A 72,089-nucleotide genomic window follows, 5' to 3' on the forward strand; every position below is an offset into this window, starting at 1 on the left:
ACCTGAGACATGCATCACATGATCAAACTGCATCATTGTATTTATTCCTCATTGGTCCCACATCTACCTGCTTTTCCATGTAAGACGTGACATTTTCACTGCAGAGCATCTTTCTGGTTAAACCACCTGCAGCTCGCAGCTTCACAGTTCAGATTGCTGCCCAGATGAAACCTGTAAAACCGAGTCCAGTCCTGCAGAGAAACAACCCGGAATCTGGACCTCTGCTGCATGTGTGGCCTTTTCGTCATGCAGCAGAAACACCGCATGTTGGTTACCTGGAGACCGACTGACGGAATCAGCCCTAAAAGAACAGTCACACGAGCACATACGTGGTTTTGGAATGATTTTACATGTGAAGAAAACACAAATAGAATGTAGACTACATGCAGTGCCATATTATTTACATGTGGTTGTTGTTTTCTTTTTTTGACATGAAAACATTCCAAAAACACATTTTCACATGAATCACACATGCAGGTCACGTATGACCTGCATGGGAACATACTGACACGTTTGGGTCGTGTGTGCATGTTCACATGACCCTGCGATGGACTGGTGACCTGTCCAGGTGTACCTGCCTCTTGCCCATTGGCTACTGGGATAAGACCTAGCTTCCTCCCGACCCTTCGTCTGTACCAAGTGGTTTACAGAATGAATGGATGAATGAATGGATGGATGGATGAATGAATTGATGAATGAATGAATGGATGAATGAATGAATGAAATGCCTGTTCATGAAAAGCACGTGGTTTTCCAGTGGGAGAACACCTGGACAGGTGAGTCCGAGTTGTTTCGTCCTGAATCTGCCGCAGCGAGGTAACAGTGGAAACGTCCAGCTGCTCCGTGTCTCAGGTAGAATATCTGGAACCTTTCCCGTGTGCGTTCAACCACATACGTATTTAATCCGTGTGCTACGGCTGCAGGTGTAACATCACACGCTAACAAAGTCCACTCTGCAGTTTGTTGCATCGTTTTATGTCTACAGATCATCACAAGTTTAGAATCAGTCCTGAACACGGCTGCAGGACGGTCTTTACAGCCAGTTTCAAATAACAGATCAATACATTCAGAACATGATCAGAACAGTTTACAGAACATTTAATGACCCCTCGGACAGCGCAGTGTTCGACCCAAACCAGGCCCGCTTCCTCAGCCAGATCAGCAGATCCAAATCTGGGTTCCCCTCAGGTATGCCGGTGCCAGAACTGGGCCAGAAGAGGCCCAGATGAGCTCCAAACATGTCTGCTGTGTGTGTTACCAAAAAAACCCAGCATCCGATGTGAGACTGAACGCATCAATCTGCTGGTTCCGACTGAATCGGGTCAACATGTCACACAAAGCTCACAAAATTCATTTACAGAAATATTTCATATTACTCAGATTCACGGGTCAAAGTAGAACCATTCAGGCCAAGCGGGTCGCCGCAAACACAGCCAGACAGAAAGGAATGAGTCCCAATGTGTGCAGGAAGCCTCGGAACCAGAACCAGAAGGGTCGTCTTCAGGCTCGGTGCACATAAAAGAGGCAGAACATGATCAAATCATCAGAAGTTCTGCTAATATTTCACATAAAACAACAGTGATGTCATAAAAAACGTTAAATCGTCGGTCATGTGACAGCTGCTCATCCCGGACCAGAACCGCCATGAAACCAAAGAGTTTCACGACCCGAGTTCTGCCCCGACGTCTTCCCAGGATGATCAATATGCTAACCCGGTTAATCTCAGTGGCTCTGCTGCTGCTGGTGGGTCGGTTCCGTTTAACAGAACAAAAAAAAAAGTTTGTTCACCAGCTGGATGCATGTTACCATGGCAACATGCAAATTAGGATGGACCAAAACCCTGAGATGACTTCGGCTGTGATCTGGTGATAGACAGACAGAACGTTCAGCCCGTTTGTCACAGAACCTGTTCCTCTAGATAGAACCTGTTCCCATGAAGCCCTTTCCCTCAGACAGAACCCGTTTCTCTGGATAGAACCCATTTCCATAAAGCCTGTTCCCTCAGACGGAACCTGTTCCCTTAAAGCCTGTTCCCTCAGACGAAACCCGTTTCTCTGGATAGAACCCATTTCCATAAAGCCTGTTCCCTCAGACGGAACCTGTTCCCTTAAAGCCTGTTCCCTCAGACGAAACCCGTTTCTCTGGATAGAACCCATTTCCATAAAGCTTGTTCCCTCTGACGGAACCTGTTCCCTTAAAGCCTGTTCCCTCAGACGAAACCCGTTTCTCTGGATAGAACCCATTTCCATAAAGCTTGTTCCCTCTGACGGAACCTGTTCCCTTAAAGCCTGTTCCCTCAGACGAAACCCGTTTCTCTGGATAGAACCCATTTCCATAAAGCTTGTTCCCTCTGACGGAACCTGTTCTCTTAAAGCCTGTTCCCTCAGACGGAACCCGTTTCAATAAATCTCGTTCCCACTGATGGAACCCATTTCTCTGGATAGAACCCATTTCCATAAAGCTTGTTCCCTCTGACGGAACCTGTTCCCTTAAAGCCTGTTCCCTCAGATGGAACCCGTTTCTCTGGATAGAACCCATTTCCATAAAGCCTGTTCCCTCAGACGGAACCCGTTTCTCTGGATAGAACCCATTTCCATAAAGCCTGTTCCCTCAGACGGAACCCGTTTCAATAAATCTCGTTCCCACTGATGGAACCCATTTCTCTGGATAGAACCCATTTCCATAAAGCTTGTTCACTCTGACAGAACCTGTTCCCTTAAAGCCTGTTCCCTCAGACGAAACCCGTTTCTCTGGATAGAACCCATTTCCATAAAGCTTGTTCCCTCAGACGGAATCCGTTTCAATAAATCTCGTTCCCACTGATGGAACACATTTCTCTGGATAGAACCCATTTCCATAAAGCTTGTTCCCTCTGACGGAACCTGTTCCCTTAAAGCCTGTTCCCTCTGATGGAACCCGTTTCTCTGGATAGAACCCATTTCCATAAAGCCTGTTCCCTCAGACGGAACCCGTTTCAATAAATCTCATTCCCACTGACGGAACCCATTTCTCTGGATAGAACCAGTTTCCCTAAAGCTTGTTCCCTCTGACAGAGCCAGTTTTCCTAAAGCCCATTCCTTTAGACTCAACCTGTTCCCATTAACCCTGTTCCCTCACACAGAACCCATTCTTCTTGATTAAATCTCATTCCCATAAAGCCCGTTTCCTCCAACGGAACCTGTAGCCATTAAGCCCATTCCCTCTGATGGAACCCATTTTCATAAAGCCTGTTCCCTCAGACAGAACCTGTTCCTCTTATTAGAACCTTTTTCCCATATAGTCCGTTTCCCCTGACGGAACCTGTTCCCGTAAACCCTGTTCCCTCAGACAGCACCTGTTCCCTAAGATAACCTGTTGCCTTAGATAGAACCTATTTCCACAAAAACACTCTCCAAGATAGAACCCACCCCTACAACCTGTTCTCTTAGCCAGATTCTCTTTCTGCAGACAGAACCCGCCTTCACCAAACATTGTCCCTGAGATAGAATCCATCAACTCTGAACCTGTTCCATCAGAACCCATTTCGTCAGGCAAAACCAGTTTCCTAGTATATAACCCATTACCCTAGACAGAACCTGTTCTCCCATAACCTGTTCCGTTGAACAAAACCTGTTCTCCCATAACCTGTTCCTTCAGACCGAACCTGTTCCGTTGAACAAAACCTGTTCTCCCATAACCTGTTCCTTCAGACCGAACCTGTTCCGTTGAACAAAACCTGTTCTCCCATAACCTGTTCCTTCAGACCGAACCTGTTCCGTTGAACAAAACCTGTTCTCCCATAACCTGTTCCTTCAGACCGAACCTGTTCCGTTGAACAAAACCTGTTCTCCCATAACCTGTTCCTTCAGACCGAACCTGTTCCGTTGAACAGAACCTGTTCTCCCATAACCTGTTCCTTCAGACCGAACCTGTTCCGTTGAACAGAACCTGTTCTCTCATAACCTGTTCCTTCAGACCGAACCTGTTCCGTTGAACAGAACCTGTTCCTTCAGACAGAACCTGTTCCGTTGAACAGAACCTGTTCTCTCATAACCTGTTCCTTCAGACCGAACCTGTTCCGTTGAACAAAACCTGTTCTCCCATAACCTGTTCCTTCAGACAGAACCTGCTTCCTCAGAACGCGTTCCCTCTGATAAATGTTCCCTAAAACAAAACGTAATCCCTCAAAACCCATCCGGTATGTAGTTCCTGAGAACACAGAACTATGTTTCTGTTCTCGCCTTGGTTTGGGGGTTGTTGCTGCTTGTTCTTGACTTTTCATCTGAGCAGAACTTGTTTTTCGTGCCGCGTCCAAGAACAATCCTGTGATTGGTTGAAGCTGGTAATGGGTGTGTTTAACGTGGAAAAGCGTGAAACAGAAACGTTCCACCAGGCGGAACGGAGAGATGAAGGAACAGTTGAACGGGGAGGTGCGAAAATCGACACGACACGTGGCAGAAATGGACACGTTCCGTTGCGTGCACAACCCCGGCCAACACGGTCCGTGTTTCCTTCTGTTTCCTTCAGACAGGAGCGTTTGGATTTCACCTGAACAAGCGAACCGGATCGGACCCGACCCAACCGGACCGGACCCGAATGAAACCGGCTGAACCTGACCGGACAAACCTACTGAATAAAAAAAAGATAAAACTAAGTTCTCGAAGATCAGAAGAAACAAAAAAAAAACGAGACAAACATTATCAGAACCAAGGTGGGTCCAGTTGATCACAGCGTGAGAGCAGAACTATAATAATCTCTGGTCACATGACCTGCTGAAACCCTGGTCCACGCCGTTATCGGATCAGTACCGCACCAACGTGTTACCCAGATGAGGTCAGTGATTTTTCCTGTTTGTTCTGGATGGAAATCAGGTCCAAAAAGTTCTGAGTCTGTTTCAGTTCTGGTTGAACCCATCCACACGCTTCCATCTGGATCAGAACCGGTGATGTTTTCTGTTACCATGGTGATTTCCTGTATGTTTGGACCCGTGCCCTCACAAGAACCCGTTTCCCGCTGTCAGAACTCCTGCTCGGGTTTGGGTCCGGGTGAGAGTCAGAAGAACAGAAACACGAGCAGGAAGAACCGGATTTAACGGGTCAGAACCAGCTGTTTCATGTGGAAAACTATCAGAACATTCCAGATGTTGATGAAGAAAAGTAAAAAAAAAAAAAAAAGAACAGGTCTCAGCTGAAACTCGTGAGACCTGCAGCACCGTGGAGCTCTTCAGAACCGGGCCACAGCAGTCCGCCCACCGGCGGTGTGTCCCGTCTGGACGCTCGGGTTCTGCTCAGCAGTAAACCGACCAGTAGATGAGGTTGAAGAAGATGTAGGATCCGGGGAAGATCATGCGGGAGTATTTATCGATGGCGTGCGTGTTCTGGATGATGTTCAGGGCCCGCAGGCTCTTCCTCTTCTTGGCGCCGGTGGACTCGCTGCTCATGGACAGGTGCACCACCATGTGCTCCGACTTGTCCGCGACCTTCTGCTTCTCCTCGGGCTCCTCCTCCGGCACCATGGGCTCCTCGGTGTACCCGGCCAGGCTGTTGGTGTCGGCCTCGCTGTAGGTGCCGTCCAGCATGGTCATGGTTCTGGTCTGCGAGATGCTGCAGGTGCACGGCAACGACTGTCGGGAACAAACAAACAAACATCAACGTTTCCGGCAGATGTTTACCAATGACGTAACACACACACACACGTGGGGTCGGTGCGTGACGCGTGCAACACACCTGAGACCGCGCACGCTCCCTCATCTTGCGCTCACGCCGGTCCTGGACGGTGGACAGGTAGTTGACGGCGGCGTACTCCAGCACGGAGAGGAAGACGAAGACGAAGCTGACCCACAGGTAGATGTCCACCGCCTTGATGTAGGAGACGCGAGGCATGGAGGCGTTCACGCCGGTGATGATGGTGGACATGGTCAGCACGGTGGTGATACCTGCACACACACATCAGTCATCAGAACCCGCCGGTCGGACCTTTACCTGCATCTAGATACAAGAGTTCTGCTGCTGGTTGACCCGCTTTCCTCTCCACCCCAACCGGTCCAGAGAGACGGACGTCTTTCCTGGTTCTGGTCTTGATGAAGGTTTTCCCTCCTGGTTCCGGTCCTGATGGAGGTCTTCCTTCCTGGTTCTGGTCCTGATGGAGGTTTTCCCTCCTGGTTCTGGTCCTGATGGAGGTTTTCCCTCCTGGTTCTGATCCTGATTGTTGTAGTGTAGGACAAACAAGGACCCAAGTGCAGATTGGATGTGGATACTAGGACAGGTTTATTGTTCTCCTGGGCAGAATGGTAGGTGGCCAGGCAGGCAGGTTGGCGGGCAGGCAGGCAAGAATCATGCACTGGTGACAGAACAGACAGTTGTGAAACAAGCAGTTTAAATTCTTAAGCAGAAATGCTGCAATGGCCGAGAGCTGTTACCACAGATGAAACAACAATCAGGCGATGACTGGTGAACTGAGCTGGCCTTTTATCTTGCTGCTGCTGATTACCCGATGAGAACCTGGTGTGGACTTGATTGCCAGGGAAACAGGCACACCCACTGCAGCACAGGTCAGAGCAGGAACCACAACAGTACCCCCCCCTCCACGGGAGCCACCGGGCGACCGAAACTTCTCCGGATGAGCACGACGAAAATCCCGGACCAGGGAGGCATCCAGAATAAATGAGCGCGGAACCCAGGCACGCTCCTCAGGACCATACCCCTCCCAGTCCACCAGAAACTGGAAGCCACGACCCCGACGCCGCACATCCAGGAGACGCCGGACAGAATAGGCAGGGCGACCCGCCACAAGCCGGGCGGGAGGAGGGGGTCTGGAAGGAGGGACGAGAGGACTGGAGGGACGAGAGGACTAGAGGAAACAGGCTTGAGTTGGGAGACATGGAAAGAAGGGTGGACTCTCATGGAACTGGGGAGTTTCAGTTTGACCACGGTGGGATTAATGATCCGCTCAACCTCAAAAGGACCCAAAAAGCGGGGGGGCCAACTTCTTGGCATCAGTACGCAATGGAATGTTCTTTGCTGATAACCAAACCTTTTGGCCAGGTGCGTAATGGGGTCCAGGAGTCCGATGACGATCCGCCATGCGGCGGGTACGTACGGAGGCATGAAGGAGCGCAGTTCGAGCCTTCCTCCAAATCCGTCGGCAGCGGCGGATGTGTAGCTGGACCGACGGCACAGAAACCTCCACCTCCTGTGCTGGAAACAGGGGCGGCTGATATCCCAGGGAGCATTCGAAAGGTGATAAGCCTGAAGCAGAAGAGGTAAGGGAGTTGTGAGCATACTCTACCCAGTCCAGATGGTCACACCAGGAGGAGGGGTTGGACTCAGCCACACATCTCAGGGCAGTTTCCAGATCCTGATTAGACCTCTCAGCCTGGCCATTGGTCTGGGGATGGAAACCAGACGACAGGCTCACAGTGGCCCCGAGTGAGTGACAAAACGACTTCCATACCTGGGATGTAAATTGGGGTCCTCTGTCTGATACTATGTCTGTGGGCAGACCATGGAGCCGAAAGACATGATGAACAAGTAAGTTGGCTGTCTCCTTGGCAGTAGGAAGTTTGGGAAGGGCAATAAAGTGAACAGCTTTGGAAAAGCGATCAACAACTGTGAGGATGGTGGTGTTACCTCTTGAGGCTGGAAGACCAGTGACGAAGTCCAGAGCAATGTGCGACCAGGGTCTGCTTGGAACAGGTAATGGACGAAGAAATCCTGCAGGTGGCTGATGCGATGACTTACTGCGTGCACACGTCGTACAGGCTGCAACAAACTCCCGGACATCTTTATCCATTGTGGGCCACCAGAATCTGCGTCTCAGAAAAGAAAGTGTTCGCACAGAACCAGGGTGGCATGCTAGGCGGGAGGAATGTCCCCACTGGAGGACTTGGGAACGTACAGAATTGGGGACATAAAGGCGGTTACGGGGACCTGTGCCAGGGTCAGGCTGTTGCTGTTGGGCCTCTCTAACCCTGTCCTCCACCTCCCAGGAAACAGCGGCTACAACACAGGTTGCAGGTAAGATGGTATCAGGTGAAACTGCAGTCTTGGGTGGAAATTGGCGAGAGAGAGAGTCCGGTTTCTGGTTTTTGGACCCAGGTCTGTATGACAGCGTGAAGTGGAATCGATTGAAGACAAGAGACCAACGGGCCTGTCGGGGATTCATTTGTCTAGCAGACTGTAGGTATTCCAGGTTCTTATGGTCAGTCCAGATGAGGAATGGCACTTTGGATCCCTCCAACCAATGGCGCCACTGCTCCAGGGCGAGTTTGATGGCTAAGAGTTCCCTATCACCGACATGGTAGTTCTGCTCAGCTGGTGTTAGACGTCGAGAGAAAAAGGCACAAGGATGTAACTTCTGAGAATCTGGGGATCGTTGGGACAAGACAGCTCCAACGCCGACATCTGAAGCATCAACCTCCACCACAAATTGATGGTTGAGATCAGGGTGGAGGAGGACAGGAGCAGTGGTGAATATATCCTTTAACTTGACAAAAGCCTGAGCCGCCGGCTCAGACCAGACAAATGGGACTGTAGGCGATGTAAGTCTTGTCAGGGGAGCTGCGATGCGGCTATAATTGCGAATGAATCTGCGATAAAAATTAGCAAAACCCAAGAAACGTTGCAGCTGCTTGACAGAAGTTGGGACTGGCCATTCGGTAACAGCTTTGACCTTCTCAGGATCTGCTCGGACCTGCCCACTCTCAAAAATGTATCCGAGAAAAGAAACAGTGTTCTTATGAAAATCACACTTCTCGGCCTTAACGAATAGGCGATTCTCCAGAAGTCTCTGCAGGACTTGTCGGACATGTTGTATATGTTCGGTGAGGTTGTGGGAAAAGATGAGGATATCGTCTAAATAGACGAAAACAAAACGGTTCAGGAAGTCTCTCAGCACATCATTAACTAAGGCTTGGAAAACAGCAGGGGCATTACAAAGTCCAAAAGGCATGACTCGATACTCAAAATGGCCGAGTGGGGTCTTGAAGGCTGTCTTCCACTCATCTCCCTCTTTTATTCTGACCAGATGATATGCGTTGCGGAGATCTAGCTTTGTGAAGATTGTTGAGCCATGGAGAGAGTTGAAGGCAGACTCAAGTGGCAGAGGATACTTATTCTTTATGGTTATAGCATTTAATCTCCGGTAGTCAATACAAGGCCGAAGAGAACCATCCTTCTTAGAGACAAAGAAAAAACCTGCGCCAACAGGGGAAGAAGAAGGTCTAATTAAACCAGCAGCCAGCGAATCCGAAATATATTTCTCCATGGCCTCAGTCTCTGGCTTAGAAAGATTGTACAGACGACTGGCTGGCAACGGAGCCCCAGGTAACAAGTCTATGGCGCAGTCATATGGTCGGTGAGGAGGAAGAGAAAGGGCCCTCTCTTTACTGAACACCTCAGCGAGGTCATGGTAGGCTAGAGGAATGTCTGACAAATCCTTAGAAGTGGGACAATGACTGGTAGTGGTTATACCAGATGGGACGGCAGAGTGAAGACAAGTTGCATGACAATAAGAACTCCAGTTAATAATCCTCCCAGTAGACCAATCCAGATGGGGGTTGTGTAACGATAACCAGGGGTGTCCTAAAACCAGGGGTGAATTTGGTGAGTTTACAACAAAGAAACTGATAAACTCCTGGTGATTTCCCGAAACAATTTGTTTAACCGGAACAGACTCTTGGGTGATGGAGTAAAGAATGCTACCATCCAGAGCCCGGGCAGAAACAGGAGGGAAGAGAGACTCCAGGTCTAGATTAATCCTTGCAGCCCATTCCTTGTCAATAAAGTTTGCTTCAGCTCCAGAATCCACTAAAGCCTGTACTGGATGAGAGAAACCCTTGACATATAGCACCGCTGGAATGAGTGTCTTTGTGTGGGGAATTACCTTTGGAGTGGTGGTCGTCAGTACTCCCACAGCTACTGACGACCCAGATCTTTTGGCCGTTCTGTGCAGACAGCTCTCTGGTGTCCTGGTCTTCCACAATAAAAACAAACGCCGGTGTCCCTCCTCCTCTGTCGTTCCTCCGTGGACAGATGAGCTCGGCCCAGCTGCATGGGCTCCTCGGACTGTGTTGTGCTAGGAAGGGAAGGGCGGACCGCTCCGATGGTGGAGCCGGGAAAATACAGCTCAGAACGAGTCTGCCGCTCTCTGTCTCTCTCCCGTAAGCGGTTGTCCAGCCTTATTGAGAGGGAAACCAGGTCGTCCAGGGAATCTGATGCATCACGGGTGGCAAGCTCATCCTTAAGCCGGCTGCTTAAACCATTTGTGAAGATTCCACAAAGAGCCTGATCATTCCAGCCCGAATCCGCAGCCGCAGTCCTGAAATCCACAGCAAACTCAGCAACACTCATTTTTCCTTGTCGGAGATTAATCAGCCGCTTAACGGCATCGCCCCCTCTCACTGGATGGTCAAACACCTTCTTCATCTCATCCATAAAAGCTGGATAAGACATGTGCCTGAAACCCTGCCGTTCAAACGCTGCTTCTGCCCATGACAAAGCCTTGCCCTCCAGAAGTCCGATGACATAGGAGATCTTGGATTTGTCACTGGCATAAGTGATGGGCTTCTGGTCAAACACAAGTGAGCATTGGAGTAAGAACCCTCTACATTTACCCAGATCCCCGGCATAAGGTTTGGGGTCCGGGATGTGTGTCTCTCTTACCGGGGTGGCAGAAGCGGTAGGATGCCTGGATGAGTCAGGAACCTGTTGCTGATCGGGAGCAGGCTGTACCAGACCAGCCACATGACTGGTGAGTTGAGACAACTGCGTAAGGATGGTGTGGTAATTCTGGTCCAAAGTTAGAAGCATCTGCTCATGTCGAGCTAAGTGAGCATTCTGACCGGATAGGGCTTGCTGAAGTTGTCCGGCGGCGCCTTCTGGGTTAGAATCTGCTGGATCCATACCTGATGGCCTGATTGTTCTGTTGTAGTGTGGGACAAACAAGGACCCAAGTGCAGATTGGATGTGGATACTAGGACAGGTTTATTGTTCTCCTGGGCAGAATGGTAGGTGGCCAGGCAGGCAGGTTGGCGGGCAGGCAGGCTGGTTGGCGGGCAGGCAGGCAGGTTGGCGGGCAGGCAGGCAGGTTGGCGGGCAGGCAGGCAGGTTGGCGGGCAGGCAGGCAAGAATCATGCACTGGTGACAGAACAGACAGTTGTGAAACAAGCAGTTTAAATTCTTAAGCAGAAATGCTGCAATGGCCAAGAGCTGTTACCACAGATGAAACAACAATCAGGCGATGACTGGTGAACTGAGCTGGCCTTTTATTTTGCTGCTGCTGATTACCCGATGAGAACCTGGTGTGGACTTGATTGCCAGGGAAACAGGCACACCCACTGCAGCACAGGTCAGAGCAGGAACCACAACACTGATGGAGGTTTTCCTCCTGGTTCTGGTCCTGATGGAGGTTTTCCTCCTGGTTCTGGTCCTGATGGAGGTTTTCCCTCCTGGTTCCGGTCCTGATGGAGGTTTTCCCTCCTGGTCTGGTCCTGATGGAGGTTTTCCTCCTGGTTCTGGTCCTGATGGAGGTCTTCCTTCCTGGTTCTGGTCCTGATGGAGGTTTTCCCTCCTGGTTCTGATCCTGATGGAGGTTTTCCTCCTGGTTCTGGTCCTGATGGAGGTTTTCCTTCCTGGTTCTGGTCCTGATGGAGGTTTTCCTCCTGGTTCTGGTCCTGATGGAGGTTTTCCTCCTGCTTCTGGTCCTGATGGAGGTTTTCCCTCCTGGTTCCGGTCCTGATGGAGGTTTTCCTCCTGGTTCTGGTCCTGATGGAGGTTTTCCCTCCTGGTTCTGGTCCTGATGGAGGTTTTCCTTCCTGGTTCTGGTCCTGATGGAGGTTTTCCCTCCTGGTTCTGATCCTGATGGAGGTTTTCCTTCCTGGTTCTGGTCCTGATGGAGGTTTTCCTCCTGGTTCTGGTCCTGATGGAGGTTTTCCCTCCTGGTTCCGGTCCTGATGGAGGTTTTCCCTCCTGGTTCCGGTCCTGATGGAGGTTTTCCTTCCTGGTTCTGGTCCTGATGGAGGTTTTCCTTCCTGGTTCTGGTCCTGATGGAGGTTTTCCTTCCTGGTTCTGGTCCTGATGGAGGTTTTCCTTCCTGGTTCTGGTTCTGATGGAGGTTTTCCCTCCTGGTTCTGGTCCTGATGAAGGTTTTCCTTCCTGGTTCTGGTCCTGATGGAGGTTTTCCTTCCTGGTTCTGGTCCTGATGGAGGTTTTCCTTCCTGGTTCTGGTTCTGATGGAGGTTTTCCTTCCTGGTTCTGGTTCTGATGGAGGTTTTCCCTCCTGGTTCTGGTTCTGATGGAGGTTTTCCTCCTGGTTCTGGTCCTGATGAAGGTTTTCCCTCGTGGTTCTGGTTCTGATGGAGGTTTTCCTTCCTGGTTCTGGTCCTGATGGAGGTTTTTCTCCTTGGTTCTGGTGCAGATCAGGACTGAGGACTGAATGAGGTGGTTTTAGTTTGGTTTTATTTTAACAGGTTTATTTAAACAGTTATTATATTGTGGATCTTCTTGGACTGATCCGAAGTGAGTCCATCCAGAACCTGCAGAGCCGCCTGGTGATGTGGAGATGGTCTCAGCGGAGGAGACGGAACGACTGATATAAATCCAAGCAGCAGGAGATCAGAGGAGCAGCGAGAGGCTCCCAGCAGGAGGCGGGAAGTTCCCGTTGGTGGACGGGTGTCCCTGCCAGCTTCCGGCTCTTCAAAGCCTTCAGACGTTCCTCACCTAAAGAAACGCGGGCCGGGACGGCGCGGCGGTCGATCCAGAATGACACCCAGGACAGCATCACCATGAGCGTGGCGGGGAAGTAGGTCTGCAGCAGGAAGAAGAAGATGTGGCGTCGCAGGGTGAAGTTGATGTACAGACGGTTGTACCAGCCTGGGAACGCAGAGAGACCAGATCAGAACTTTATTATCCTGACAAACAACAACACAGACATGATCAGACTGGCAGAGAAGACAACAACAACAACAACAACAACAAGCCAAAACAAACAGAATGATCACATATCAGCAGCTCAGCATCACATTAAACGCTACATTAATAAACCAGTCGCCTGGCGACGGGCGTCTTCATCGGACCTCCGGAAGGCGGTCAAACTGCTGGAGGGGATGATGATGAAGATGATGATGAAGATGATGATGATGATGATGATGAAGATGATGATGAAGATGATGTTGATGTTGATGATGATGGCCGAACCGCTCCTCTCAGTTGTCTGCTGCATAAAACAGCTGAATCCTCCTACTCGGACCAGACTATGCGATCTGCTGCTGTTTCCATAGCAACGATACAAAATAATGCCGATGAAAAACTTCTGCTAAAGAGTCGTTAAGTCGTTAAGTCGAGAAGCGTTTGTTTTACAGTTTTCATAAAAGCAACATGTCTGACATTTTCACTGTGTTTCCGTTGCAGGGTGTTGAGTCTATAAAACCGCCGGTCTCGTATGATCCGGTCCAACGCTCTGAGGAAGGATGACATAAAAAACGTTTCGCGTTTCGGAGCCGCTATTCACGGCCAGTTCATCCGGTTTCGTGTAAATGCGACAAAGAGTGTCTCCATTCCACTTTCATGATATAAATCTAAACGGAAACAGCTGAAAAAATTCCTCCTCATGCAAGGCCGGATTATCCGATGGGCATTATGGACACAGGCCCAGGGGCCCACGCCCACTTTGGGGCCATTGTGGGGAAAACACCAGCAGTTTGGAAACTAAATGTACATAAAAGCCAGAAAGTTACACCACAGTGTCCAGCGTATTGCTATTGGTACCACTGGCTGAGAGATGTTAGAAATGTCATTTCACACTGTATCATTCACCATTTTCACAATTTTGTGGTGGAGAAGGGGCCCCTGGATTCCTCTGGGCCCCAGGGCCTGTGCACTTTTAATCCGGCCCTGTCTTCATGTGAGCGTAAATTCTTTTCAGTGACTTTTGAGAGTCTTTTCTCTTTAGCTGTTTTTATGAGCAGGTTTTTATTGTGATATTTCAGTTTTGCACTCAACACAGCAAGAGTTGCAGAAACGTAAAAGTTCTCCTACTTTTCTAGGACCAGAGATTCTGCTGGACTCCTTTTAAAGTTCAAACATTTTTCACTACATTAAACTGATGTTGCTAAAATTTCCACTCAGTGAAGCAGCAGTTTGTTGTAGAAGTAATAAAAGTTTTTATTCTTATAAATAAGTCCCGCTGCATTTCTATAAACCTAGAACCGGTCACATGACCAGCTCATTCCAGGTAAAGATGGTGCGGCGTGTATGGACGGAGGAGGAGATGAAATTCTTTTACAAAACTTCAGTTTGAAAGCAAACAGCAGTGACATGCTGAGGTTTACAAGACGTTAGGAAGAGAAGTGAGGGAGAAGCCGTGGGAAACGCTGGAGGCCTTCCATCAGCCGTAACTCCAGACTTTATGAGAATTACAGCTCATGTGCTGAACGCTGTGCATTAAAACACATGCTGAAACTTCACAAATATGGCTTTTATGTTGGGAAACAAAAAGCAGCAACAGAAACACAGAGAGGTAGAACTATAAATATCCAGAAGGAGCTCCCAACTTCATGTCCTGCTGGTCAAACAGGACACTGAGTGGACTTGTCCTTCCCATAGACCAGTGTTTCTCAATTCCAGTCCTCAGACCTCCTGCCATGCCTGTTTTTGACATGATCCTCCTCCAAAGCACCTGAGTCAGATTATTCAACTTCCTCGTAAAGTTCTTTGCAGCCTGTTAACGAGTCCTTTATTTCATTCAGGTGTGTTCAGGTAGGGTTGCCTATAAAACATGCAGGGCAGGGGGGCCCGAGAAACACTGCCATAGACTGTATATAAAAGATGGGTGGAGCCTCCATGATGTCACCCGTAGGTTTCTGAAGAGCTGAATTGAAGCTCGGTGGGCGGTTCCTACCATCACCATCTTGGCAGGGGCATGCATGTCGTCTCACCTGGAAAATACAAATATGGGCAAAGAGGTGGAGCTGAGAGGGGGGCTGTGAGCGTCATGGTGGATGATTGACATCGAGCGAACTCCGAGCTTTCTGTCGCTAAGAGCTAACTGAGCTAACCTGGAGATAACAGGAGCTAACCAGCTAATGGCGGTAAGCAGGCTAAAGCTAAGTCACGTTGTTAACCGGCTAAAAACCGCAGTTGTTCTACGTTCTTCTGACTTGAAGTGGGAGATCGGGTACCTGTCAATCAAAAAGACACGCCCCTAAATATGCCGAACTTCGAGATTAAATTACTTTTAAACAGGCGAGTTAGAAAAAAATTCACTCCCCCCACAGTTGTCATGAAGGTAAACCTGACCTATTAAACCTAAGATGGATTTTTGTACCAGGCTGTAAACATGTTTATTTCTGCTGTAAACGTGTTTATTTCTGCTGTAAACGTGTTTATTTCTGCTGTAAACATGTTTATTCCTGCTGTAAAGGTGTTTATTCCTGCTGTAAAGGTGTTTATTCCTGCTGTAAACGTGTTTATTTCTGCTGTAAACGTGTTTATTTCTGCTGTAAACATGTTTATTCCTGCTGTAAAGGTGTTTATTCCTGCTGTAAACATGTTTATTTCTGCTGTAAACATGTTTATTTCCGCTGTAAACGTGTTTATTCCTGCTGTAAACATGTTTATTTCTGCTGTGAAGTTGGTCTTTTTAACATGGGAGTCTATGGGGATATGCTCTGTTTTGCAGCCCCTAGTGGATGAAGAGGGAACTGCAGTTTTATACACTTCTGCATCGGCTTCACTTTTAACCGCCGGAGGCTCCGTCCATCTTTTATATACGGTCCAGAATCTACACGACTAAAATCTGCTTTTTGAAGGCTGATGAGCCGAGGTTAGAAGCTCTGACGGAGGTGAAACTGAGGAACCTGACAGCTGTGGAGAACATCTGGACTAACGTTCGGAAAGCGTCCTTCTGTCGGTCTGCAGCTGTCAGCTCTCAGAAACCCATTTCCATGTTCTTCCTCCTCCCACGGACAGAAATACGCGGTTGATCTCCCTACAGACCCCCCGCCCCCCTGGTGGGAAGGACTCGTCTCTGCTTCCTGTCTGTTTCCATGAAAAGTTCTGAAAATATGATGAGAATATTTGATGTCGGCTGCAAAATGAAGAAACAAACCAGCAGCAGCAGAATGAATGTGACGCATCAGACGTCATGCTTCTGTCTGGCGTCATGTGACTGGCGGCGACGCACCTGTGCTGCTATAGAAGGCCAGGCGAGACGTGGTGTGGAACTTCTGGATGAGGAACTGGGATAAGGAGATCCTGTCGTCGGTGCTGAGGGACTCGTCGCCGCTCTTCCAGTAAAGCATCAGGTCTTCGTCTGTGTAGGCGTCTGGAAAACAGAAGCAGTCACAGCTGTTTACAGAACATCTGGCGCGGAACCTCCAGGTTCTGCTGCTCCTGGTTCCGTTCCACCTCCTGCGGATTCTAACCAGCGAACCTTTCAGGTCGTCATGCTTCAATTGTTTAATGGGTTTAATATCAACTGGTTTTAGTGTGAATAGGATTTAATACAAACTGGTTCTTTCTGAATTGGAATTGATGTGAACCAGATTCAGTGCAAACTGGATTAAACCAGATCAACAGGAATGAACGTAAACTGGTCACACTTTTCCTTCTTACTGGTCCATTCTCTCCTAAATGGAAACCAAATAAAAGTTTTTAGCTGAAAACCTAAATGAAGAAGTTCTGATGAACCTGGTTCTGTCTAAACTACCTGTAATCCGTCCACATGGCTAACTGGTATGAAACCAGAATGGCTGACGTTGGTTCTGGACGTCTGCTGAGAGACAGGACCTTCTGGACCAGTTCCGTCAGGTCTGGCAGTCGGTGCCAGATCTACCCGGTTCTCTCTCATCCTCGCCGTGTTCTCTAACTTTATTCCACTTTGAAGGTGTGTTTTGGACGAGTTTGCAGGTTTATTCTTTCCTGTTTGTTTGTTGGGAGAATCCAGCTGAGACGTCTGACTTTCTTTTCATCCAGAAGCCGCTTCGCTTTCATGTGAGGATGACTGACACCCGGGGAATTAGTGAAAACCTCAGACTGAGTGTGTCTGCTCTGCAGGAAGAACAGCGAGCATCTCGTAGGACTCGTCGCCAACATGGCAGTAAGTTCTGGCTGGAAACGGAGCTCGCTGTTACATAACGAGTCACAGCGGCGAGGAGGAACCCGCTTCCAGTCAGGTGGGACCCATCAGACTTCCTCCCACCAGAGAAGCCAAACAGAACATGTCGGTTTACAGTAAACAAGCAGGATTTTCTGTTTTTATATCTAATTGGAGCCTAAACTTCAACCCGAGCTTCTGAAGAAATGTTTCTGTGTGGATGTCGGTAAAAACAGCGTCTCATCAACATGTTTTACTCTTAACAGAAACAACAGATCACATGAATATTCATGAGCTGTGGTGGATGCAGGATGTGGTCCAGCGTGGTCCTGCCGGACCAGTTCTCTTGTTCCACCATCAGGATGTGGTCCTGCTGGACCAGTTCTCCTGTTCCACCATCAGGATGTGGTCCTGCTGGACCAGTTCTCCTGTTCCACCATCAGGATGTGGTCCTGCTGGACCAGTTCTCCTGTTCCACCATCAGGATGTGGTTCAGCATGGTGGAAGGTCTTCCCTGAAAGAGAGGTTGTCTGGATGGGAGCAGATGTTTCAGCATTGATGGAGCTTCCCAGATGTGGAAGCTGCCCACGCCATCGGCACTAATGCAACCCCATCCCATCAGAGATGCAGGCTGATAACAAGCTGGATGCTCCCTCTCCTCTTTAGTCTGCAGGACACGCCGTCCATGCTGTCCACAAACTATTCCACATCTTCATCCAGGTTTCCACTCAGAACATTTTAAATGAGCTTTGGTCCAGAGAAGACGGCGTGTTTCTGGATCCTCTTCACATATGATGGAGCTTTAACCTGCATGTTATGAAGGAGGAGAAGGGCATGTTTAGTCGTGTGTCTGTGTGTGTCTGTGTGTGTGTGATCAGAAGGTGGCGTCCATCATGAAAAGTAAAATCTAAACATGAAGTTTAAATGAATTCAGATGTTAAAAAAACACTGAATGTGAGAAAAACACGAGTCGAAGTAAAAGCATTAAAGCTTAAAGGTTTTTAGTTTTCCTCCGGACGGCATCGTCTGTTACTTCCCGTTTGGCTCCGCCCTCCAGCCGAACATCACAAACACACACACACACACACACACACACACACACACACACACACACACACACACACACACACACACACACCATCGTCTCACTGATGGATTCACAGGAAAACTTTAGTTTCCACAACGACATTTTAACTTTCCTGTTTCTCCGTGTTCCAGCAGAAACCAGAGAAGAACACAGAGACATGACGAGCTGCAGGGGGTCCTCACATCCGCGGAGCCCCCGCAGCATGTGTGTGCATGTGTGTGTGCGTGTGTGTGTGTGTGTGTGTGTGTGTGTGAACGCCGTTTCATCCGCATGTCTGACTGCAGTTAATAACTCAGATGTTTGTGTTGCAGCAGAACTTCGGACTGAATTCAGATGAAGTCCACGGTTTGACCCCACGCTGCGTGCTTCACGTGCACGCTGCAGAGCGTGCACGTGAAGCTGAGGCTCTACAACAGCCTTGGTGGTAAAAGTGTTTTTTTAAGCGTGTTTGTGATTAATAAGGTCTGATAAAGAAGCTGCAGCGCTTCCTGCAGCCATCTTCTTCTCTGCTCTCCAACTCATTAAGTTGTGAGAGTCTGCCCCCCCCCCCCGCTGTGAGCTGCTCTCTTTACTTCAGGAGCTGGAAGACTTTTAAAGCTTTTATCTTTACATGTGGTAATTTTTCAGCCTCATATCCTCCAACTTCTTCTGTTGATGTTTTGAAGCTGAACTGGGTTCAGATGAGCTCTGATGCATTGGAGGCTGTGGTACTGGTGCCCCCCCCACCCCGTGAAACGGCCCCCGGTGGCAGCTCCGTCTTTCCTGGGAATATCTTTGATGTCTTAAAAAATAAAGACATGAAAGTCAGAAAATTTGTCCTGCTGGTTGAGTTTACAGATAAGCAGGTAGCGGCCACCCGTCCCGCCTCAGAAGGACCTGAAGTTTCAGAACTTCATCAGGACCCTGAACTACTTTCATGGAGCTGAGCAGCCAATCAGACGCTGACGTGGGCCATGAGCTCACGACCATCAATGAGCTTAAAATCACTTGTTTCTGGTTGAACCACCAAAGATCCCTCCGTCCACGGTGGTTCAGCGGGTGCAGCGACGACCACCAGGTTCTGGTCCAAAACACTGGAGATCTCCTTCCAACGTGAAGTCACCACCTGCTGCCGTCCGGGTCATGATGATGTCACCAGTTAGCCCCTCCTCCAAATGAAAATGCCCCTCCCTCACCCTAACCAGCTGCTGATCTAATCTAGGGTTCAGTTACAGCGCTGGCAGGTGTTGCCTGGTCCAGATGTGGTCCAGATGTCTACTGCTGGCCTGAATGTGGTCCAGATGTGGTCCAGATGTCTACTGCTGGCCTGAATGTGGTCCAGATGTGGTCCAGATGTCTACTGCTGGCCTGAATGTGGTCCAGATGTGGTCCAGATGTCTACTGCTGGCCTGAATGTGGTCCAGATGTGGTCCAGATGTGGTCCAGATGTCTACTGCTGGCCTGGATGTGGTCCAGATGTGGTCCAGATGTCTACTGCTGGCCTGAATGTGGTCCAGATGTCTACTGCTGGCCTGGATGTGGTCCCGATGGCTACTGCTGGCCTGAATGTGGTCCAGATGTGGTCCAGATGTCTACTGCTGGCCTGAATGTGGTCCAGATGTGGTCCAGATGTGGTCCAGATGTCTACTGCTGGCCTGGATGTGGTCCAGATGTGGTCCAGATGTCTACTGCTGGCCTGAATGTGGTCCAGATGTCTACTGCTGGCCTGGATGTGGTCCCGATGGCTACTGCTGGCCTGGGTGTGGTCCCGATGGCTACTGCTGGCCTGGGTGTGGTCCCGATGTCTACTGCTGGCCTGAATGTGGTCCAGATGTCTACTGCTGGCCTGAATGTGGTCCAGATGTCTACCACAGGCCTGGATGTGGTCCCGATGGCTACTGCTGGCCTGGATGTGGTCCAGATGTGGTCCAGATGTCTACCACAGGCCTGGATGTGGTCCAGATGTGGTCCAGATGTCTACCACAGGCCTGGATGTGGTCCCAATGTCTACTGCTGGCCTGGATGTGGTCCGGATGTTGTCCAGACATGGTCCAGATGTAGTCCAGATGTGGTCCAGATGTCTACTGCAGGCCTGGATGTGGTCCGGATGTGGTCCAGATGTGGTCCAGATGTCTACCACAGGCCTGGATGTGGTCCAGATGTCTACTGCAGGCCTGGATGTGGTCCCGATGGCTACCACAGGCCTGGATGTGGTCCAGATGTCTACTGCAGGCCTGGATGTGGTCCAGATGGCTACCACAGGCCTGGATGTGGTCCAGATGTCTACTGCAGGCCTGGATGTGGTCCCGATGTCTACTGCAGGCCTGGATGTGGTCCGGATGTGGTCCAGATGTGGTCCAGATGTAGTCCAGATGTCTACCACAGGCCTGGATGTGGTCCCGATGTCTACTGCAGGCCTGGATGTGGTCCGGATGTGGTCCAGATGTGGTCCAGATGTAGTCCAGATGTCTACCACAGGCCTGGATGTGGTCCCGATGTCTACTGCAGGCCTGGATGTGGTCCCGATGTCTACTGCAGGCCTGGATGTGGTCCCGATGTCTACCACAGGCCTGGATGTGGTCCAGATGTCTACTGCTGGTCTGGATGTGGTCCAGATGTCTACCACAGGCCTGGATGTGGTCCAGATGGCTACCACAGGCCTGGATGTGGTCCAGATGTCTACTGCAGGCCTGGATGTGGTCCAGATGTGGTCCCGATGGCTACTGCAGATCCTGCAGTCCTGAGTTCTTCTTCGGTCCTCCATGGCTGCAGTTTCTGCCTCCGTGCTGAGAGAAGTTTCCAGTTTAAATCCAGTTTCCTGTTGGATCTTTGCTGGTTTTCAGATGAAACTGAACTGGAACAAATGAGGCGTCTTTGTGTCGAAGATCCTGACATTTCTGGTTCATCTCTCCGGTTAGGAGCCGGTTTTCTGCCTGCAAGGCTCTGGAAATGGTCTGGGATAAATACTGAACTGAAAATGCAGGAAAAAGCTGAAAATATCCAAAGAAAAACATCAGAAACCTGGAGAACGTTTGATCGACAACAGTTGAGAAGACGACAACAGACATGAGGACTGGACCAGGACTTAGGATGTTCTGAGGGGAAAAAGTTCCCGGACAACAAAATAATAACAATTTCTTCTGAATATAGATGTTCAAATGGATTTCTACGCCGTCGCCATTGGTGGCGAGGCGTGGACTGAGTTGTGGTGACGGAAGCAGGACCTGGTTTTCAGTGAAACGTTTACTTACAGCTTTCCAGCTCCAGAGAACAGGTCTGAGAATCCAGAGGAAATCGGCTGAAGTCCATGTTGCAGGCTGCCGTCACCGTCACCCTGTTCAACAACAGAAACATCATCAGCTCAACTCCTGCATGAAGCTCTGCATCAGGCTGAAGCAGGAACAAAAGTCAAAGCAGGTTGGACAGAAGACCCAGGAACTGCGTTTCCTCATCACCTGCTGATGATACACGCCATCAGAGATTCATATTTCACTGTTTATGATGGACTCTCTCTCCTCAGTCATTCTGAAGCTAGCTCCACCGCCATGGCTCGGTGGCGCCGGGGTCTTCTAGCTGACTGAGACCGAATGAACTTGAGTCTGAATATGCTGAGATGAATGTGATGATAAGAAAAATGTCTGAACCTCCAGATGGGAAATACAGAGAAAACAGCAAATATGACTTGAAAACAGTATTGAGGGGGTGAAACTTTCTCATACGGATAGAATTCCCAGCACGAATCCTGTTTTAAATCAAATTTGAGTCACGTCTCGTCCTCCTGTGATCCTGACTCCTGCTGGTTTATTTCATTTTGAGCATTGCTGGTTTCTGTGTTGTTCACCTGACAGCAGACTAAAGTTCATTCCTCCAGTTTGTCTTCAGACTGTTGACTGTTGTCACCCTGAGGACTGGTGGTTTAATGACTAATGATGGTATGAGGACTGGTGATGGTTTGAGGACTATTGATGGTTTTAAGGAGTGGTGATGGTATGAGGACGGAGGGTTTGAGAACTACTGATGGTTTGATGACTACTGATGGTTTAAGGACTGATGGTTTGAGGACTGTTGGTTTGAGGACTTCTGATGGTTTGAGGACTGGTGATGGTTTAGGGACTGATGGTCTGAGGACTTCTGATGGTTTGAGGACTGATGTCTGAGGACTACTGATGGTATGAGGACTTCTGATGGTTTGATGACTACGGATGGTTTAAGGACTGATGGTCTGAGGACTTCTGATGGTTTGAGGACTGATGTCTGAGGACTTCTGATGGTTTGATGACTACGGATGGTTTAAGGACTGATGGTCTGAGGACTTCTGATGGTTTGAGGACTGATGTCTGAGGACTACTGATGGTTTGAGGACTGGTGATGGTTTGAGGGCTGTTGGTTTAAGGACTAATGATGGTTTGAGGACTGTTGGTTTAATGACTAATGATGGTATGAGGACTACTGATGGTTTGAGGACTATTGATGGTTTTAAGGAGTGGTGATGGTATGAGGACGGATGGTTTGAGAACTACTGATGGTTTGATGACTACTGATGGTTTAAGGACTGATGGTTTGAGGACTGTTGGTTTAAGGACTAATGGTGGTTTGAGGACTGGTGATGGTATGAGGACTAATGAGTGTTTGAGGACTGGTGATGGTTTCACGACTAAAGGTTTGAGGACTGATGATTTAAGGACGAATGATGGTTTAAGGACGAATGATTCTTTAAGGAGTGGTGATGGTTTGAGGACTGGTGATGGTTTGAGGACTAATGGTGGTTTGAGGACTGGTGATGGTATGAGGACTTATGATGGTTTGAGGACTGGTAATGGTATGAGGACTAATGGTGGTTTGAGGACTGGTGATGGTATGAGGACTTATGATGGTTTGAGGACTGGTGATGGTATGAGGACTTATGATGGTTTGAGGACTGGTGATGGTATGAGGACTTATGATGGTTTGAGGACTGGTGATGGTTTGAGGGTTGATGGTTTGAGGACTGGTGGTTTTATGATCAATGATGGTTTGAGGATTGGTGATGGTTTGAGGACAGATGGTTTGAGGACTGGTGGTTTTATGATCAATGATGGTTTGAGGATTGGTGATGGTTTGAGGACTGGTGGTTTTATGATCAATGATGGTTTGAGGATTGGTGATGGTATGAGGACTAATGGTGGTTTGAGGACTGGTGATGGTATGAGGACTTATGATGGTTTGAGGACTGGTGATGGTATGAGGACTTATGATGGTTTGAGGACTGGTGATGGTTTGAGGGTTGATGATTTGAGGACTAATGAGTGTTTGAGGACTGGTGATGGTTTCAGGACTGATGGTTTCAGGACTGATGGTTTTATGATCAATGATGGTTTGAGGATTGGTGATGGTTTGAGGACTGATGGTTTGAGGACTGATGGTTTGAGGACTGGTGGTTTTATGATCAATGATGGTATGAGGATTGGTGATGGTTTGAGGACTGATGGTTTGAGGACTGATGGTTTGAGGACTGGTGGTTTTATGATCAATGATGGTTTGAGGATTGGTGATGGTATGAGGACTAATGGTGGTTTGAGGACTGGTGATGGTATGAGGACTTATGATGGTTTGAGGACTGGTGATGGTATGAGGACTTATGATGGTTTGAGGACTGGTGATGGTTTGAGGGTTGATGATTTGAGGACTAATGAGTGTTTGAGGACTGGTGATGGTTTCAGGACTGATGGTTTCAGGACTGATGGTTTTATGATCAATGATGGTTTGAGGATTGGTGATGGTTTGAGGACTGATGGTTTGAGGACTGATGGTTTGAGGACTGGTGGTTTTATGATCAATGATGGTATGAGGATTGGTGATGGTTTGAGGACTGATGGTTTGAGGACTGATGGTTTGAGGACTGGTGGTTTTATGATCAATGATGGTTTGAGGATTGGTGATGGTATGAGGACTTATGATGGTTTGAGGACTGGTGATGGTATGAGGACTTATGATGGTTTGAGGACTGGTGATGGTTTGAGGGTTGATGATTTGAGGACTAATGAGTGTTTGAGGACTGGTGATGGTTTCAGGACTGATGGTTTCAGGACTGATGGTTTGAGGACTGGTGATGGTTTGAGGACTGGTGGTTTTATGATCAATGATGGTTTGAGGATTGGTGATGGTTTGAGGACTAATGATGGTTTGAGGACTGATGGTTTGAGGACTGATGGCTCGAGGACTAATGATGGTTTGAGGACTAATGGCTCGAGGACTAATGATGGTTTGAGGACTAATGGCTCGAGGACTAATGGTTTGGGGATTGGTGGTTTTTCTATCAGCAGGCCTCTAACAGAGTTTGGTCTGAAAACAAAGCTTTGTGTGTTTTTACTTTAATCTGTGTGAATCATCTTCAGACACAAACATCACAGTGATTTTGCTTCCACTAGAGACGGGAGCCAGAGATATTTTCACTTGTCCTGTTATCTTTGTAGAAAGAAGCCACGAAAGCCTGAACATGTGTGTGTGTGTGTGTGTGTGTGTGCAGGAAATCCTCCCAGCATGCACTGCAGGGGCAGGCTGCATCCAACTGGGCTTGTCTGCAGATCTTCCTCTGCTCCTCTCGACTGTTTTCGGTTGATTTGGAACAAAAATGACTGCAGATATCATCTTCGATTTCTGCATCAAAACATCAAACTGAGCCGTTTTCAGGAGTTACAATGAAGACGATGATTCTGACACTTGTCTTCTCTTCTTCCTCACTTCACCTGATCTGACTCCTGATCCACTAACTTCTACTCTGAATGCGAGAACCACAGCAGAGATGTCAGGCTGCGTCTTCGTCCGTCTGAAAACTCTGATGGAAGGAATTTATGGCCACATGCTGAAGCTTTGATAAATCCTTCATCAGAATCTCAGAGGAAAATAAATCACTTCTGATCTGAAACTTGCAGGATGTCAGACTGACATCACATCCACGAAATCTGAGAAATACCTAAAAATATTTCATGAGTTACTGTGGTGGGATTTAGAGTTAAACTACAAACATCTGCGGGCGTTGCCAGAGGACTCCTCCTCATCCTCACCTTCCTCCTTCACAGACTGCAGAACTTCCAGCAGAACAAAGATGATAAACAATTAAAAGTTAACACGGCATATGAAGGTTTAGACTTAACTACGAGACAAACAGAACCAGAACTCCTGGTTCACAGAAACCCAGCAACCATATGGGGGTTACCAGACAGAGCCAGCTGGCCCGGGGTGTTTCTGGGACTCACTGGGGGATTTTATCTCCCAGCTGGATCAGGATCAGCTGATCCGAGGGGGCGGCCACAGCTGAAAACCTACTAACACTATTTATCCTACCAGTTTTCCCAACTATTTGTCTTTATTTTGATTATATTTCCCTTTTCTCAGTATTCCAGTTATTTGTTGCTGTTCCCAGCTGTTCCAAAAATTTGTGTCTATTCTTGTTTATTCCGATAATTTCCGTCCACTGGTTCGGCTGGGGTCCAGTCTGACGCCAGCGGCTGATCCACGAACAGAACTTTGGACTCATCAGTTTAACAACATCTGGAAGGAAGATGGCACACAGAGATGACAAACATTCCAGTTTGAAGCTGTTGGACCATTTCTTCCTGACTAAACCGAGACCCAGAACCATGTTTGTGAATCCAGAATGGGTCCAGAACAGAATCTGCTTTCCCAGTACCATGTCCGAGCACCAGTTCTGCTTCACCATGTAGATCTGGGTGACCAAACTGCAGCTATGAGCAGAGGTTTGACTATTTCTGGGTAAAACAAACAGGAAACCCGACGGGTCAGTCATGTCTTTTAATTAGATCTGAAGAAAATGCAGCCTCTAGTGGCTGAGAGAGGAACTGCACATAGTGCGTTAGCAGTAACGGTGGAGCTGAAAAGCAACGTATTGAAGTTCAGCCGCCGTCGTTGTCTAAGTCCAGCCAGGATGTAACAGAAGACTCTTTCTAAAGTGTTTTGAGTAAATTTAAGCCGAAGAGTCGGCATGTATTGGTCTGCAGCAGGAGATGTTACATAGAACGTCACAAATTTTCACCCTGAAGAGGCCTTTCACCGAAATACTTCAGAACAATGTTGGATTAAAGGAAAAAGACTCATGAGTGGCATTTGGTTTCATATTTAATGTTATAAAAATGGTCGTCCTCGCTGCGTTTTCGTCTGGGCGGAGCCTTATCACAGGATCACTCAGCTGCGGGTCAACGTGTCAACACGTTCACAGACAAAAGAAACACCAAGGCAAGTGAGGTATCATAAAACACAAACACATGACTTACCATGGTGATGTATTGTGCTTGTGTGATTGGCTGCCTGAAAAGACGCAACGCCAGTGCCGAACACGGAGTTCTCGTAGAGAGCACTGCTTCCAGTTACGGTTTATCAGAGAGATCCTGTGATTGTTCGGCTCATTCACTCTGCACACTGACTGCAGCAATCAGAACACTCATTGATCTGATTCCACCTGGCCTCATTACTGACCGCCCAAATCCGATAACGACCCGGTGAAACTGGGCCGGGCGACCAACAACTGGTGGTGAAATGGTCTCCACGAGCATGAAGTTTTATATAGAAGTGAGTTTCCACCTCCTGAGGCTGCAGCTGCATCACGCTGTGCTGAAATCAACAGTCATCAGTGGTCCAGCCCCTCACAGAGAGGAGGCCTAACCTCTGTTACCACAGTAACTGTTACCATGGCGACTCCATCACCTACTCCCTGACAGCTTTTTCTTCTGCAAACTCTGAACTGTGACTGTTCCCTGCAGCTAATCCTGGAGCAGCCGTCATGTGATCTTCCAACTAGTTAAAGCAGAAACTTTATGGTTTGGCTCGCCGTGATGTAAAATTCATCAGCCAAGCGTGTTCTGGCAGCTGTCAAGTTATCTCCACGGAGACGTCGGACCAGAACGCAGAACTCTCTGATCGCATGGTGAGGATAATGACTGCAGCTTTAGAAACTGTTGACTGTTGTTAAAGTCTCACTGCAGCAGATATATTAAAAAATAATAACTCCTCCAGACTGGACATTTGATAAGTTTCTACCAAAAAATAAAAACAAAATTCTAATGGCAACTTCTCACAGTCTTCCTCATTTTGTGACTTTGCTCATATTTTATTCCAAACAAAAATAAACTACATATTTGATGTTAAATGCAGTATAAAAGGAACATTTCATCAAGGCAGAAGATCCTTCTATTTACGGTGTATAATCTCATAGGCAGATGCAGGGAACCAGGAGGAATTTCTGTATGACCAGGACAAGGCTGGATGCTGGTGATCTCCTGCACTAAAAGCAGACATGATTCGCTACTGGAATTTTTTTTTTTAAAATTTTTTTTTTTTAACCAAACTTGCTAAATATGCCGAAGTATTGCAACTGTTTTATGCGGTCCTCAGTATACTTTTTATGCTAAACAAATATTATCAAGCTATGGAGTGTTTCTCTACTTCATCTGTCTGAATCAGAATCAGTTAATTAACGTGGATTAAACAACCCAGACGTGCATTATACAGTTTTAATGCACAATACAGAGTCTAAAACACATCCTCCGGGAAGTGAATTAAAACCATGTCATGAATGGCTCCTCGTTTAATCCTTACTTAAATGTTAGTAGTTCCCCGTTTGGCAGATAGTGGTTAAATGTTAGATATGAAAAGTTTGCTATTAGGAATTAGCTGTTAGCAGGTTGCTATTAGCAGTTACGTACTGACAGTTAAATGTTAAATGAGACAGTTAAATGTTACCTGTTCTGAGATAGCAGTTAGATGATAGCTATCAGAAATTTCTTGTTATGATTTAGCTGTTAGCAGGTTGCTATTAGCTGTTAGTTACTGAGAGTTAGCTCATAAATGTTAAATGTTAGAAGTAAAATGTTACACATTAGCAGAGAGCAGTTAGATGATAGCTATCAGAAGTTTCTTGTTATGATTTAGCTGTTAGCCGGTTGTTATTAGCTGTTAGTTACTGAGAGTTAGCTTATAAATGTTAAATGTTAGAAGTAAAATGTCACTCATTAGCAGAGAGCAGTTAGATGATAGCTATGAGTAGTTTCTTGTTATGATTTAGCTGTTAGCAGGTTGCTATTAGCTGTTAGTTACTGAGAGTTAGCTCATAAATGTTAAATGTTAGAAGTAAAATGTTACTCATTAGCAGACAGCAGTCAGATGATAGCTATCAGAAGTTTCCTTTTTATGATTTAGCTGTTAGCAGGTTGCTATTAGCTATTAGATACTGACAATTAGCTAATCGATAAAACATATTAGAAGTAAAATGTTACTCGTTAGCAGACAGCAGTTAGATGTTGGAAATGAAAAGTTAGCTTTTTGGAATAAGTGATTGGAAGTTGGCTGCTAATTGGCTGCTTAACGATATTTCATTAAACTGTTTTTCGCACTGATGCTTTTTATTGTAACAGCTTTACTGTGACAACAAATACAGTGAAGACAATCCATATAAATATGTGTTGTGTTGATATCATTCCACTTTTCAATCACGAACGCCCTGCTGAGACTGTGAGATAAGAACGGGCCTTGAGTGAGATTTTATCATCTTAGAAACTTAGGCCTTAGTGATCTTAGCCTCTGAGAGGCTTGGTGATGTAATAACTCTGAAAACCTTATTTCAGTATGATCACTTAGATAAAGCTGTTCTGAACCATTTTAACCAACAGTACTGCTGACGAAAGTTCCAAGCAGCCCATCTTGTTCACAAATTATGAAGGTCCAACAAAAAGGTTGTCATGGTGACAGTCTCATACAACAAAGGCTCATACACAGTCAAGAACATACTTGTCCCTGAATGTCAACACTAGTTCCAGCCACTGAAAATCACCACCAGCAGAAACTGTGGTTTAAAGTAAACATGTGGTTCTGCCGCATGGTTCTGATCCGTTCTCCCATGTTGCATTGTGACATATCCAGATGAAGGTCCACATATTTGATCTGAGTCAACCAACACTCATTACTGGCTGTTTTTATTTTCCTTTAAATCCTCTGCAGGACAGCTGGAGGGCCACGGCAACATCTGGAAACCCTCCATGCAACGCAGACCTCCCGCTGACCTCAGCTGATCTGCATCACTCAGCTCGCTGCTACCGACACAATTATTCCAAAAATATTCCAGCTTGCAGCTGAAGGCTGAAGCCAAAACGCTGCTCAGTACTCAGCAGAACACATCCAGGCCTCGGATGCAGGACTTAAACCTACAAAAACATTCATAATTCAGATCATTATTCAATCCAAAAACACATCGCAGCTCATCTCTGCTTCAGGTTTAATTGTCTGTCTGCGTGTTATATCTGATGGATCCAACTCAAACTGGTTGGTTCATAAGAAACCAGAGGAACCTGAACATGTTTTCATCCGAAACTAGTGCTTTATAAACTAACAGCAGGAATCTGAAGTCAGTTCTCTGGCAGACAGGAAGTCATTGTAAAGATCTGGAGTTATATGATCCACTGGTATGATTACTGGTCTACTGAGGACTGGAGCTGCTCCAGTCCTCAGTAAGACCAGTAAGACCAGATCTGGACTTACTGCAGCTCCCAACTGGTGACAAAACATGGACGTGACCTCTGAACTCAGTACTGCCCACTAGTAGATGAACTGATTTAATAACCATGGCAACGTAAAAGACAGATGGAAAAGACGTTTGTTTCAAATGTCCTCATTCATGCACTAAGACAGCAGACAGGGACGTGAACAGCAGTTTAGTTTCCATCAACCTGAGAATTACTCAAAACTTAAATATCACACTAAAAAAACTGGTCATGAAAACACTTAGAAACATTTAGAAAAACCTCTCAAACATTGCTAAAAAGTTTTTCTGCTGGTGATTTTTCAGACATGTTTACATCAAGCAGCATATTTAATATCAACAGCATAATTAGGGGCGTGGCCTTTTGAATGACAGGTATCTGATATCCAGAAACAAGAAGGTGGAGTGTATCACAACCGCAGACTTTAGCCAGCTAACAGTGTGCCTTAGCTTTAGCCTGCCTACCTCTCTTAGCTGATTAGCTCCTGTTAGATGTCAATCATTCACCCCCGCGCTTACAGCCCCCTTAGCTTCACCTCTTTTCCCATTTTTGTATTTTTCATGCGACGCTAAAATGGCGGCAGAGGGAACCGCCCACAGAGTTTCAGTTCAGCTCTTCAGAAAGTTACATGTGACATCACAAAGGCTCCGCCCATCTTTGTAAATACAGTCCATGGTCAAGTGTATCGTAAAAGTGTAACGGAAACCCTTTTTAATTTACACGTCACCAGATGTGACGTCGGGGTCACGTGACCAGTTCACTCCAAGTAAAGATGACTTCTGAAGGACTTCTTTAAGCATTTACAGAAATCTAAAAGGTTTTTTTATCTCCTCAAAGTGGAGCGTCATGGGACAAAGTTTTACGAGAATCGCAACTGTACTTTAATTAAACTTTAGAAAAACTGAGCTAATGACTGTTAGCTGCACAGCTCACCTCAGATCAACCAGTTTGTTTCCAACTCCAGTTCCCAAAGACAGAACAACAGTCTGGAAACGACATGTTGTCTTTTCAGATTCTGAGAAAACAAACAGGAAAATCTGGGAAGTTTTACTGGGAATTCTTCTGGATTTATACACACAGGCCTCGTCCTGTCGGAGTGATGGAACCTCCAACGTCATCATCTGGCTTTCTGTCACAACTCAGCTTTACAGGCTTTAAACCCTCCGATGCATTCATTAATAAGCTGTTCTTTTATAAACAATATTTTACGTCGACAGATACGAACAGCGATATTTTATTTCACACCGTCCTCGCCTACGTGTATATGGGAAACCTTTAAATAGACGTCCACCATAGAGGACACGATGCACCAAAACTGCTGTTTGTCCTGTAGACGTGCCGAGATAAACCGTCCCTGTTCCACTGACCTCAGCACAGCTTCTCTACGACGGTTTAAAAGTCGGGATCATCTGGAGATGTTAGAAGAATCCAGTAAGGTTTGTCCTCCAGGCTTCAGTCAGAGCATCACAGTTAACTTCTGCTCTCTGGACAGATGTCCATCTTCACAGTGTCTGATGGAGTCAGAGCTACATCTCTGGGGGTGCCTAAACTTATGCATCATGCCACTTTATGTTTCTAATCAGGACCAAGTTTCTGATTGGACAGAACGGGCAGAGCGACTGACCTCAGGCTGTAGAGGACGTGTCCGTCTGGGAAGACGCGCAGCATGATGTTGTCCGTGGTGGTGTCGTGGATGAAGGACCTCTTGGAGTGGACGAAGAAGACGTCGGGGACCCAGATCTTCTTCACCAGGCGGCCGTCGAACGTCATGCTCTTGTTGGTGCTGCTAGTGAACGACAGACGCTCGTCCTTCCAGTAGTGCCGGAGGTACAGCGTCATGGTAAAGTCCTGCAGGGGTCACATGAACCAGACCTCAGGAAGTCCGCATCACTTCCCATAAAACTGGACTCACTGATCCGGTCCGTTCTGGAACATTTCCAGGACTATAAATCATGTTTCTCCCCTCCGTCCTGTCACAGCTGAAAAGTCGACGTATGAAAATGAATTTGATCATCTGTGAGGCGAACGGCAGCTTTTCTTACCATGTCGACTTCAGAGATGCTGTCCAAGCTCTCCACCTGAACGTCCACTCCGACAGGGATGGCAGGACCTGTAAACAAAGCAGCATCACTGTTCATACACGTGGTTTCAGTCAGGTTCAACGATCTGTAGCTAACTTTAGACAAGATAAGGACGCATTTGCACCAGGATAGTCTCCCAGGGCCTCTAGCACGCACTTGTTGCCCGCTAGAGGCCGGTACTCCCCGAAATGATGTCTGACCAACAAGAAAGACGAGGAAAATCTGGTTCATAATCTACATTTGAGACTTGCACAGTTATGTTGTCTTCCTGATGAGCCCAGAAAGTGAGCAGAACCATAAGAACCAAACACCTTAGGAAGACCCGGATGTACTTTTGCAGGCAGTTTTTGTTGTTTGTCTGTGGAGTCGGGACAAAGTGTCTTTGTGGGGTAACAGCTGTCTGATGGCGTAACAGATTGGTGCCTGTGCTAATCTAAGCTGTAAACAGAAAGAACCGCTGCCAGCTTAATCTGCTTGCCTCTGCAGCAGTGGGCCTGGCGTTCAGCCTGCTGAAGCTCGGCTAACCAGCTACACTGGGTGAAGCTCACAGTCCCTTCAAATTAAGCCAGCCTTTCCAGATGGTATCTGGGTGCAACTAACCCACCATGCAGCAGCGAGCACGGCTTAGAGCTTCAGAGGCAAAACGAAAAGGAAAGGAAAACCGAATTGTGCTGCTCGTGTCCTGTTCAGGGACCACAGCGCTTTCCTGAGTTTCTGCTGTCTGACCATCAGCTCGACCCGATCGCGGCCACAGTCCTGCTCAGAGCTGCGAGACGGATCATATTCAGACCTTCACTTCTAATCTGAGCCGCTGGACACAATATGAAGAGTATGATGGAATCTGTGCATTTCAGTGATGCGTTCAGGAACCTTTGAACTTTTTATCGAGACTAAAAGATTAGAAAGTGTTCGGTGGCAGAGCTCCCACAGTGAGTGTTGGGATTAGCATGTGCCAGAGGTTTTTAAGGCTGTGTGGATATGAAGCACCAGGAAAGAGACGGGCGGCACTTTGGAGTCCAGGGAGCGGAAACCTCAGTCAGCTGACTGGAAATCAGCATAATTCCAGATTGGTGTGAGCATCACGTGGTCTGGGTTGTAACCTGATCGCTTCCTGTGTGGCGAAGAAGTAAAAACACGTCCACCAGGTCTGCTTGGAGCGTGGATATCTACCATGATGAGGCAGAGTGAGACCTCGCTGCAGAGAAAAAAGCTTTCATCTCGTATTGAGTCAAAGGCGAAGATCCCAGTCTTTAAACGTGTTGAATAGCCGTTACTTCATCTTTCAGCTCCACGGTCAAAGTTCAGTCCAGAAATCTGAGACTGCAGCTGTGTGACGCTGCAGGTGTGGAAAGCATCAGTTCTGAGACACATTTAACATGTAAATGACAGAACCGCATGAACTCCTCTCTGCTCGGATCAACTGAGCAGAGCTCGTTAGTCTGACAGGTGTTCCTGATTCACTCTCATCAGATATAACGAAGAAACTGTGCTGTGGTCAGACAAGATGGAGGAGAGGATCTGCAGGTCCTCCTGATGGATGGATTGATGGATGGATGGATAGTTGGATGGATGGATGGATGGATGGATGGATGGATGGATAGTTGGATGGATGGATGGATGGATGGATGGATGGATGGATAGTTGGATGGATGGATGGATGGATGGATGGATGGATGGATAGTTGGATGGATGGATGGATGGATGGATGGATGGATGGATAGTTGGATGGATGGATGGATAGTTGGATGGATGGATGGATGGATGGATGGATAGTTGGATGGATGGATGGATAGTTGGATGGATGGATGGACGGATGGATAGTTGGATGGATGGATGGATGGATGGATAGTTGGATGGATAGTTGGATGGATGGATGGATGGATGGATAGTTGGATGGATGGATGGATAGTTGGATGGATGGATGGATGGATAGTTGGATGGATGGATGGATAGTTGGATGGATAGTTGGATGGATGGATGGATAGTTGGATGGATGGATGGATGGATAGTTGGATGGATGGATGGATAGTTGGATGGATGGATGGATAGTTGGATGGATGGATGGATAGTTGGATGGATGGATGGATGGATAGTTGGATGGATGGATGGATAGTTGGATGGATAGTTGGATGGATGGATGGATGGATGGATGGATGGATGGATAGTTGGATGGATGGATGGATAGTTGGATGGATGGATAGTTGGATGGATGGATGGATTGTTGGATGGATGGATGGATGGATGGATGTGTGGTGGTGAGCACACATGAGTGTCATGTGGCTCAGGTTGGCCCCTCCCTGCTAATCAGCAGGTACCTATAAAAGACACCTGTTTATCTTCTCTGCTGGCTGATTCTGTGTTGGTGGTGGTGACCGGCTGCCCTCTGTACTCCTCCTCCTGGCTTGGTTTTACTCAGGGTGGTGAGTAGAAACAGGAACTTGAAATGGAAAAACTAATTTTGTAGTTTTACTAATTGTCTTCTGTTTTTATAGATCCACCTGCTGCTGTTTTTATTGGCATAATTTTATTGTAGTCTGTCTTTTAATCAGTTCTGTTTGCTTCTTTTGCTTTAGTTTTGTAAGTTGACTTTTCTTTTGTTTGAATTGTTTCCTTTAGGCAGCTGGGAACCATTTGGTGGATGGGCTAGGCACTCATGGTTGGGGACCCTCACATTTGGTTTGGTTTATTTGATGCACTGGGCATAGGAGGGCTCCACAGTTATAGTTTGCAGTGAAGTGTGATTGTATTCATAAGGTGAGAGGTGGCAACACACCGGGACACTCCTTCCCTGTAGGCTGCCCTCCACTGGTGGTCCCAGCTGGCCTGGTTTCTTTAGTTTATATAGTTATTTGCTTTTAAATAGGTCTTAACAGTGGGTTTTATACCCTGCTAATTTTAGCTTAAAATTTTTGTATTAAATAGTTTAAACTCCCGCCCACGTCTCTTCTTATTTCAACAGGAGCGACCCTGCATTTATTTCCTGGAGCCCTGTGCCCCAGGTGGTGTTGTCTGGCATTAGTATTGAATAAAAGTTAACTTTCTCATTTTACCTTTTGTTGTTCAGTTATTTTTGTTAAGGCCTTACTACTCTACCACGGATGGATGGATGGATGGATGGATGGATGGATGGTAATAAAGAAATACTTTATTGATCTTGAGGAAATTTAATTGTTTACATTTGCGCCAGTTATTTCATACTAGTTGCTTTGGATAAAAGCATCTGTTAAATGACTATAGAATAGAATTAACTGAACCGTCAAGTTAAAATTCATATAACGGCCGTATTAATGAGTTAACGTGACACTAAATGTGCCGTTCAGGTCATTTCCAGCTCTACGGCGCTGCTTTTACAGCCCGATGGACAAAACATTCTGGACCTCACAGAGCTCCTCTGGCGGCAGGAGACTGGGGTCAGGGCGCACTCTGATTGGACAGATTCACCCTGACGTTAGAGAGCGACCTTCTCCAGAGTCCAGACCACAGAACCTGGAATAGAGGCGGTTTTTGCTCTGAGCTTAGTGGGCGATGTATTTCAGTAAAGTTTTGCTTCAATAAGCCAACTTAGGCTGCCATTGATAAATATACAAAGAGGATGGTTTTTTTTTTTTGGTTTTTTTTTCCCTCGTTTCAACAGAAGCAGAAGTCGGATGGCATCAGAGCGACCTTGTTCTCAGTTGCCATCATGTGTCCGGTTCAGAAAGAGAAGGAAACGAGAGCAGAGGTGGGCCCTCTGCCCTCATGGCATCTCTCCGAGCATTATGCATGCAGAGAAACAGACGCCACCGCCTCACATGAATGACTGTTTCCATGAGCCTCTTGCTGCTAGCAGCTAAACGTAGCGGCTATGTTGTCACTACTTCTACATTCACGTCATTGTGGAGCCCTGATGAAGGCAGAGTGAGGCCAAACAGCCTGCTGGCTTTCATTAGTCTAACTACAGATTAGCTGTTTACATGAAAACTTTTTAATAATAAAGATTTATTTTGCTTCTACATGCCTGGCGTACGTTCATGTTCTGTGTGACCTTGCTTTCTGACTGATTTGTGTGTGTGTTGTATGAGCGTTTAATGCCGGCCCAGCTTAACTATGCTGTTGAATTCTGACAGTTTAACACATTGTGTATGAAGGTGTGTTTGTTTTTAACTGGATAACTAATGTATGTTCAGTATGTTAGACTTCCATGTTGTGTAAGAGGAGCGTTCAGCCGGCGGCGTTAAACACACCAGGACCGGCACTGCCTGGAACATGGCTGCATGGACAAATGAAGAACGAAAGAATGGATGGAAGGGAGAATATAGATGTATATAAGGATAGATAGATGGATCCATTAAAGTAATAGGGTGTGGGAGCGGTCCACCTCTGACCTGCAGTAAATCCACACTGTAAGCCGACCTGGTTCTCCAGAACACACCCTGGTTTTGGTATCCAGTTAACAGCAGGAGTCTCTGCAAACACGTTCGTCACATGATGCCACTGATGGCTTTCTATCTTGTTCCTTTCAGCACGGATTAACAACAAGCTTAATGTGTTATCTTACCCAGGATTAGGAGCAATAATACACCCCACATTAAGCACAGCACCCACATCGGTCTGCATGCGTCGTGCATACATCGCGAACAGTGGTGGTGCAAACAGGATTATCTCTGAAGACAAGCCTGTCGGAGTTCAGTCTGAGGAACCGGAAGCAGACATGTGGTGGGAGCTGCAGACACTGGTGCTGCTGGTGCAGCTCCAGACTCCTCTGATGTGTCTGATCTGAGCCATCCTTCGGCCCAGACCTCCTGCTACATGCCGTCTCTGAACTAACCACTGATGATGGGGAGTTAAAAAACAAGGAACAACTTCAGAGGTAGAATCCCTGATTACCCAACTGGTTTCCCAGCTGATGAGGGCGGCGTATCTCAGAGTCCAAACATCTTTTCTAAGCAGACCTTACAAGGTCCCTTTGATTCTCCAAAGACACACAAGAGGCGCACACTTCACAGCGCACAAAGAGCCCAAGCCCCGAGCTCCCTCTGAAGTGTCTGAGCGAGGAGCCACTATCTTTAGACTAAACCCGGGCCTTGCAAAATGTTCAGACGTGCAGCTCGAACACAAGCGTGTGAAGCGTCTTCAGATGGAGCGCAGAACAACAGCAGTGGGATGTTCTGAGAGCTTTACGGCTTCTTGTCTCCGCTGCACTCAGAAACTCGTCTTAAAAGCAGATCAGGAGGTTAGTGACACCAGCAGCCTGACAAAGAAGCTTCACATCTGTTTTTTTTTTCTGGTGAGAGAACAACAAGACCGACTGGCAGATGCGCTCAGTGGGGGCGGAGCTCTGGAAGCTTCCAGAGGACGAGCAAGACTTTAAAACATCAGAGTACAACTCATCCTCGGGTTTGACATGAGAGGTGCTGTTAGAGGAACAGGTGACACACACACTTCTTCATCATCCTCATCTTCACACGGCTGCTGCAGGTTAAAGGGCCTCAGATGAGTTTAATAACACGGAGCTGCTGCATCACGGCAGAAAATCACCGTGATGATGTCATGCTGATGTCAGCCGGACTGTGTGGAGGATCAACACCGGATTTTCTGCTTTTAATCCACCTGTTTTTGCACTAATTTGATTAAATCCTGACTGATGCCAACTGTATACCACAAACTCACTTTCTATACCGTTGATAGTCAGTCTTTGTTGTGCCCCACCCCCAGTGTCCATCATTGCAGCGTGTAACAAAGGTCAAATGTTAATGAAAAAAAATATATGTAATATCATTAAAAGCAGTTTCTTTTGGTGTCTAATGACTTTACTAAAATAATTATGATTTTACGCTCTCAGAATAAAGCATTTATATCAACAAACATGGCAGCTATGGTGCCAATGACTGGACAAACAACTCTATGTGAAGTTTTAAAACTGAAGCACCTTTTGGGATGCCTGAATGCCTGAAAAAGGACCACAGAAGAAGACACATGCCCTGCAAGTTATCACCTTAGAGCCAGATACTCGACATTAAAAAGCCAGATACTTGACATGTTACAGCCAGATACTCGACATGTTAGAGCCAGATACGAAACATGTTACGGACAGATAATCGACATGTAACAGCCAGATACTCGACACGTTACGACCAGATACTCGACATGTAACAGCCAGATACTCGACACGTTACGACCAGATACTCGACATGTAACAGCCAGATACTCGACACGTTACGACCAGATATTCGACATGTTAGAGCCAGATAATCGACATGTTACAGCCAGATACTCGACACGTTACGACCAGATACTCGACATGTAACAGCCAGATACTCGACACGTTACGACCAGATACTCGACATGTTACAGCCAGATACTCGACACGTTACGGCCAGATACTCGACATGTTACAGCCAGATACTCGACATGTTACAGCCAGATAATCGACACGTTACGGCCAGATACTAAACATGTTACAGCCAGATACTAAACATGTTACAGCCAGATACTTGACGCATTACAGCCAGATATTCGACATGTTAGAGCCAGATAATCGACATGTTACAGCCAGATACTTGACATGTTACAGGCAGATATTCGACATGTTAGAGCCAGATACTAGACATGTTGCAGCCAGATACTCAACACATTACAGCCAGACACTAAACACATTACGGCCAGATACTCGACACGTTACGGCCAGATACCTCGGCATGTTACGGCCAGATGCTCGACACATTACAGCCAGATACTCGACACGTTACGGCCAGATACTTGACACGTTACAGCCAGATACTCGACACGTTACAGGCAGATACTCAACATGTTACGGCCAGATACTCGACATGTTACAGCCAAATGCTCGACATGTTACAGCCAGATACTCGACATGTAACAGCCAGATACTCGACACGTTACAGCCAGATACTCGACACGTTACAGGCAGATACTCAACATGTTACGGCCAGATACTCGACATGTTACAGCCAAATGCTCGACATGTTACAGCCAGATACTCGACATGTAACAGCCAGATACTCGACATGTTATGGCCAGATATTCGACATGTTATGGCCAGATATTCGACATGTTACGGCCAGACACTCGACATGTTACGGCCAGATACTCGACATGTTACAGCCAGATACTCGACATGTAACAGCCAGATACTCGACATGTTATGGCCAGATATTCGACATGTTACGGCCAGATACTCGACATGTTACAGCCAGATCCTCGACATATTATGGCCAGAGACTCGACACGTTACGGACAGATACTAAACATGTTACAGCCAGATATTCGACATGTAACAGCCAGATATTCGACACGTTACGGACAGATACTCGACATGTTGCTGCCAGATGCTAAACATGTTACGGCCAGATACTCGACACGTTACGGACTGATACTTGACACGTTACAGCCAGATACTCGATACGTTACGGACAGATAGTTGACATGTTACGGCCAGATACTCGACACGTCATGGACAGATACTCAACGTGTTAAAGCTAGATACTCGACACGTCATGGAATGATACTCAACGTGTTAAAGCTAGATACTTGACACGTTACAGCCAAATACTCGCCACGTTACGGACAGATACTCGACACGTTACGACCAGATACTCGACACGTTAAAGCTAGATACTTGACACGTTACAGCCAGATACTCATCATGAAACAGCCAGATACTCGACATGTTATGGCCGGATACTTAACATGTTACGACCAGATACTCGACATGTTACAGCCAGATACTCGACATGTAACGGCCAGATACTCGACATGTTACAGCCAGATACTCGACATGTAACGGCCAGATACTCGACATGTTACGGCCAGATACTCGACATGATACGGCCAGATACTCGACATGTTACAGCCAGATACTCAACATGTTACAGCCAGATAATCGACATGTAACAGCCAGATACTCGACATGTTATGGCCAGATATTCGACATGTAACAGCCAGATATTCGACACGTTACGGACAGATACTCGACATGTTGCTGCCAGATGCTAAACATGTTACGGCCAGATACTTGACACGTTACAGACAGATACTTGACACGTTACAGCCAGATACTCGACACGTTACAGACAGATACTCGACACGTTACAGCCAAATACTCGACATGTTGCTGCCAAATGCTAAACATGTTTCGGCCAGATACTTGACACGTTACGGCCAGATATTTGACACATTACAGCCAGATATTTGACATGTTACAGCCAGATACTCGACATGTTAGAGCCAGATACTCAACATGTTACGGCCAGATACTCGACACGTCATGGACAGATACTCAACGTGTTAGAGCTAGATACTTGACACGTTACAGCCAGATACTTGCCACGTTACGGACAGATACTCGACACGTTAAAGCTAGATACTTGACACGTTACAGCCAGATACTCATCATGTAACAGCCAGATACTCGACATGTTACAGCCAGATAATCGACATGTAACAGCCAGATACTCGACACGTTACAGCCAGATACTCATCATGTAACAGCCAGATACCCCACATGTTACAGCCAGATCCTCGACATGTTACGGCCAAATGCTCGACATGTTACAACCAGACACTCAACACGTTACAGCCAGATAACGCGTTAAAGCTAGATACTTGACACGTTACAGCCAGAAACTCGACATGTTACAGCTGGACTCTTGATGCGTTGTGGCCAGATACTTGACACGTTACGGCCAGATACTCAATGCGTTAAAGCTAGATAGTTGACATGTTACAGCCACATACTCATCATGTAACTGCCAGATACTCCACACGTAACAGCCAGATACTCCACATGTAACAGCCAGATGCTCTACATGTTACAGCCAGATGCTCGACACGTTAGAGCCAGATACTCGACACGTTACAGCCAGATACTCGACATGTTACAGCCAGATACTCAACATGTTACAGCCAGATACTTGACATGTTGCAGCCAGATACTGTCACGATCTGGGTTTTCTGAGGTATTTTTCAGGTTCCACCAGAGGGTGCCAGAGGAACCTTTTCTGGAGGTGTGCTGGCCTGCACACCTGTATCGGATTTATGATCAACTCCCCAGCACTATATCTGGAGCTGACTGCCAGGCCTTTGTCGCTTGAGCGTAGAGCCTTGTGGTGAAATCTAAGCCCTCCAGGGATTTCATGTGTACTCTTGCTTTCTCTGTAAACTTTAAAGAATCCTTGTTTTTTCCAGAAACCAACATCTTGGATTCCCCTGAGCTTCCGGTGATTTCTCACAGCGGTATTCATCTCCAGCAATCATTTCTTCAATAACCATCAACCCGGAAATTTCTTCACTGGCAATCCTCTGGCTCTGGTAATCTTGGTACTGCCTGTCCGCCCTCCAACGAAAAGACCCTCACTGGCTCCTACTACACCAGTCCTCCAACAAGTAGGAAAATCATCACTTCCCCAGATATTGTATCCATCATTCCATCACTCATATATCTATCATTACAGAGAAACCAGCCTTCAGATCTCCCGGAACCACACCCCTTCATTCTCCAATAAAAAGTATTCTAATTCTCCAGAATTGCTTGATTTTGCGTGTGGGTCAAACATCTTCACATCATGACAGATACTCAACATGTTACAACCAGATTCTCTACACTTTACAGCCAGATACTAGACATGTTACAGCTAGATACCTGACATATTACAGCCACATACCTGACATGTTACTGTCAGATAGTCGACATATTATAGCCAGTTAGTATACGTGTTACAAACAGATTCCCTACACTTTACAGGCAGATACGCGACATGTTACAGCCACATACCTGAGATGTTACAGTCAGATTCCCTACACTGTACAGCCAGATACTAGACATGTTACAGCTGGAAACCAGACATGTTGCAGTCAGATACTTGACATGTTCTAGCCTTATATTTAAGATGTTTCAGCCAGATATCTGACGTGTTACAGTCAGATATGCTGGCTGTTTTCTTGCAGTTTCTCTTTCAAGGTTTCCTTGAAAATGCAGTTAGAAGTTCTAGAAATCTGGAAACATAATCACAAACCAACCAATCAATCACAAGAAATTGCCTGTGATTTCATGCTGCAAGCAAGGGTGCATGTTAGATCTGGAAGAGGTGCAAGTTAAGCCTCCACAGACCTATGCAGAGCATATGGTAGTGACGCCATGACCGACCTTACTCACAGTATAATTCCAGCTTTATTACCGCTGGCTAAAAACATGAATATGCAAAAATTATTTCCATAAATGCACAAGATGGGGGAGTTTGCAAACGGACAAACAGGGAGATTTTCCACTGGAAATGTGGACACAGAAGTCAGCAGTCATACTGGACTAAATCATGCTAGGAGGGTCAGCAACAGCAGTTTAGAAGCTTGAGGAACAGCTCCAAGCTGCATTTCATACTCTGAGTCAAATGAACTTACATTATTTACAGGCAGAAGGGTCAAAGCTGCTGTATTTTCCTCTGCCAGCATGAAAGTTTCCTCCAGTTTTCAGTTTGACATCAGTGCTCATGTTTCTGATTGAATCTGTGCGGCGCTGCTCTCTGTACACCGCAGACCCTGTTGCTGTTCATGACTTCTGAGCTGATTAAATGAACACAGGAGCACTTCACTACTGTATTTGGATTGTTTTTATGTATTTTAAGATGAACTGCCTCTTTTTAGTGAGAGAAAAATATTTGTAAATACTGTAGGAGCCACAGAGCAGCTGTTCAGCCTGAGGCAGATAAAATGTAGGTTGAATAAGTATGCCCCCTGATCAATGCCAATTTGCTTCTACAGCCAGGTCTGGCTGTCCTGTCTGTACAAGTGGACCATGCTTTGCTTAAAACGGACCAAACAGCATCAGTGTGAACGTGTTTCTCTCTCAGGTTTTTTCCCTGCAGTCTGCACAAAGTTTAATTTCAAATCAAAGTCATTCTGGCATTTTGAAAGAATAATAAAATAAAAGATTTTGTGTGTTGCTGGGTACTAAGGAGGGCGTGAGATGCAGTTCAAGGTCCACTGTTGGTATTGTAACCTGGGCTGAGGAGATGTTTGTATATGTGGAGGACTCTGCTGAATCCTGATACATGCAGTACCAACAGAAACTCCAGTCTTAAATCGTAGCACACCAAAATGACAGAAGGAAGCTCACTGGGAAGCTTTGCCACCTAAACAACAAAACCTTCAAGTCCGTCTTACCCTTATAGTTAGAATTTATTCCAGCTGGAAAACCCTGCTAAGGTCGCCTTTAACTCTGTTAGAAATGAACCACAACCATAGACTAAATATAAAAAGAGGGGCGGAGCATCTGTGATGTCACCTGTAGATCTCTGAGGAGCTGAATTAACGCTGATTGGGTGATTCCCACCTTTGCCATCTTGGCAGCGTCACGTGTGCTGACGCTCCCGGACGATTAAAAAGTAGGCAGAGGGGTAGAGCTGGGCGACGGGGTGTGAGCGAGAGGAGGATGACCCATCAAACTCCGACCTGAGGTAGCTAAGAGCAATCCGAGCTAACACTGAGCTAACGGAAGCTAACGGAAGCTAACAAAGGTAGACGGGCTAAAGCTAAGGTGCTCTGTTATTGTTATTGCATAACATCTAAACGGGAAAGTTATAACCCCGCGGTTGTTCTACATTCTTCTTACTTGAAGCGGGAAAGTGGGGACCTGTCAATCAAAATCCCCCCCCAAATATGCTGAATTTCAAGATTAAAGTTCACTGCCCCCTGCAGTTGTCATGAAGGTAAATCTGATCTATTAACCCTGAAAATTTTTTGTAAACTGGCTGTAAACATGTTCATTTCTGCTGTAAAAATGTTTATTTCTGCTGTGAAGTTGGCCTCTTTAACATGGGACTCCATGGAAATTTGCTCTGTTTTGGGGCCCCTAGTGAATGAGGAGGGAACTGCAGGTTTTGCTTCACTTTTAACCACCAGAAGTTGCTGCATGATCACAATGGCCCAGGCTATTTACATAAACTCAGGATGGAGTGGGATCTCTTCACACAATATACCACCTGTGGGTTAGATTCCTGGCTCATCATCGGTGTTTCTAAGGTGCATTTGGATTCTGGTCCTCGTTTCTCTTGGCTCTAAGTAGAGGTGTCAGTTAACAAAATCAACTAATGAACTTCCAAAGCCCCCTCTTTTTAGAAATATTGCTCCCAAGTCCCCCCAACTTTCTCTGAACCCCTCAATGGGGGGGGTCCTGAGGATCCACAGCTGGAACCAAAGTTCTGTCCACGAGCACCGGAACCAGCTGATGTGAACAGACTCTTCATCTAAAACAGGTCTGCTGGAACCTGAACTGGTTTCTCTGGACCTACCTCCGAACGCCGGCCTCATGGTGAAGTCGTGATCATCTACTTTGAGCAGATGTTCTGTCTTGGTTTTCCGAGACTTGGTCACATCTGGAGGCTTCTTTGCCAGAGAGCTGGAAGGAGAAGACATTCCCAGTCAGAAACTGTTGATCCGGATCGTCACACAGAACCAGGTTCCCACAGAGCGTGCTCAGAACAAGGACTCACAAACAGGAAGTCACCCTCTGAGCATGCTCAGTGTGTTCGGACCTAACAGAACCACACGTTAACATAAAGGCTGTGGGAACATGTTACATCGGGGGGGGGTCCAGCTTGAGGAACACAATCTACAGGCTTCTAGATGTTTTCCTGCTCCAACACACTTGTTGTAAAACAGGAAACATCCCAAAACTGCAGGACACGAGGACTCGGAGTTCGCAGAAGTGAAACGTGAAGACACGAGGACTCGGAGTTCGCAGAAGTGAAACGTGAAGACACGAGGACTCGGAGTTCGCAGAAGTGAAACGTGAAGACACGAGGACTCGGAGTTCGCAGAAGTGAAACGTGAAGACACGAGGACTCGGAGTTCGCAGAAGTGAAACGTGAAGACACGAGGACTCGGAGTTCGCAGAAGTGAAACGTGAAGACACGAGGACTCGGAGTTCGCAGAAGTGAAACGTGAAGACACGAGGACTCGGAGTTCGCAGAAGTGAAACGTGAAGACACGAGGACTCGGAGTTCGCAGAAGTGAAACGTGAAGACACGAGGACTCGGAGTTCGCAGAAGTGAAACGTGAAGACACGAGGACTCGGAGTTCGCAGAAGTGAAACGTGAAGACACGAGGACGCGGAGTTCGCAGAAGTGAAACGTGAAGACACGAGGACTCGGAGTTCGCAGAAGTGAAACGTGAAGACACGAGGACGCGGAGTTCGCAGAAGTGAAACGTGAAGAGACGAGGACTCGGAGTTCGCAGAAGTGAAACGTGAAGACACGAGGACTCGGAGTTCGCAGAAGTGAAACGTGAAGACACGAGGACTCGGAGTTCGCAGAAGTGAAACGTGAAGAGACGAGGACTCGGAGTTCGCAGAAGTGAAACGTGAAGACACGAGGACTCGGAGTTCGCAGAAGTGAAACGTGAAGAGACGAGGACTCGGAGTTCGCAGAAGTGAAACGTGAAGACACGAGGACTCGGAGTTCACAGAAGTGAAACATGAAGAGACGAGGACTCGGAGTCCGCAGAAGTGAAACGTGAAGACACGAGGACTCGGAGTCCGCAGAAGTGAAACGTGATGAGACGAGGACTCGGAGTTTGCAGAAGTGAAACATGAAGAGACGAGGACTCGGAGTCAGGACTAAAGATCAGGGCTCTGTATCCGGATTCTGGGTCTGGACTTTGGATCTGTTCTGTAGAACAGCCTCTAAGGTGGACGTGCTTCAGTCGAAAAGTTGAGTTCTCTCCTGATATTTTGGGGGGGGGGGGGGGGGGGCATAGTCCAGCTGGCTGTGACCCCATGTGGAGCAGACTCAGAGGTCAGCTGATCTGAAGGACCAATCAAAAGGCTTTGCTTAAAACAAATTATTTGTTTGCATTGTTTGTTTGGACTAAAGAGTGAAGCTTAAAGATTGTCTTTAACTCCATCCACCCTGACCTCCACCCTGTTTCCCCCCTCCCTCATCCCTCCATCCACCCAGACCTCCACCCTGTTTCCCCCCTCCCTCATCCCTCCATCCACCCTGACCTCCACCCTGTTTCCCCCCTCCCTCATCCCTCCATCCACCCAGACCTCCACCGTTTCCCCCCTCCCTCATCCCTCCATCCACCCAGACCTCCACCCTGTTTCCCCCCTCCCTCATCCCTCCATCCACCCAGACCTCCACCCTGTTTCCCCCCTCCCTCATCCCTCCATCCACCCAGACCTCCACCGTTTCCCCCCTCCCTCATCCCTCCATCCACCCAGACCTCCACCCTGTTTCCCCCCTCCCTCATCCCTCCATCCACCCAGACCTCCACCCTGTTTCCCCCCTCCCTCATCCCTCCATCCACCCAGACCTCCACCCTGTTTCCCCCCTCCCTCATCCCTCCATCCACCCAGACCTCCACCCTGTTTCCCCCCTCCCTCATCCCTCCATCCACCCAGACCTCCACCCTGTTTCCCCCCTCCCTCATCCCTCCATCCACCCAGACCTCCACCCTGTTTCCCCCCTCCCTCATCCCTCCATCCACCCAGACCTCCACCGTTTCCCCCCTCCCTCATCCCTCCATCCACCCAGACCTCCACCGTTTCCCCCCTCCCTCATCCCTCCATCCACCCAGACCTCCACCCTGTTTCCCCCCTCCCTCATCCCTCCATCCACCCAGACCTCCACCGTTCCCCCCCTCCCTCATCCCTCCATCCACCCAGACCTCCACCCTGTTTCCCCCCTCCCTCATCCCTCCATCCACCCAGACCTCCACCCTGTTCCCCCCTCCCTCCCCCCTGACCTCCAGCCCCTCCCTCCCCCCTGACCTCCACCCTGTTTCTCCCCTCCCTCCCCCTTGACCTCCACCCTGTTTCCCCGCTCCCTCCCCCCCTCCCTCCCCCCTGACCTCCAGCCCCTCCCTCCCCCCTGACCTCCACCCTGTTTCCCCGCTCCCTCCCCCCCTCCCTCCCCCTGACCTCCACCCGGACCTCCACCCCGTCCCCCTCCTGCCTGGAGTTTCAGCTCTGGGAAAAGTCTTCCTCCTCTCTGGGTCTGAACTTGTTGAATGAAGTGGATCAGGAGACGTGATGACTGACATCCAGAAATGACCAGAACCTTGTGAACGCTTCAACTTATTCCGCCTCCAACAGCGTTATGCGGACAGCTGCTGGAGGTCCAAGCACTGAAAACACGACCCCACGTCCTCATCAACTACATCACAGCATGCTCCTGACTTACGTGCCGTGCTTCTGCGTCTCCACGGTCCCGGTCCATCTCCTCACGCGGTGTCCATGTTTACGGCATTCCCCGGTCACGAGCAGGCAGAGCAGTAAGATGAGAGGTTTGGTCAGATAAGGCATCCTGACGGCAGAAATCCACAGGTGAGTCGGTTCATTCCAGCTGAGCGCATCTTCCTCCGCACGCGGACACGGTCATGGCATCCGACTCCGCCGCGCGAGGCTGTGTGTGTGATCCGGCGCTGCTCTCACGTCAGGGACTGAACATCTGCAGCTCTCACACATGCGCGCGCGGACACGCTGGGATTATTTGCAGACATGACACAACAGGAGTCAGATAATTCCTCTGGCGGAGGAAAAAGCTCCTGATGGGGCGCGAGGCGGCAGCGCGAGCCGCTACAGGGGCGGTCCGAAAAGTTCTGTGGGTCGGGTGTCCACCACCACCTATTCATCCGTTCATCTGTTCTTCCTCTCTTCATCCGTTCATCTGTTCTTCCTCTCTTCATCCGTTCATCTGTTCTTCTTCTCTTCATCCGTTCATCTGTTCTTCCTCTCTTCATCCAGTCATCTGTTCTTCCTCTCTTCATCCGTTCATCTTTTCTTCCTCTCTTCATCCGTTCATCTGTTCTTCCTCTCTTCATCCGTTCATCTGTTCTTCCTCTCTTCATCCGTTCATCTGTTCTTCCTCTCTTCATCCATTCATCTGTTCTTCATCCATTCATCTGTTCTTCTTCTCTTCATCCGTTCATCTGTTCTTCATCCATTCATCTGTTCTTCTTCTCTTCATCCGTTCATCTGTTCTTCCTCTCTTCATCCAGTCATCTGTTCTTCATCCATTCATCTGTTCTTCTTCTCTTCATCCGTTCATCTGTTCTTCCTCTCTTCATCCAGTCATCTGTTCTTCATCCATTCATCTGTTCTTCTTCTCTTCATCCGTTCATCTGTTCTTCCTCTCTTCATCCATTCATCTTTTCTTCCTCTCTTCATCCGTTCATCTGTTCTTCATCTATTCATCTGTTCTTCCTCTCTTCATCCATTCATCTGTTCTTCATCCATTCATCTGTTCTTCTTCTCTTCATCCGTTCATCTGTTCTTCCTCTCTTCATCCATTCATCTGTTCTTCCTCTCTTCATCCATTCATCTTTTCTTCCTGTCTTCATCCGTTCATCTGTTCTTCATCTATTCATCTGTTCTTCCTCTCTTCATCCATTCATCTGTTCTTCATCCATTCATCTTTTCTTCCTGTCTTCATCCGTTCATCTGTTCTTCATCTATTCATCTGTTCTTCCTCTCTTCATCCAGTCATCTGTTCTTCATCCATTCATCTGTTCTTCTTCTCTTCATCCGTTCATCTGTTCTTCCTCTCTTCATCTATTTATCTTTTCTTCCTGTCTTCATCCGTTCATCAGTTCTTCCTCTCTTCATCTGTTCTTCCTCTCTTCATCCATTCATCTGTTCTTCATCAATTCATCTGTTCTTCTCTTCATCCGTTCATCTGTTCTTCATCTATTCATCTGTTCTTCCTCTCTTCATCCAGTCATCTGTTCTTCTTCTCTTTATCCGTTCATCTGTTCTTCCTCTCTTCATCTATTTATCTTTTCTTCCTCTCCATCCGTTCATCTTTTCTTCCTCTCTTCATCCGTTCATCTTTTCTTCCTCTCTTCATCCATTCATCTTTTCTTCCTGTCTTCATCCGTTCATCTGTTCTTCATCTATTCATCTGTTCTTCCTCTCTTCATCCAGTCATCTGTTCTTCCTCTCTTCATCTATTTATCTTTTCTTCCTGTCTTCATCCGTTCATCAGTTCTTCCTCTCTTCATCTGTTCTTCCTCTCTTCATCCATTCATCTGTTCTTCATCAATTCATCTGTTCTTCTTCTCTTCATCCGTTCATCTGTTCTTCATCTATTCATCTGTTCTTCCTCTCTTCATCCATTCATCTGTTCTTCTTCTCTTTATCCGTTCATCTGTTCTTCCTCTCTTCATCTATTTATCTTTTCTTCCTCTCCATCCGTTCATCTTTTCTTCCTCTCTTCATCCGTTCATCTTTTCTTCCTCTCTTCATCCATTCATCTTTTCTTCCTGTCTTCATCCGTTCATCTGTTCTTCATCTATTCATCTGTTCTTCCTCTCTTCATCCAGTCATCTGTTCTTCCTCTCTTCATCTATTTATCTTTTCTTCCTGTCTTCATCCGTTCATCAGTTCTTCCTCTCTTCATCTGTTCTTCCTCTCTTCATCCATTCATCTGTTCTTCATCAATTCATCTGTTCTTCTTCTCTTCATCCGTTCATCTGTTCTTCATCTATTCATCTGTTCTTCCTCTCTTCATCCATTCATCTGTTCTTCTTCTCTTTATCCGTTCATCTGTTCTTCCTCTCTTCATCTATTTATCTTTTCTTCCTCTCCATCCGTTCATCTTTTCTTCCTCTCTTCATCCGTTCATCTTTTCTTCCTCTCTTCATCCATTCATCTTTTCTTCCTGTCTTCATCCGTTCATCTGTTCTTCATCTATTCATCTGTTCTTCCTCTCTTCATCCAGTCATCTGTTCTTCATCTATTCATCTGTTCTTCCTCTCTTCATCCAGTCATCTGTTCTTCATCCATTCATCTGTTCTTCTTCTCTTTATCCGTTCATCTGTTCTTCCTCTCTTCATCTATTTATCTTGTCTTCCTCTCTTCATTGACCCATCCACCCATCCATCCACCCATCCATCCATCCATCCATCCACCCATCCATCCATCCTCTGTGTTGAGAGTTAGTACAGATGATTATCTGTATAAATAAAGCTGTACTGAGTGATTTCCGTATCGTATAACAGAGACACATTCAGAGGTTTCCATCAGCTGATGGCGAGATCACCTGAACCTGCTGTGGGAGTGATTCTGTGGCTCGCCGCCATGAGAGGAGATGAATTATGTAAAACTTTGTCTGCCAGATTAACCCCCCCCACCACCACCACGGTTAATTTCCCAGCGCCGACCGCTGCCACCCTCTTTGCGTTAATAGGTTTTGTCATGGTTTACTGTGAGGCTGAACAACAGCTCTGCAGAGCAGCCTGCAGGCTGACAGACCAACCTCCATGTTGTTCATCCCAGCAGGAAGCTCCAGCTCCACACAGCGGGAAGGGTCTGTTTCCAGTCAGCTGTTCATCCGCCCTCTCCCTCATCCATCCATCCATCTACCATCCATCCATTCATCTGCCATCCATCTATTCATCCATCCATCCCTCTCCCTCATCCATCCATCCATCTACCATCCATCCATTCATCTGCCATCCATCTATTCATCCATCCATCCCTCTCCCTCATCCATCTATACATCCATCCATCTACCATCCATCCCACATCTATCCATCTACCATCCATCCATCCATCCCTCTCCCTCATCCATCTATACATCCATCCATCTACCATCCATCCCACATCTATCCATCTACCATCCATTCATCCATCCCTCTCTCTCTTCCATCCATCATCCATCCATCCATCCATCCCTCATCCATCCATCCATCCATTCATACACCAATCCATCCATTCATTCATCTACCATCCATCCATCCATCCACCATCCATCCCACATCTATCCATCTACCATCCATTCATCCATCCCTCTCTCTCTTCCATCCATCATCCATCCATCCATATATCCATCCATCCATCCATCCCTCATCCATCCATCCATCCATTCATCCCTCATCCATCCATCCATCCATTCATACACCAATCCATCCATTCATTCATCTACCATCCATCCATCCATCTACCATCCATACCACATCTATCCATCCCTCCATCCATCCATCATCCATCCATTCATCCATCCTTCTCCCTCTTCCATCCATCTTCCATCCATCCCTCTCCTACATCCATTCATCCATCCCTCTCCCTCATCCATTTTCTCTTTCATCCACTAATCAGAATAACTTTCTGACTTCATCCATTCCTCTCCTTCTTCCTTTTAATGCAACATTTTTCCATCCATTCATCATCCTCTCATCCTTTCTCAGCTTTGTCACCTCGTCATCCTGACGTCTTTCCTGAGATGCATCTTTTCAGACCTGAGAGACACGATTCAATCAATGCACCTCCTCCTTCATCGCTTCAGCCGCCTCTGTCTTTACGTTCACATGGTAAAACTCTCACCCCTGCTTCAGGAAGGGAGGTTTGCTGGTCATGGAGCCATGCAGGATGTTGAGGATCACATTCCCGGCTGCATCCGGGGGAATTAAACAGCCATGTTTACAGCTGAGAACTCCGTCAGAGGTAAAAAGCACAGAAATTGAGTGTCCTTGAAACAAGGGCAGCTGAACCTGGAAGCCGCTGCCATGACTCACCTGAAACTTCCTGTGTTTTACCAAATAAGTCTGAATCAGAGAAGGTCAGTTAATTATTTGTGATAAAACATTTGTCTTACTGATTTGAGAAATTATCTTCTTATATCCACAGCCAAATGTCAGGTTCAGGCTCAGACGTCTCAGGTTTTTTAGAGTTCATGCCCATTGGCCAAGGATGGTTTGAGTGACAGCTGCCCTGCGTTGCCTTGGAGATGCAGTGATGCTGTGTTCTGATGATCAACAACTGATTCAAACTCATCGAGACACAGTCCAACAAGCCAATAAGTCACAGGTATCCAGATCAAACGGAGGGGAGAACGGAAGTCAATCTAATTTGACTGGATGCAAAGTAACCATGGAAACTAACCTGTAAGTAACCATGGTAACAAACTGCTGAATAAACCTTAAAACTGAGACGTTTGTATCAGAACTGCAAACAAAGTTATGCAGGGAGACGGAGTGATGGCGGCAGAGCAGCAACAGAGAAAATCCCTCATCGCACCTGTCGACAGGTTTCTGGGACCGCCTCCTTTCCAGTGGCGGAGCCGGGGGCTCCTCGGCTGCGATGACTGATCACATTGGAGATAAATGAGAAATACAATATCCTTGAATTGATAATATGTTTCAGCAACATGGAAAATAAAACATTTTGGCTGTGGTGAGGAACAGCTGAGTTTGTGCAAAGGGACCAAATTACGCTTGTAATCAATGCTGAGTATCTGTCTTCTTCGTTGAGCATTATTAAGTGTTTATGTTCTTAATCATACTGTTAGCCGGATGCTAACATCAGGTTAGCAGTTGTACTTGCGGAGGGACAAAATGTCTTCTGGACATTTGGAGACGTCAATTTGTTTAAATGATAAAGAATTAGGAAACAATTTTAATATTTACTTCAAACTCGTGTGGAGATACTGGTGATATCAAGCATGTGCCTGGACCATAGAATGAATATAAAAGATGGGCGGAGCCTCTGTGACGTCACCCGTAGGTTTCTGAAGAGCTAAATTGAAGCTCGGTGGGCGGTTCCTACCATCACCATCTTGGCAGGGGCATGCATGTCGTCTCGCCCGGAAAATACAAATATGGGCAAAGAGGTGGAGCTGAGAGGGGGGCTGTGAGCATCATGGTGGATGATTGACATCGAGCGAACTCCGAGCTTTCTGTAGCTAAGAGCTAACTGAGCTAACCCGGAGATAACAGGAGCTAACCAGCTAACGGAGGGAAGCGGGCTAAAGCTAAGTCACGTTGTTAACCGGCTAAAAACCGCGGTTGTTCTACGTTCTTCTGACTTGAAGCAGGAGATTGGTACCTGTCAATCAAAAGGACACGCCCCTAAATATGCCGAACTTCATAATTAAATTACTTTTAAGTGAGTTAGAAAAAAATTCACTCCCCCCACAGTTGTCATGACATTACCTGACCTATTAAACCTAAAATAGATTTTTGAACGAGGCTATAAACATGTTTATTTCTGCTGTAAACATGTTTATTTCTGCTGTAAACGTGTTTATTCCTGCTGTAAACGTGTTTATTCCTGCTGTAAACATGTTTATTTCTGCTGTAAACATGTTTATTTCTGCTGTAGACATGTTTATTTCTGCTGTAGACATCTTTATTCCTGCTGTAAACATGTTTATTCCTGCTGTAAACATGTTTATTTCTGCTGTAAACATGTTTATTTCTGCTGTAGACATCTTTATTCCTGCTGTAAACATCTTTATTCCTGCTGTGAAGTTGGTCTTTTTAACATGGGAGTCTATGGGGATTTGTTCTGTTTGCAGCCCCTAGTGGATGAAGGGGGAACTGCAGTTTTTGCAAAGGCTTCACTTTTAACCGCTGGAGGCTCCGTCCATCTTCATATACGGTCTATAATCTGGACCCCTCCTGCAGTCACCTGTCAATCATTTGGGGTGTCCACTCCACATTTCAGAAGTGGCAAGTGCCACCCTGGTCCCCCTCTAGCTCCACCCCTGCACCTTATTCCCTAAACGTCCTGTTTCAGAGAGATGCAGGAAAACTTCCTGCCCTTCCTGGTTCTGGTTCTACTGGAAGCTTGTTCCCTCACAGTCAAGAACTAAACTGGTTTTCTTCCAGCAGATTTTAATCTGGACCCCGACGATCAGCTGGAGTTGCTTCTGTGGCTGTACGAGCAGATGCTGCAGCACATGTCTCACAGCTGTAGCGCCTCTCATCTTCCATTTGGATCAGAATGCAGCACATTAGCCGAGCCGACCTCATGTCTGCAGCGCTAAGGAAGCCAAAGAGGGCCAAAGTGTTCTGCCTTTTAGCGCAGAGAGGTGGATTATGTGCATTAAACATTAAGAGCTGAATAAATCAGAGGCATGAAAGGACACATCAGGCAAAAGCTGCGGCTCTAAAGTGCCTTTTTTGGGATCTGGGTCGCAGCTCACAACCACTGCAGCATCTGCATACAACAGGCTCCACAGCAGCAGCGTGTGCTTCATGCAGGGAGGAGCTTTTCAGGAACAACTGTCAGTCAGCATGAAGGGGTCCGGTCCACCGGTTTGTCCGTGCACGCTCCTGTGATGTGTCTCTCAGCTTTTAATTGGCAGGTTGGTGGAAGTTGTGAAACATGTGACTGCTCTGCGACGCTGCCGTCTGGAAGCAGATCAAACTAAAACTCCTGCATTCATCAACGTTTCAGGCCTCGGGGTTTCCTCCAGATTACGTCCTTTCATGCAAACCTTTACATCGGAGCCACATCCAGCAGGTATTGTGGCCTTACATGTACACTCCCATTCCTGATCCTTCCTCCAATTCTTCTTATCAGATGTTCAAACACCCACCCCCTTCTCTAATCTGTATATGGGCTTATTTATAGAGAAGTTTATTTCTCCTAATCACGGCCTGAAGGAGAATTCCTTCTGAGCTGTTTGCATGACATCCTTTAAGAGGCAGCGAGAATCAGACCTCAGCTCAGGTTCTGCTTTCCTGCGGATTACGGTGACAAACACATCAGAGGATCATCGCTGGAAAAACTGTTCAGAAACGTCACCTCCAGAGGTACTTCACCGAAGCAGACTCTGCTCACTTCTGATCTTACTGAAGAACGTCCGCAGAGGGGAGAATCTCCCAAACGGAAACACGGTGAAGGGAAGGAGATCCGTACAGACAGGAAGTCGTCTCATCTCTCTGTGCAGATGTTGGAGAAACAAGCAGAGGCCCAACGTGCACGGTGTCTGCAGAGGCGTTGTGAAACAGAAACGGAGGTTGTGCTTCGGCCTCGGATGTCAGCATGGTGATGCTTCACGGTTTGCGGTGTTTCTGATGTTAAGCTGACAGAATGTTAGGTTCCAGGATGAAGAAGCTGAACAGAGCGGCGAGTTGCATCTCTGGGGGACGGTGAGCATGCTGCACCAGGATCGCAGCATCTGATTGGCTCAGAGGGTCGTGTTGCTCGTTAATGAACAAAAATACAATCAACCTGTTTCAGGAAAAGCCGGATGTAGAATGAGGACATAAAGGTGGACGGGTTTAATGTTTTCTCTCGTTTGCTGCGTTTATATGTGTCATCTTTATTGTTTTATGACCTCCACTAATAATCTACACACTCGCATACCAAAGAACTCTAGATGTGTTTATACATACGACGGCTAAGTCAAAGCAGCGCCATGATAGTCTGCCATCTTGAAACTACAGCTGCCGGTCAGGGCCGAATTAAAAATGCACAGGCCTCTGGGCCCAGAATGTTCCAGGGGCCCCTTCCCCGTCGTAAAATTGTGAAAAATGGTGAATGATACACTGTGAAACGACATTTCTAACATCTCTCAGCCAGTGGTTCCAGTAGCAACACACCACACTGTGGTGTAACTATCTGGCTTTTATGTACATTTTGTTTCATGTCCAAACTGCCGGTGTTTACCCCACATGGGCCCCACATGGGTCCCAAGTGAGCGTAGGCCCCTGAGCCTGTGCCCATAATGCCCACTGGATAATCTGGCCTTGCTGCCAGTAAGGACCAAATAGCACCAGGTGGCGTTTTCTACAGCAAATCAGACGAAGATCAGCGAAAGAAGCTGCACCGTTTTCACCCTCACCAATAAGGAAGAAGAACCTTGTTGTGGTTCCTGTTCCCTGGTGGGCGTGGTCAGTATTCTGGCAGGTGGAGCAACACCTGATCGGCATCTGGCAATCAGCATAGTCTGTATTTAAAACCAGTCCAACCTGCTGATCGTCACCAGATTGTTGATCGCCTTGTGGTATTAGCCCTCAGCTCCTGATTATTTGCTCAGTGTGAATTCTCAGTCAGTAACCTGTCCTGTGTTTTTCCCTGCCAGAGATCCTGCCTGCCTGTTTTCCACCTGCCTGGTCGCCTGCTGCCCATGTACTCCCCTGCTTGTCTGTTTCTCTCCTGTCAGCCTGGCAACCAGCCTTTTCTCTAATAAACCATTTTCTGGAATTCTGAATCGTGTCCGCTTTATGGATCCATCTTGCGTCTCGGCGTAACGACCCTGCAGCAAAAGCAGGTGGACTACATGCGATTCTCTTGTAAAGGTACCAGTAGATGGACTGGGGAAGGTAATGTTGGGGGGCTCATAAGATGTGAAAGTGGTGCCTTGTATTGGCCCCTCCCCCTCTCGTGGCCCCTCCCCCTGTTCTGGCCACTCCCCTGCCCTGGCCCCTCCCATTGTCTTGGCTCCTCCTCTTGTATTGGCTCCTCATGATTACAGAATGTATAGACTACTATCAGGACGAGGAATCACTTCACCCAGAGGAACATGTCTGAACAACGTTACCTACTGGAGTTTTAACACATTAATTACCATTAATCAATTACAGATAAATGAATGTGGTAAAAAAATAATATTTATTTGTAGAATGTGGAACGTTAGACAGTACAAAGTGATGCACACAGAGGCCAGCTAACCCCTAGAGCGAAGTAAAAGCGACTATCAACAAGTCTAGAGACCGTCTCTGGTGGTGTCCCAGACTTTTGGTGAGTAACGTGAAAAGAACGTGTAGTTTACTGTCCGTTAGCAGCAGCGGCGAATGCTGCGTAAGCTCCTCCCCCCTCCAGAAAGCATCCAGCTCCTCGCTGCAGTCAGAACAGGTCATCACCTCTGCTGCATGACCAGACTGAAGTTACCTTCGATTGGTCGGTGTGTGGAGGAAAACACGTGAAAGGTTTTAAGTACAGCGACACGTTGTAGACTGTAGATGGGTTTCATTAGACAGTGTTGCTCGTTACCATGGCAGCAGATCCTGCGAATACAAGCCAACCTGGTTGCTACAGAAATGGATGTTTACATGCTTTCATGCGTGAATGCTGCTCCATAACATGCAGGATGAGCTGTTTTCACCAGGAACATCAAAGCTTTTTGATCCACCGCAGCTACCGTTGTTGCAACAGGCAAAAGAATGCATCATTTGTTTGATGACCAGGAGACGGCACTGGTGGCTATAAACCAGAAGGAGACGCCTTTCTGAGGCCCAGCCAGCAGAAATAAAACCAGTAAACAATATTATAAAAAAGTGTCAGAAAATCATGAACTATGGCCAAACACCCAACACTAGTTTTAGTTTTTACCTTTCGCAACACATGAGCATATTAAAACTTCTCCACCTGCAGTTTACTGATGAAAACTGCAGATTAATAAGTCTGCCTCCCCCCATTAACCACAAGAAAACATTCCTCCTCAAGCTTCTTTCAGGTCCAAGCGCTCAGTTCTCAGTGTTAAACACTCACAGGTGTGGAAAACAGCTGACACCAGTCATGGGCGTGGTTTTACTAGCACGGTGCGTTCAAGGTCCTGCACATCACAATCAGTAAAAAATACTGAGAGTAAATGTGCACAGCGTTAACAGCTAATCTTTTTCTGTTGTGCTTCACCAGGTCTCAGATAAACACAACAAAGAACAGACAAAACGGTAAAATTCACTCCGGTTGTGGTTAAGCACAGAATCACTGTTATTCAGTGCAGGAGGATGTGGAAGCAACTTCTTCAATTTCATGTAAGTTGCATGAGAAATCTCAGTTTCACTTTCAACCTACAATACTATTCATAAGTTTGGGGACAGGTTACCATAAGATTTGGCAGCAAAGTGTCCCATAACTTATGATAAAGATGATTTCTAGTCCCCTTTCCTGAAAGTAAGGGAAGGGAAACTGTTGCTTAGCAGCAGGAACTTGTGTGACCATCCAACTTATCTGAGATAAGTTAAAGCAACGAAAGTTCATTCATTCATTCATTTTTCGAACCGCTTTCTCCGATGAAGGGTTGCAGGGAGCTGGGGCCTATCCCAGCTGTCTCTGGGTGAAAGGCAGGGTACACCCTGGACAGCTCCCCAGTTCATCGCAGGGCCACACAGAGACAAACAACCACTCACACTCACACACACTCCGAGGGGGAATTTAGAGAAACCAGTTAACCTAACATCATGTCTTTGGACAGTGGGAGGAAGCCGGAGAACCTGGAGAGAACCCACGCATACATGGGGAGAACATGCAAACTCCACACAGAAAGGCCACTGACCAAACCCCTCCCCAGATAAGGATCTAACCAACAAACAGTAATCACTAGTCCACCCACAACTAAAGTTATAAAACTAAATATGATCGTTTAAAACTTGTTATACTTTACAGTGATTTAAGTTTTACAGCCCCAGATAAAACAGTTGTCATGGAAACAATCAGACCAACCAGTGAAAATCACAGAGCTCCAGTAAAAGTCCCGTTTCTACGATCTGTGAAAGGCAGCAGGACGGTCAGCGGTGACCACTCGTCTCCTGACTGTCTCCTGACCATAGACTATATATAAAAGGTGGGCGGAGCCTCTGTGACGTCACCCGTAGGTTTCTGAAGAGCTGAATTGAAGCTCGGTGGGCGGTTCCTACCATCACCATCTTGGCAGGGGCATGCGTGTCGTCTCACACGGAAAATACAAATATGGGCAAAGAGGTGGGGCTGAGAGGGGGGCTGTGAGCCTCATGGTGGATGATTGACATCGAGCGAACTCCGAGCTTTCTGTAGCTAAGAGCTAACCGAGCTAACCCGGAGATAACAGGAGCTAACCAGCTAACAGAGGTAAGCGGGCTAAAGCTAAGTCACGTTGTTAACCGGCTAAAAACCGCGGTTGTTCTACGTTCTTCTGACTTGAAGCAGGAGATTGGTACCTGTCAATCAAAAGGACACGCCCATAAATATGCCGAACTTCGAGATTAAATTACTTTTAAACGGGCAAGTTAGAGAAAAATTCACTCCCCCCACAGTTGTCATGAAGGTAAACCTGACCTGTTAAACCTAAAATTGATTTTTGTACAAGCTGTAAACATGTTTATTTCTGCTGTAAACATGTTTCTTTCTGCTGTAAACATGTTTATTTCTGCTGTGAAGTTGGTCTTTTTAACATGGGAGTCTATGGGGATTTGCTCTGTTTTGAAGCCCCTGGTGGATGAAGGGGGAACTGCAGTTTTATTCACTTCACTTTTAACTGCCGGAGGTTGCGACTCATCTTTCTCCGGGTCGTCTCCTGGCTGTCTTCTGGTCGTCTCCTGGTTGTCTCCTGGCTGTCTCCTGGTCGTCTCCTGTTTGTCTCCTGGCTGTCTCCTGGTCGTCTCCTGGTTGTCTCCTGGCTGTCTCCTGGCTGTCTTCTGGTCGTCTCCTGTTTGTCTCCTGGCTGTCTCCTGGTCGTCTCCTGGCTGTCTCCTGGTCGTCTCCTGGTTGTCTCCTGGCTGTCTCCTGGCTGTCTTCTGGTCGTCTCCTGGTTGTCTCCTGTTTGTCTCCTGGCTGTCTCCTGGTCGTCTCCTGTTTGTCTCCTGTTTGTCTCCTGGCTGTCTCCTGGTCGTCTCCTGGTTGTCTCCTGGTTGTCTCCTGGCTGTCTCCTGGCCGTCTCCTGGTTGTCTCCTGGTCGTCTCCTGGCCGTCTCCTGGTCGTCTCCTGGTCGTCTCCTGGCTGTCTCCTGGTCGTCTCCTGGTTGTCTCCTGGCTGTCTCCTGGCTGTCTTCTGGTCGTCTCCTGGTTGTCTCCTGGCTGTCTCCTGGTCGTCTCCTGGCTGTCTCCTGGTCGTCTCCTGGTTGTCTCCTGGCTGTCTCCTGGCTGTCTTCTGGTCGTCTCCTGGTTGTCTCCTGTTTGTCTCCTGGCTGTCTCCTGGTCGTCTCCTGTTTGTCTCCTGTTTGTCTCCTGGCTGTCTCCTGGTCGTCTCCTGGTTGTCTCCTGGTTGTCTCCTGGCTGTCTCCTGGCCGTCTCCTGGTTGTCTCCTGGTCGTCTCCTGGCCGTCTCCTGGTCGTCTCCTGGCTGTCTCCTGGTTGTCTCCTGTTTGTCTCCTGGTCGTCTCCTGGTTGTCTCCTGGTCGTCTCCTGGCCGTCTCCTGGTCGTCTCCTGGTTGTCTCCTGTTTGTCTCCTGGTCGTCTCCTGGCTGTCTCCTGGTCGTCTCCTGGCTGTCTCCTGTTTGTCTCCTGTTTGTCTCCTGGTCACCTCGTTGTTGTCTTCTGGTCGTCTCCTGGTCGTCTCCTGGCTGTCTTCTGGTCACCTCGTTGTTGTCTCCTGGTTGTCTCCTGGCTGTCTCCTGGTCACCTCGTTGTTGTCTCCTGGTTGTCTCCTGGCTGTCTCCTGGCTGTCTCCTGGTTGTCTCCTGGTCGTCTCCTGGCTGTCTCCTGGCTGTCTCCTGGTCGTCTCCTGGCCGTCTTCTGGTCGTCTCCTGGTCGTCTCCTGGCCGTCTTCTGGTCGTCTCCTGGTTGTCTCCTGTTTGTCTCCTGTTTGTCTCCTGGCTGTCTCCTGGTCGTCTCCTGTTTGTCTCCTGTTTGTCTCCTGGCTGTCTCCTGGTCGTCTCCTGGCTGTCCCCTGGTCGTCTCCTGGTCGTCTCCTGGTCGTCTCCTGGCTGTCTCCTGGCTGTCTCCTGGTCGTCTCCTGGTTGTCTCCTGTTTGTCTCCTGGTCGTCTCCTGGTCGTCTCCTGGTTGTCTCCTGGTCGTCTCCTGGCCGTCTCCTGGTCGTCTCCTGGTTGTCTCCTGTTTGTCTCCTGGTCGTCTCCTGGCTGTCTCCTGGTCGTCTCCTGGTTGTCTCCTGTTTGTCTCCTGGCTGTCTTCTGGTCACCTCGTTGTTGTCTCCTGGCTGTCTCCTGGTTGTCTCCTGGTCGTCTTCTGGTCGTCTCCTGGTCGTCTCCTGGCTGTCTCCTGGCTGTCTCCTGGTCACCTCGTTGTTGTCTCCTGGCTGTCTCCTGGTCGTCTCCTGGCCGTCTTCTGGTCGTCTCCTGGTCGTCTCCTGGCTGTCTCCTGGCTGTCTCCTGGTCACCTCGTTGTTGTCTCCTGGCTGTCTCCTGGTTGTCTCCTGGTCGTCTCCTGGCTGTCTCCTGGCTGTCTCCTGGTCGTCTCCTGGCCGTCTTCTGGTCGTCTCCTGGTTGTCTCCTGGTTGTCTCCTGGTCGTCTCCTGGTTGTCTCCTGTTTGTCTCCTGGCTGTCTCCTGGCTGTCTCCTGGTCGTCTCCTGGCTGTCTCCTGGTTGTCTCCTGTTTGTCTCCTGGTCGTCTCCTGGCTGTCTCCTGGCTGTCTCCTGGTCGTCTCCTGGCTGTCTCCTGGTCGTCTCCTGGCTGTCTCCTGGTCGTCTCCTGGTCGTCTCCTGTTTGTCTCCTGGTCGTCTCCTGGTCGTCTCCTGGTTGTCTCCTGGTCGTCTCCTGGCCGTCTCCTGGTTGTCTCCTGGTTGTCTCCTGGTCGTCTCCTGGTGGTCTCCTGGCTGTCTCCTGGCTGTCTCCTGGTCGTCTCCTGGTTGTCTCCTGTTTGTCTCCTGGTCGTCTCCTGGTCGTCTCCTGGTTGTCTCCTGGTCGTCTCCTGGTCGTCTCCTGGTTGTCTCCTGGTCGTCTCCTGGTCGTCTCCTGGTTGTCTCCTGTTTGTCTCCTGGTCGTCTCCTGGCTGTCTCCTGGTCGTCTCCTGGTTGTCTCCTGTTTGTCTCCTGGCTGTCTCCTGGTCACCTCGTTGTTGTCTCCTGGTTGTCTCCTGGCTGTCTTCTGGTCGTCTCCTGGTCGTCTCCTGGCTGTCTCCTGGCTGTCTTCTGGTCACCTCGTTGTTGTCTCCTGGCTGTCTCCTGGTTGTCTCCTGGTCGTCTCCTGGCTGTCTCCTGGTCGTCTCCTGGCCGTCTTCTGGTCGTCTCCTGGTCGTCTCCTGGCTGTCTCCTGGTCACCTCGTTGTTGTCTCCTGGCTGTCTCCTGGTTGTCTCCTGGTCGTCTCCTGGCTGTCTCCTGGCTGTCTCCTGGCTGTCTCCTGGTCGTCTCCTGGCCGTCTTCTGGTCGTCTCCTGGTCGTCTCCTGGTTGTCTCCTGGTCGTCTCCTGGTTGTCTCCTGTTTGTCTCCTGGCTGTCTCCTGGCTGTCTCCTGGTCGTCTCCTGGCTGTCTCCTGGTTGTCTCCTGTTTGTCTCCTGGTCGTCTCCTGGCTGTCTCCTGGCTGTCTCCTGGTCGTCTCCTGGCTGTCTCCTGGCTGTCTTCTGGTTGTCTCCTGGTCGTCTCCTGGTTGTCTCCTGGCTGTCTCCTGGTCGTCTCCTGGCTGTCTCCTGGTCGTCTCCTGGTCGTCTCCTGGCTGTCTCCTGGTTGTCTCCTGGCTGTCTCCTGGCTGTCTCCTGGTCGTCTCCTGGTCGTCTCCTGGCCGTCTCCTGGCTGTCTCCTGGCTGTCTTCTGGTCATCTCCTGGTCGTCTCCTGGCTGTCTCCTGGCTGTCTCCTGGTCGTCTCCTGGTTGTCTCCTGGCTGTCTCCTGGTCGTCTCCTGGTTGTCTCCTGGTTGTCTCCTGGCTGTCTCCTGGTCGTCTCCTGGCTGTCTCCTGGTCGTCTCCTGGTTGTCTCCTGTTTGTCTCCTGGTCGTCTCCTGGTCGTCTCCTGGCCGTCTCCTGGTTGTCTCCTGGTTGTCTCCTGGTCGTCTCCTGGTTGTCTCCTGGCTGTCTCCTGGCTGTCTCCTGGTTGTCTCCTGGTCGTCTCCTGGTCGTCTCCTGGTTGTCTCCTGGTCGTCTCCTGGCCGTCTCCTGGTCGTCTCCTGGTTGTCTCCTGTTTGTCTCCTGGTCGTCTCCTGGCTGTCTCCTGGTCGTCTCCTGTTTGTCTCCTGGCTGTCTCCTGGTCACCCCGTTGTTGTCTCCTGGTTGTCTCCTGGCTGTCTCCTGGCTGTCTTCTGGTCGTCTCCTGGTCGTCTCCTGGCTGTCTCCTGGCTGTCTTCTGGTCACCTCGTTGTTGTCTCCTGGCTGTCTCCTGGTTGTCTCCTGGTCGTCTCCTGGCTGTCTCCTGGTCGTCTCCTGGCCGTCTTCTGGTCGTCTCCTGGTCGTCTCCTGGCTGTCTCCTGGCTGTCTCCTGGTCACCTCGTTGTTGTCTCCTGGCTGTCTCCTGGTTGTCTCCTGGTCGTCTCCTGGCTGTCTCCTGGCTGTCTCCTGGTCGTCTCCTGGCCGTCTTCTGGTCGTCTCCTGGTTGTCTCCTGTTTGTCTCCTGGCTGTCTCCTGGCTGTCTCCTGGTCGTCTCCTGGCTGTCTCCTGGTTGTCTCCTGTTTGTCTCCTGGTCGTCTCCTGGCTGTCTCCTGGCTGTCTCCTGGTCGTCTCCTGGCTGTCTCCTGGTTGTCTCCTGGCTGTCTCCTGGTCGTCTCCTGGCTGTCTCCTGGTCGTCTCCTGGTTGTCTCCTGTTTGTCTCCTGGTCGTCTCCTGGTCGTCTCCTGGTTGTCTCCTGGTCGTCTCCTGGCCGTCTCCTGGTTGTCTCCTGGTTGTCTCCTGGTCGTCTCCTGGTCGTCTCCTGGCTGTCTCCTGGCTGTCTCCTGGTCGTCTCCTGGTCGTCTCCTGTTTGTCTCCTGGTCGTCTCCTGGTTGTCTCCTGGTCGTCTCCTGGTCGTCTCCTGGTTGTCTCCTGTTTGTCTCCTGGTCGTCTCCTGGCTGTCTCCTGGTCGTCTCCTGGTTGTCTCCTGTTTGTCTCCTGGCTGTTTCCTGGTCACCTCGTTGTTGTCTCCTGGTTGTCTCCTGGCTGTCTTCTGGTCGTCTCCTGGTCGTCTCCTGGCTGTCTCCTGGCTGTCTCCTGGTCACCTCGTTGTTGTCTCCTGGCTGTCTCCTGGTTGTCTCCTGGTCGTCTCCTGGCTGTCTCCTGGCTGTCTCCTGGTCGTCTCCTGGCCGTCTTCTGGTCGTCTCCTGGTTGTCTCCTGGTTGTCTCCTGGTCGTCTCCTGGTTGTCTCCTGTTTGTCTCCTGGCTGTCTCCTGGCTGTCTCCTGGTCGTCTCCTGGCTGTCTCCTGGTTGTCTCCTGTTTGTCTCCTGGTCGTCTCCTGGCTGTCTCCTGGCTGTCTCCTGGTCGTCTCCTGGCTGTCTCCTGGTTGTCTCCTGGCTGTCTCCTGGTTGTCTCCTGGCTGTCTCCTGGTCGTCTCCTGGTCGTCTCCTGGCTGTCTCCTGGCTGTCTCCTGGTTGTCTCCTGGCTGTCTCCTGGTCGTCTCCTGGCTGTCTCCTGGCTGTCTCCTGGCTGTCTCCTGGCTGTCTTCTGGTTGTCTCCTGGCTGTCTCCTGGCTGTCTCCTGGTCGTCTCCTGGTCGTCTCCTGGTCGTCTCCTGGCTGTCTCCTGGTCGTCTCCTGGTTGTCTCCTGGTCGTCTCCTGGTCGTCTCCTGGCTGTCTCCTGGCTGTCTCCTGGTCGTCTCTTGTTTGTCTCCTGGTCGTCTCCTGGTCGTCTCCTGGTCGTCTCCTGGTCGTCTCCTGGCTGTCTCCTGGCTGTCTCCTGGTCGTCTCCTGGTTGTCTCCTGTTTGTCTCCTGGTCGTCTCCTGGTCGTCTCCTGGCTGTCTCCTGGCTGTCTCCTGGTCGTCTCCTGGTTGTCTCCTGTTTGTCTCCTGGTCGTCTCCTGGTCGTCTCCTGGCCGTCTCCTGGTTGTCTCCTGTTTGTCTCCTGGTCGTCTCCTGGCTGTCTCCTGGTTGTCTCCTGGTCGTCTCCTGGTCGTCTCCTGGCTGTCTCCTGGCTGTCTCCTGGTCGTCTCCTGGTCGTCTCCTGGTCGTCTCCTGGTCGTCTCCTGGTCGTCTCCTGGCTGTCTCCTGGCTGTCTCCTGGTCGTCTCCTGGTTGTCTCCTGGTTGTCTCCTGGTCGTCTCCTGGTTGTCTCCTGGTCGTCTCCTGGCTGTCTCCTGGTCGTCTCCTGGCTGTCTCCTGTTTGTCTCCTGGCTGTCTCCTGGTTGTCTCCTGGTCACCTCGTTGTTGTCTCCTGGTTGTCTCCTGGCTGTCTCCTGGCTGTCTTCTGGTCACCTCGTTGTTGTCTCCTGGCTGTCTCCTGGTTGTCTCCTGGTCGTCTCCTGGCTGTCTCCTGGTCGTCTCCTGGCCGTCTTCTGGTCGTCTCCTGGTCGTCTCCTGGCTGTCTCCTGGCTGTCTCCTGGCTGTCTCCTGGTCACCTCGTTGTTGTCTCCTGGCTGTCTCCTGGCTGTCTCCTGGTCGTCTCCTGGCCGTCTTCTGGTCGTCTCCTGGTCGTCTCCTGGCTGTCTCCTGGCTGTCTCCTGGCTGTCTCCTGGTCACCTCGTTGTTGTCTCCTGGCTGTCTCCTGGTTGTCTCCTGGTCGTCTCCTGGCTGTCTCCTGGTCGTCTCCTGGCCGTCTTCTGGTCGTCTCCTGGTCGTCTCCTGGCTGTCTCCTGGCTGTCTCCTGGCTGTCTCCTGGTCACCTCGTTGTTGTCTCCTGGCTGTCTCCTGTTTGTCTCCTGGTCGTCTCCTGGCTGTCTCCTGGCTGTCTCCTGGTTGTCTCCTGTTTGTCTCCTGGTCGTCTCCTGGCTGTCTCCTGGCTGTCTCCTGGTTGTCTCCTGGCTGTCTCCTGGTTGTCTTCTGGTTGTCTCCTGGTCGTCTCCTGGCTGTCTCCTGGTCGTCTCCTGGCTGTCTCCTGGTCGTCTCCTGGCTGTCTCCTGGCTGTCTCCTGGTTGTCTCCTGGCTGTCTCCTGGCTGTCTCCTTGTCGTCTCCTGGCTGTCTCCTGGCTGTCTCCTGGCTGTCTTCTGGTTGTCTCCTGGTCGTCTCCTGGCTGTCTCCTGGCTGTCTCCTGGTCGTCTCCTGGTCGTCTCCTGGTCGTCTCCTGGCTGTCTCCTGGTCGTCTCCTGGCTGTCTCCTGGTCGTCTCCTGGTCGTCTCCTGGCTGTCTCCTGGCTGTCCCCTGGTCGTCTCCTGTTTGTCTCCTGGTCGTCTCCTGGCTGTCTCCTGGCTGTCCCCTGGTCGTCTCCTGGCTGTCTCCTGGCTGTCTCCTGTTTGTCTCCTGGTCGTCTCTTGGTCGTCTCCTGTTTGTCTCCTGGTCGTCTCTTGGTCGTCTCCTGTTTGTCTCCTGGTCGTCTCTTGGTCGTCTCCTGACCATCTCCTGACCATCTCCTGACCATCTCCTGACCATCTCCTGACCGTCTCCTGACCGTCTCCTGGTCATCTCCTGGTCACTCCTGTCCCCCGTCCCTCAGTCTGCAGTGTGGACCTCAGACGGAGACATGAAGGGAGCTGAAGAAATTATGAGCAACAGTAAAACCTAAAGATGTGGCAGAAGTGATGAAACATCAGGACGATGCCTTGGTTTGCTAGTTTCAGTCTGACAGGAGTGTCTCAGCACGTCAGACTCTGTCCACGCCGACCTGTGTCCATCCTTCAGTCAGAACAGAACAGAGCGGCGTGACGACGTGATGCACAGATGCATTAAAGTTTGACTTTGTGAGGATTGTAGATGAGAGAGGATCTGACAGCCTGCTGAGGCCTGCAGGGCTCAGGGCTTCATAAAAGCCAAGCTCATTTGAACTTCACAGTTTGGGTCTTTGGAGGTCTACGTGAACCCGTCAGAGCCGGGATGGACTTCATCTCTGATTTCAAACATGTAACACGTCTGCAGCCTGCCGCAGGCGTTATCATAATTATACGGCTCATACGCGAGGTTTTATAGCTTTTATTTAACGGAGGGTGTTTGCATTATATTCACTAGATTTACGGCAGCAGGGGTGCCCAACATATGGTCCGGGGGCCAAAACTGGCCTTCCAGGAGGGCCAGGCTGGTCTGCGGGATCAATTATATTCAGATGAAAATGGAATAAAAGATATGAAATTTAATATTAAATAAAAAAAAAACTATAATTCCTTATTTGTTAAGTTTTGTTTTTTTTATTTATAAATGTAAAACATTCCCATAGCGTGTGTAGATCTCACTACAAGAGAACAAACATGCAACAAACACAACATGGCCACTGTGGACTCATGATCACTGGATCTGGAATCTGATCGTGGATCCATATAAGATGACTGGAAGACCAGAACAGTTAGTTACATAACTTCATTTATTATTGGGTTAATTATTAGTGTGGGAGGGAAGATTATACAAGTTTTCTGCTCTTTTTCATTCATCCATCCATCCATCCGTCCATCCAGCCACTTATCTGGGGTCGGGTCATGGGGCAGCAGCCTGAGCAGGAACACCCAACATTCCTTCTCCCCAGCCATATTCACCAGCGCATCCCAGGGATCCCGAGGCATTCCCAGGCCAGCCGAGAGATATAATCCCTCCAGCGTGTCCTGGGTCTTCCCCGGGGTCTCCTCCCAGAGGGACGTCCCTCTACACCTGACCAAGGAGGTCCAGGAGGCATCCTGACCAGATGTCTGATCCACCTCATATGGTTCCTCTGGATGGTGGAGCGGCGGCTCTACTCTGTTCCCCTCCTGGGTGACCGAGCTTCTCACCATGTCTGGGGGAGACCCGGCCACCCTGCAGAGGAAACTCACTTCCTTTCTCACTTTCAGGAGGACGTGGGGACATAGGAGACACCCACCCGCCCACACACAGACGCTTGCAGTATATTTAAAAGAGTGAACAGATGTGTGGCGGGACAATGGGTACTCGTGGCATCAGCATGTGATGCTTCGGACACTGAAATCCCTCTAATGTTGTTATTTTTCTGAGAACAAAAGAAAAGCCAGTCAGACATTTTCAGGCTGCTTCTGAGTCCTGCTGCAGAACGGAGCAATCAGAGCAGATTAACACACACATTTACTGAGCTGCAGCGTCCGACCTGGAGCTGGTCGGTCCTATCACACCTGCAGAGAGGTAGCCCCCCCCCCGCGCCCCTCTGGGTTTATCAATGGAAATATTAATATGGCTTCAGATGCAGTTCAGCTACAGATGACCTGAACGCCGACCCCGCAGCTCCCTGACCCAGCTCTGGAAGTGGAGTAAGATGGAGAAGCTGCAGGGTGAGCTCAGAGCGCAGCGCTCAGCGTGAGCTGGAAATCCCAGATGTGAGCCAGCTCAGGCAGCACAGCCGGATTAAAACTCCAACATCAAATTGTCTTATGTAACACATTGTAATGCAGACAGCGGCTGCATTACGCAATCCACTGTTGACCTGGAAAGGAGGAGATATTCCTGCACGTGTGCACACACACACACACGCACACACACACACACACACACACACACACACACACACACACACACGTGCACACGCACGCACGCACACACTCACACACGCACGCACACACACATGCACACGCACGCACGCACACACACAAGCACACACACACTCACACACACACACACACACACACACACACTCAGAAAAAGCAGCATGGGGATACTCAGAAATCATCTCTTTTCTTTTCTCTTCTTGGAAGTAAGAAAGAAGATTTGTGCGATAAAACCTGCAGCTCTGATGCATCTCCTCACCTGCTGTGATGTCATCATGACATCATGATGCAACACCAGAGCGGACTGCGGGGGTCACTGCTGCGCCTGGAACCAGCTGCCAGAACCAGTCAGAACTGGTTCCACTGGGAGGATGGAGAGAGAATGGAGAGAGGTCGTCCATGCAACGATGCATCAGCAGGACGTTTTCAGACGTAAAAACTCACACTTTAGTCTGAAACGCAGAAAAACGTAGAAAACTTTACCTGCTTTATCGTTATCATGGTAACGCTTACATTACTGAGCTCTCACCTGTCTTTTGTCTGTCTCCTACCTGTTCCTCACCTAGACGTCCCTCCGCATTACCTCATCTATCCTTCACCTGTACTTTGTCTCCCTTTAACTCACCTGTCCTTCACCTGTCCCTTACACATCTTTCATCTGTCTCACCTGTCTTTCACCTGTCCCTTACACATCTTTCATCCGTCTCACCTGTCTTTCACCTGTCCCTTACACATCTTTCATCTGTCTCACCTGTCCTTCACCTGTCCCTTACCCATCTTTCATCCGTCTCACCTGTCTTTCACCTGTCCCTTACACATCTTTCATCTGTCTCACCTGTCTTTCACCTGTCCCTTACCCATCTTTCATCCGTCTCACCTGTCTTTCACCTGTCCCTTACACATCTTTCATCTGTCTCACCTGTCTTTCACCTGTCCCTTACCCATCTTTCATCCGTCTCACCTGTCTTTCACCTGTCCCTTACACATCTTTCATCTGTCTCACCTGTCCTTCACCTGTCCCTTACCTAACTTTCATCTGTCTCACCTGTCCTTCACCTGTCCCTTACACATCTTTCATCCGTCTCACCTGTCCTTCATCTGTCCCTTACACATCTTTCATCTGTCTCACCTGTCTTTCACCTGTCCCTTACACATCTTTCATCCGTCTCACCTGTCTTTCACCTGTCCCTTACACATCTTTCATCCGTCTCACCTGTCTTTCACCTGTCCCTTACACATCTTTCATCCGTCTCACCTGTCCTTCATCTGTCCCTTACCCATCTTTCATCTGTCTCACCTGTCTTTCACCTGTCCCTTACCCATCTTTCATCCATCTCACCTGTCTTTCACCTGTCCCTTACCCATCTTTCATCCGTCTCACCTGTCTTTCACCTGTCCCTTACACATCTTTCATCTGTCTCACCTGTCCTTCACCTGTCCCTTACCTAACTTTCATCTGTCTCACCTGTCCTTCACCTGTCCCTTACACATCTTTCATCCGTCTCACCTGTCCTTCATCTGTCCCTTACACATCTTTCATCTGTCTCACCTGTCTTTCACCTGTCCCTTACACATCTTTCATCCGTCTCACCTGTCTTTCACCTGTCCCTTACACATCTTTCATCCGTCTCACCTGTCTTTCACCTGTCCCTTACACATCTTTCATCTGTCTCACCTGTCCTTCACCTGTCCCTTACACATCTTTCATCCGTCTCACCTGTCTTTCACCTGTCCCTTACACATCTTTCATCCGTCTCACCTGTCCTTCATCTGTCCCTTACACATCTTTCATCTGTCTCACCTGTCTTTCACCTGTCCCTTACCCATCTTTCATCCGTCTCACCTGTCTTTCACCTGTCCCTTACACATCTTTCATCTGTCTCACCTGTCTTTCACCTGTCCCTTACCCATCTTTCATCCGTCTCACCTGTCTTTCACCTGTCCCTTACACATCTTTCATCTGTCTCACCTGTCTTTCACCTGTCCCTTACCCATCTTTCATCCGTCTCACCTGTCTTTCACCTGTCCCTTACACATCTTTCATCTGTCTCACCTGTCCTTCACCTGTCCCTTACCTAACTTTCATCTGTCTCACCTGTCTTTCACCTGTCCCTTACACATCTTTCATCTGTCTCACCTGTCTTTCACCTGTCCCTTACCCATCTTTCATCCGTCTCACCTGTCTTTCACCTGTCCCTTACACATCTTTCATCTGTCTCACCTGTCCTTCACCTGTCCCTTACACATCTTTCATCCGTCTCACCTGTCCTTCACCTGTCCCTTACACATCTTTCATCCGTCTCACCTGTCCTTCACCTGTCCCTTACACATCTTTCATCCGTCTCACCTGTCTTTCACCTGTCCCTTACACATCTTTCATCCGTCTCACCTGTCTTTCACCTGTCCCTTACCCATCTTTCATCTGTCTCACCTGTCTTTCACCTGTCCCTTACACATCTTTCATCCGTCTCACCTGTCTTTCACCTGTCCCTTACACATCTTTCATCCGTCTCACCTGTCTTTCACCTGTCCCTTACACATCTTTCATCTGTCTCACCTGTCCTTCACCTGTCCCTTACACATCTTTCATCCGTCTCACCTGTCTTTCACCTGTCCCTTACACATCTTTCATCTGTCTCACCTGTCTTTCACCTGTCCCTTACACATCTTTCATCTGTCTCACCTGTCTTTCACCTGTCCCTTACCCATCTTTCATCCGTCTCACCTGTCTTTCACCTGTCCCTTACACATCTTTCATCTGTCTCACCTGTCTTTCACCTGTCCCTTACCCATCTTTCATCCGTCTCACCTGTCTTTCACCTGTCCCTTACACATCTTTCATCTGTCTCACCTGTCTTTCACCTGTCCCTTACCCATCTTTCATCCGTCTCACCTGTCTTTCACCTGTCCCTTACACATCTTTCATCTGTCTCACCTGTCCTTCACCTGTCCCTTACCTAACTTTCATCTGTCTCACCTGTCTTTCACCTGTCCCTTACACATCTTTCATCTGTCTCACCTGTCTTTCACCTGTCCCTTACCCATCTTTCATCTGTCTCACCTGTCTTTCACCTGTCCCTTACACATCTTTCATCTGTCTCACCTGTCTTTCACCTGTCCCTTACCCAACTTTCATCTGTCTCACCTGTCTTTCACCTGTCCCTTACACATCTTTCATCCGTCTCACCTGTCTTTCACCTGTCCCTTACACATCTTTCATCTGTCTCACCTGTCTTTCACCTGTCCTTTACCCATCTTTCATCTGTCTCACCTGTCCTTCACCTGTCCCATACCCATCTTTCATCTGTCTCACCTGTCCTTCACCTGTCCCATACCCATCTTTCATCTGTCTCACCTGTCTTTCACCTGTCCCATACCCATCTTTCATCTCGGTTAGAAAGAAGGAACATATAATATGGATGTAAGCTGTCGTTTTTCCCAGACATGACTAAGGAAACGGCGGAGAAGCGGAAGAAATTCACAGACGTCAGGCGAAGGCTACACGAGCTGGATGTACGTTTTACACTCGTGTACCCAGCCAAGCTGCGCTTTACATGGAGAGGTAAACGCATGAAGTTTACAGATCACCGCGAAGCAATGTGCTTTCTTAAAACCAAAGATATCACGGGGGATTGCCAGGACTAATGTACTTCTGACGTGACCATCAATGGTAAACTTGTCTTGGTTGTGCGACCATTCATCAACTTTTGGAACTTATGTTCGTCCCACTTTTGGAACTTCTAGAATAGACGGCGCTGCTGCTAGCATTAGTGGAACTTTATGCTATGGACATAAACTGAATGGGGGAAGGTGACGGTGTACTAGCATCACTCGGAAGAGCAGAGGGCTTAAGGTAATATGGTGCCTTATATGAAACTTTTATTTTATTCGAAAAATGGTTTAAAGGGCAGTACTATTTTGGTTACTTCATGTGTTTGGTTTTTACTATTATGTTGAGGATGGTGACTTAAATTGGTTGATATATCTATCTCGTAAATATAGAAGCTGAGATATAATTGGGAGGGGTTTGGGGGTTCTGCAGATGATCATTCATGTGTGCTGCACGGGCCATATTTGTGGGAGGATTTTCCTAAGGAGAGGGCCAATGGAGGGTGGGGAAGTTGTTTGGTTGTATAAGTTTCTTTTAATTTTGTGTTTTAAGAGTTTTTATCTGGAGGTGTTCATGTTTTTGTTTTCTTTTGTTTCAGCATAATTAGTGTTGCACTATTTGTTTTAATGGTAATTTTTGTGATTTGTGGAAGTGGAGCTTAGTCAAAGAGATATATTTAAATGGCTAATTGTACAGGGATAGTATCCTGAAATATAAATGGGCTTCAAAACATTATTACGTTAACTTATCTTAAATCCCAACAAGCTCAGTTAGCTTTTTTGCAGGAGACACACCTGACAGACTCAGAAGTACTTAAAGAAGTACTTAAATTGCGAAGAGATTGGGTGGGGCAGGTATTTCACAGTTCATACACAAGCAAAAAACATGGTGTAGC

The 72,089-nt window shown here is 48.3% G+C and overlaps 1 protein-coding gene across 1 annotated transcript; it reads right to left on the reverse strand.

Annotated features, from left to right (window-relative positions):
• Nucleotides 1-5,266: 5,266 nt before the first annotated feature.
• On the reverse strand, nucleotides 5,267-47,046 carry gabrr2a (gamma-aminobutyric acid type A receptor subunit rho2a; the record flags this gene model as incomplete). The annotated part of the gene is made up of 9 exons (XM_079261976.1): nucleotides 46,922-47,046; nucleotides 44,030-44,136; nucleotides 31,707-31,774; nucleotides 31,289-31,512; nucleotides 21,388-21,470; nucleotides 16,159-16,299; nucleotides 12,696-12,848; nucleotides 5,706-5,914; nucleotides 5,267-5,602 (listed from the first exon to the last, which is right to left on the reverse strand). The coding sequence occupies exons 1-9, from the start codon at nucleotides 47,041-47,043 to the stop codon at nucleotides 5,267-5,269; spliced, it is 1,443 nt and encodes a 480-aa protein (XP_079118102.1). The 5' UTR covers nucleotides 47,044-47,046.
• Between the last annotated feature and the right edge of the window lie 25,043 nt (nucleotides 47,047-72,089).

The sequence above is a fragment of the Telmatherina bonti genome (genome assembly GCF_933228915.1).
Source record: "Telmatherina bonti genome assembly, chromosome: 22".
Classification (NCBI taxonomy): domain Eukaryota; kingdom Metazoa; phylum Chordata; class Actinopteri; order Atheriniformes; family Telmatherinidae; genus Telmatherina; species Telmatherina bonti.